Source organism: Peromyscus maniculatus, chromosome 23 (assembly GCF_049852395.1).
Source record: "Peromyscus maniculatus bairdii isolate BWxNUB_F1_BW_parent chromosome 23, HU_Pman_BW_mat_3.1, whole genome shotgun sequence".
Classification (NCBI taxonomy): Eukaryota; Metazoa; Chordata; class Mammalia; order Rodentia; family Cricetidae; genus Peromyscus; species Peromyscus maniculatus.
The window spans coordinates 51,086,674-51,152,630 of record NC_134874.1 but is presented as its reverse complement, the minus strand read 5'-3'; the positions used below and the strand labels follow the sequence as shown (position 1 = coordinate 51,152,630).

Genomic DNA, 65,957 nt, shown 5'->3' with positions numbered 1-65,957 from the left:
CTGAAGTCTCCGGAAAGAAGATGGGGCCCCACAACAACAACAACAACAACAATTCCACGTGGACAATAATAATATCACTAAACTGACAAACATCATCTACAGATCAACTTTGAACTACAAGGTGCTCAGAACAATTTTAAGATGACTAGCTAAGATGATCCAGTCTCACAGACTACTTGAATAAGGACTTGAGATAAACCCTAAACTTTGGCAATACACACGAACTGGATAATAATGAAGGATATAGTTACCTTTCCTAAAATTTGACAATTAACCTAAAATTTTTCTTTCAGGATAAAGATAACTTCGCCCATACCCAACAGGAAACAATTTTAAAAATATGACACCCACATTGCAAAGAAGTGGTGTGGGGCGGGTGGTTTTTTGGTTCTTTTAATGGGTTTTGGGTCTGGGATAATTTTCATTGTTTAGGGGTGTTGGTTACAAGTTTCTTATAAACCTATATACAAAAACAATTTCTTAATAGAACTATACAAAACATAACATTAATTCACTCAGGTAACACTAAAATGTTTTTAAATTTAATACACTGAGGAATATTAACACTCCCCTTTTTCTTTATAATTTTTTAGAAAAAACAAAAAACCTAAACTTCTCCATTTTTAAGCAGTTTCATTTTTACCTAAACAGTTCCATTTTAACACAAAACAATTCATGAATCACCACAGTTAGTAAAGCATATGTGCATACACGAAACTGAATCTTGAGCCTAGGTAAAATTAGAAATAATAATAATAATAATAATAGTAATAATAATAATAATAATAATAAATTTCTCCATTTTAGCAGTTCCTTTTTTAACACAAATAATTCCATAAAACTGTTCCTAAGTCACCACCATGGATACAGTCTATATGCATAAGTAAATTCAAACTGTCCCATTGTAATGAAATCATTACTGTCCAACTCATTTCTTAAGTCCAAAAATTCAAATAATACATTATGGTACCAGCCTTCCAAATATGAAGAAACTCATAACCAAAACCTTCTTATAGTTTTATTTCATTTTTTTTGTAAGTTCAAAAAGTTCAAATAAATTCTGGTACTAGAATTCCACTTCCAAATATGAAGAAACATTTTACAGTCAAAAACATTTTGCAGTTAACAATTTTAGTTCAAACAAGCATCTCTGCTAATTTCATTCTCAGGCCAGAGACACTTTTAGTTACAGCAGCATTTTATGGCAGTTTTTCCTTCAGGGTGAAAGCTATTAGTTCCATGAGAGCTGGTTGTAGAAAGTCCTCTCTAAAGAGACTTTCTTTTAGCTATCAAATAGAAACTTCAATGTTTTTGCTGCTATGTTTTTCCATACTGTGTTGATGATCTGCAGGTTTCAGCTGTGGATGCCTGACCATGGCTGTTGTGTTGGCTCTGGCATCTGCCATTCTTAGCAGCTTCTGAAGTTTCAGAAACCACTCAGACTGACAGCCAACAGTCTGTTATGGATGCTGTTTTCTGTGTCCCAGGCTTCTTCACCATATACATTAAGCATAGACTCACATTCAACATTGACACTTTTTTACAAACTCACATTCAACATACACTTATTTATATTCTTACAAGTTTATATTCTTAAGGAAACAATACAGGACTATCTTAGCAAATGTACTTCTTATATTCATACAAGTTTATGTTCTTAAACAAATTCGATGGGACTACCATACAAGTTTATATTCTCACTACATGTCTTAAAGGAATTTTATAGATCTATTTTATAAACTTATATTCATAAGAACTAGTAAGCAAACTTTCCATTGGGCTACCATTAGCAAATACCTAACTTGGCAAAAACCTAAAGATTTCTTAACATTTACATTATTTTCCAACAAGACAGAAAGTAATTTTTCAAACTCAAAAAAAGAATGAGAAGAAAAACCTTTTAAGGGGCAAATCATACATCTAAGTGACTTAGCTCTTTGAACAACGTAGTGTCATTGTTACAGCTGTAATCATTGGTAATGTCTTTCTGTCCTTTTATCCAGTAGTGATATCTATCCTTGATGGTAAAGCATTTTTAATAAATAAAGAAGGATGGATCTCGTTTTCTAATCCATTCTGTTAATCTGTGTCCTTTTATTGGAGAATTGAAACTATTCTAGTTGAGTTTTCCATGAACAATGGTTATTGATTCCTGCTATTTTGTTATAGTAGTGTGGATTTTTCTCCAAATTTTGATTTGTCTCTCTGGTGATATTTATTCCCCTTTTCACCTTAGGTGTGGTTAACCTCTTCAGACTGAAGTTTTCCTTCTATTGCCCTCTGTAGAGTTGAAGGTATAGATAAATATTGCTTACGTTTGATTTTATCATGGATTTTTGTATTTCTACCTTTTTTCTGATTGAAAGGACTCCTGGGTATAGTGGTCTGTGTCTCTTAATGTTTGTATTGCATCTATTTAGGCCCTTCTGGGTTTTAGAGTCTCCCTGTAGAGGACAGGTGTTATTCTAATGGGCCTGAATTTGTATATTATTAGTCTTTTCCCCTTACAGCTTTCAATAATCCTTCATTTTTCTGTACACTTACTGTTTGATTATTATGTGTTGATGGCAATTTCTTTTATGGTCCAGCCTTGGTTCTTGTATGAGAGTTTTTTTTTTAATTGATTAAAATTGATTCCTATTTAACTACAGTAACTTAGAGCCATTTAATCTTGTTTTAAATAGAAAATACAGGACAACAAAGTACAACAAAGAAACTGTGGTAGTTTGAACAGCCATATCCTCTACGGGCTCATATATTAAATGCGTGGTCATTAGTGAGTAGCCCTGTTTGACAGGAATTAGGAGGTGTGGCCTTTTTGGAACAGGTGTCGCCTTCTTGGAGGAGAAATGTTATTGGGTATAGGCTCTGTCATTTCAGAAGACCAAGCCAGGCCCAGAGGCTCTCTCCTCTCTCTCTCTCTCTCTCTCTCTCTCTCTCTCTCTCTCTCTCTCTCTCTCTCTCTCTCTCTCTCTCTCTCTCGGCCCAGAGGCTCTCTGTCTCTCTCTCTCATCCTGCTATCTATGGGTTTCAATGTGGAACTCCCAGTAACTTCTTCAATGTCATGCTTGCCTCCATGTTGCCATGCTACCTGCCATTCTGTACATGAACTAAACCTCTGAGATTGTAATGTAAGCCAATGCCAATTAATTTTTTTCCTTTATAAGTGTTGCCATGGTGTCTCTTAACTGCAGTAGCATACTCATTAAGACAGTAACCAGTTGATTATATTTTTCCAATATAATTTCTATTTACACTTCTTGGCTGCAAATATAAATAAAGAAATATTATTCATAATATTTTTATTATTTACTTTTTGAGATTATGATATAATTACATCATTTCTTCCCTTTTCATTTTCATTGATTTTATTCAAATTCATTCATGGCCTGTATGGTCATTAATTTTTGTTGCATATATATGTGTTTATAAACACAAAGTGACACACACAAACACACCCACAAGTACAATCTGCTCAGTATGTATATTTTACTTGAAATTACATTTTAGGCCTGATCATTAGTAAATAATCATTTAATAATCAATTGTTGTGTTCATTCATAGGGAAGAGTGTCACAGAGACTTATTATTAATTATAAAGAGCAGCCTACTGCTTAGACTTGGCCCCCCCGCAACAGCTCCTATAACTTAAATTAACCCATGTCTTTTAATCTAATTTATTTTATGTGGCTTGATTATCTTTACTCTGTAATGTCCATCCTGCTTTCTCTCCATCTGGCTGGTGACCCTGCCTTTCTTATTCCCAGCACTCTCTCTGTATAGAAATCCCTGCTCTAACTCTTGCTAGCTATTGGCCATTTAGCTTTTTATCAAACCTTCACACAGTGTAAAAGAATATTCCACAATATCCCCTCCCACTTTTTCTAAATAAAAAAAAGGTTTTAACTCTAACACAGTAAGATTATATACAATAAGAACAATATCAAGTAAGAATTATATTCACAATTTCCTGTTCTTTTGTATTTGTCAAATTTAGAGAAAATACTCAATTTTCTGTCCTATCTTAGTCCAGTTTTATACCTAAACCGTTTTGTCATAACCTGTGTTACCATCCTAAATATATCTTTTTAGACCTTAAAACATCTTTTTGGAAAAACAGTTTAAGCTTTTGTGTTTCTCAACCTTATAAACTTTATGCCTCTTATGTAAGTTTCTTTTCTGAATTTAGTAACAAAGGAAATTGTAAAACTATAACTCTCTGTATAAAAGACTCAAGAAGGATAGAATACTAATTGACTAAACAGGCAGTGTAGAGAAATCAACTTCCAAAACTAAGAGAAATGACAGAAACAACTGGCTGCCTAGTCAGTCACCCAAGTTTCCTCTGTAAAATTGGGTAATTCATCTTTGGCCTACAGGCCTAGCATATGTCACAGACTTTTCTGTAAAGCAGGAATTTTGGAGGATTCTCCTTCCTTGTCTTGATAAAGTTTGGCAGACATTTTCCTTTGCATACAACTTATCCAGTTTGGACAGTGCACTGTCAGCAGTTGAGGCAAAGGCAGTTTCTTATCCAAATGGCTAGCTTTGCCACAAAGAAAGCAAACTCCATATGGAGGTTCTTCAATATCCATTATCCTTTTCTGCAGTAAATTGATGCCGACAGGAGCAGACATGATTTTTATGGAGTATTATTATCCCATATTACTTTATTATGCTAAATATCTTTCAAGGATGAAAACTTTACATTACTATTACAAATGAGCTGCATATGTACAATACAAGAATAGAAACATATATACAGTATAAAAACATAATATTAATTCATATCAATAAACAAAAATATCTTAAACAATATAGTAGAAACATAAAGTATAGATACAGTATAAGAAAAACAACCTTAAATTTATATTAATATACAAAAATTCATAACAATGTGAAATATTTGAGACTAGACATTTTCAAAAGTAGACTCAACAATCTATCCTTTTATCCCATGATTTCTATACTATATTCCCTCTTCACCTTTAGAAAGAGATTCCTGAATCTAATCACCTTTGTGTAGCTTTTTCCCTGGCCATGTCCAGCAGCAATATGTAACTAACCCCCCAAATGGTCCAAAACCGATTAAATGGCCAAAAGCCACCTACCCTGCCTCTTGGGAATATTGGCATCATATTCTCTATACTGCATCCTGTTGTCTGAGGGTGATGGCCTCTTTGGAGTAGCCTGAGAAAATTAGGATAATGCTCAAGTCCTAGTTAGAATAGTCTATGAGTCTGGACAATCACAGCCAGCAGCCTTGAAGCTGTTCTGGATGCAGAACTCTGAGGAAACTGCAAGAGAGGTATTATGAAAGGTTGGATCACCTGGATCACCCATTTTCATTTCAAGATCCCGTTGTTCTGAAAACACACAAATTTTCAAAGGTAACATATATATCTACATCAACAAAAGTATAAAATGTGCAGTGTGTACAAAGCAGGCAAAAAATATTTTTTGTTTTATATTTGAGCAGGTAAATTATACATCAGTGTGTTGGGTTTTTTAAGTTTATTTCCTTATGTCTGTAACTAGGATTTTCAAAGAGTGTCCCCTGATGAAACGTAATCTCTATCAATCTTCAATGAATCTACAGCCTTTTGTTTTCTGTGGAAACAAAAGCATAACCTCTTCCCCAATGCAACATATTTTTTACTTCAATTTTGAAGGTAACACATTTATAAAATATAAAATTTGGTTCAGTTTTGCAGTTTCCATAATCCAATGTCTCTCAGCAGCTATTGTTCACGCCTCAGCAATAAAAAATTTAAAGTCAACAACTACATAGGATCCAGAATCTCTGTATATTTTCTCTCTGTACATGGCTTTTGGTTTTATATTCTTTTCTTTTAAAGACTTATTTTATTATTTATGAACTATTTTTCCTTTGACTGTCTAAACCCATTTTTTTTTCTTTGGAACCCTTCACAGGTTTTTTTTAAACACACTGTGACCTGTTTAGCGGGTTTTTCCTTTCTCGATGTGTCTTTATTGAACATCTTAAACTGCTATGTCATCCAATGGTGTGGCTCATTGCTGGAGACACAACCAAACACAAACTACCTGTTCCTCTGGTCCTTAGAATGTTACCATCCCCTCCTCTACAATGGACCCTGAGTTTTAGGTTAAGGAGTTGTATTGTAGATGTAACCTTGAGACAGGGATACAAAACTCTTCCTTTCTGTTGGTTGTGGTTTTCTGTAGTGGTCTCTGTCTATTTCCTTCATAAGGGTTGATTGCTTTCATTTCTTTGGTGAAAGCAACAAAGATTTAGAGTACAGTTAGGCATTATACTGATTTAGTAAAATGAGGCTTGTAGGTGCCCTTCCAACATTCATAGGTTCGTTAGCCATAGGTAGTATTTAGGTTTACATTACCAGTTATGGTTTACCTCTTGTGGATCAGATGTTAAGTCTAAGTAGACAATTGTTGGCTATCAGCATGATCTACATGCCTCTATTGCAGCTTTCAGGTTATTTTGTCATGCTGATATTTTGTGTGGTTCACACTTGTATAAGATGCATGGTATCTTTGCTCCTTTGGAATCTTATATATCACTAAATATAAAAATATAGATTCTTGCTTTCTTTAAAATGAATAGCAGAAAGAGCAATATATTGTTCTATTTGCTGTATTTTTTATTTTTGCTCTTTATTATCTTTGTTTTTATTGAAAATGAAGTCCTCTCTCATACAATATATCCAGACCACAGTTTCCCCTCTCTCCACTGCTCCCAGCTCATCCCAACCTATCCTCTCCCTCAGATCTACTCCCTTCACTTCTTCTTCAGAAAAGATTGTGCCTATAAGAGTTAAACATTCCAACAGGACAAAACAATATACACTAAGACAAAGCAAAAGCCTTCATATAGAGGCATATATGTGCTCAGATTAGGAGCTAGAAATATCAGAAGAGAGAGAATGTTCAAGGTTTATATAATGGGTCTAGGTTAGTTCATTCAATATTTTCTTCTAGTTTTATCCAATTTTCTGCAAATTTCATTTTTTAAACAACTGAACACTTTTTCTCTTTTTTTGAAGTTATAATATAGTTACATCATTTTCTGCCTTACATTTCTTCATCTAAATTTTCACAAACAGCTTTCCTGGCTTTTTCAAATCTATGGCCTCTTCTTCATTACGTGTTATTACAGGCATATATGTATGTGTACATACTCTCTATATAACTTGTTCAGTCTTTATAATGTTATTTGTATGTATGTTTTCAGTGCTGACCATTTGGTATTGGATAACTGATATGTGTACTTTTTCCAAGGGAAGACTATTTTTCCCACTTTCAGCCTTTACTCATTCAATGTAGATTTTTTGTGTGAGGTTTAGGCCTTAAAATCTCTTCTTGAACTACTTCATAATGTCTATTAGCATTTTCCTTGTTCAGTTTATGTTTATGCATCACATTGGTAAGACTTAAGAGTGTAGCTCCTGATATTGGGATACACAGTCTCAGAGAAAAAACTCTGATCCTCTGCCTTTTACAGTCTTTTAGCCCCCCTCTTCTGCATGTTCTCTGAGCCTTAGACGTGGGAATTGTTTTGTAGATGTGTCAGACATGACTAGGCTACAGAATTCTGCCATTGATTGGTTATGGTTTTCTCCCATAAATTGTTGCAAAGAATTTTTTCTTTGGTGAGGGAGAAACTATATTTATATGTGGGTATAATGATATTTTTGTTAAACATTAGCCTATTTTATTAAAGTGATGGTTGTAGATTTTCCATTTAAACTGCATTTGTATAGTTATACCCAAAGTAACATGTATTATAGATATTTTTAGATAGATAGTTCATAGTATGGCTGCTTAGTATTCTTTCAGATATATTTGAGTTAATCATGTATCCTGCCACATTACTGAAAAAGTTTATCAGCTGTAGGAATTCCCTGGTAGAATTTTTGGGGTCGCTTATGTACACTATCATATCATCTGCAAATAGTGAAAATTTGACTTCTTCCTTTCCAATTTCTATCCGTTTGATCTCCTTTTGTTGTCCTTTTACTATAGCTAGAACTTCAAGTACTATAGTGAATAAATATGGGGAGAGTGAACAACTTTGTCTTGTTCCTGATTTTAGTGCAATCACTTTGAGTTCTCTCCATTTAATTCGATGTTGGAGGTCAGCTTGTAAAATGCCTTTATTATGTTTAGGTGTGTCACTTGTATTCCTGATCTCTTCAAGACCTTTATCATGAAGGGGTGTTAGATTTTGTCAAAGGCTTTTTTGGCATCTGAGGTAATCATATGGTTTTCTTCTTTCAGTTTGTTTATGTGGTGTATTACATGGACAGAGTTTTGTATGTTGAATCCTCCTTGCATCCCTGGGGTGAAGCCTACTTGGTCATGGTGAATAATTGTTTTAATGTGTTCTTGGATTTGGTTTGCCAATATTATATTCAGTATTTTTGCATCAATGTTCATGAGGGAGATTGGTCTGTAATTCTCTTTCTTTGTTGCATCTTTGTATGGTTTGGGTTTCAGGGCAACTGTAGCCTCATAAAAAGTGATTGGTAATGTTCCTTCTGTTTCTATTATATATACCAATTTGAAGAATATTGGAATTAGCCCTTCTTTGAAATTCTGGTAGAATTCTGTGCTGAAACTATCTGGTCCTGGACTGTGTTTGGTTGGAGACTTTTAATGACTGTTTCTATTTCCTTAGGGGTTATTGGCCCATTTAAATTGTCTTGATTTAACTTTGGTATATGGTACCTATTTCCATTTCTTTCAGATTTTCCAATTTTGTGGAGTACAGGTTTTTGAAGTATGACCTGATAATTCTCTGGATTTCCTCATTGTCTGTTGTTATGTCTCCGTTTTCATTTCTGATTTTGTTGATTTGGATGCTCTCTCTCTCTCTCTCACTCTCTCTCTCTGCCTTTTGGTTAATTTGGATAAGGGCTTATCTATCTTTTTGATTTTTTTCAAAGAACCAACTCTTTGTTTTATTTATTGCTTGTATCGTTCTCTTTGTTTCTATGTCATTGGTTTTAGCCCTCAATTTGATTATTTCCTGGCATCGATGCCTTCTGGGTGAGGTTTGCTTCTTTTTTTTCTAGAGCTTCCAGCTGTGCTGTTAAGTCATGAGGGTTCGATTTATCCATCTTCTTTATGTCGGTATTTAGTGCTATGAATTTTCCTCTTAGCCATGCTTTCATAGTGTTCCATAAGTTTGGGTATGAAGTACTTTCATTTTCATTGACTTCTAGGAAATCTTAATTTCTTTCTTTATTTCTTCCTTGACTCATTGGTGATTCATTTGCACACTGTCAAGTTTCCATGAGGCTTTCTGTAAATTTTGTAGTTGTTGAAATCAAACTTTGAGCCATGGTGGTCCAATATGATACAAGAGGCTATTCCAATTTTTTTTTAATTAATTGAGGTTTGCTTTGTGATCAAGCATGTGGTTGATTATAGAGAAGATTCCATGGGGTGCTGAGAAGAAGGTATATTCTTTTGTGATTCAGTGAAATGTTCTGTATTTATCTATTAAGTCCACTTGAGTCATAACTTCTGCTAGGTCCCTTATTTCTCTGTTAATTTTCAGTCTGGCAAATTCACCCAATGGTACGTTGGGATGTTGAAAGCTCCCACTATTAATGTGTGGGGCTTGATGTGCAATTTAACCCTTAGTAATGTTTCTTTTACAGATGTGGTTGTTCTTGTATTTGGGGCATAAATTTCAGAATAAAGACTTCAGCTTGCTTGATTTTCCCTGTGATAAGTATGTAATGTCCTTGCTGATCTCTTTCAATTGATTTTAGTTTGAAGTCTATTTTCCTGGATATTAGAATAGCTACACCAGCTTGCTTCTTAAGTCCATTTAATTGGAAAGTCTTTTCCCAGCCTTTTACTCTGAGGTAGTGTTTGTCTTTAATGTTGAGGTATGTTTCTTGTATGCAGCAGAAGAATGGATCCTGTTTTTGTATCCTTTCTGTCAGCCTGTGTCTTTTTATAGGTAAATTGAGACCACTGATATTAATGTATATTAATAACAGTAATTGTTAATTCCTGGGTTTTTTTGTTGGTAATTGTTGTGTGTTTCTCTTTTTTGGTATTTTTTGGTGTGTGATTATCTATTGGCTGTATTTTCATGGTTGCATCTAACTTCCTTAGGTTGGATTTTTCCTTCTAGTGCTTTCTGTAGGACTGGATATGTGGATAGGTATTGTTTAAATCTGGTTTTATCATGGAATATTTTGTTTGCTCCACCTCTAGTGATTGAGAGTTTTGCTGGATATAATAGTTTGGGTTGGCATTCATGGTCTCTTAGTGTGTGCCTAAGGTCTGTCCAGGACCTTCTGGCTTTCAGAGTCTCCATTGAGAAGACAGGTGTTATTATTATGGGCCTGACTTTATATGTTACTTGGTCTTTTTCCTTTGCAGCTCTTAATATTTTTCTTTATTATGTATGTTTAGTTGTTTGATGCGGCAAGGGATTTTTTTTTAAGATCCAGTCTATTTGGTGTTCTGTAAGCTTCTTGTACCTTCATAGGCATTTCCCTCTTTAAGTTGGGAAAGTTTTCTTCTATGATATTGTTGAATAAATTTTCTATGCCTTTGAGTTAGTGTTCTTCTCCTTCTTCTATCCCTGTTATTCTTAGGTTTGATCTTTTCATGGTGTTCAAGATTTTCTGGAAGTTTTATGTTAAGACTTTTTTACTTTAGTGTTTTCTTTGATTGATGAATCTATTTCCTCTATTGTATCTTCAATGCCAGAGATTCTCTCTTCCATCTCTTGCATTCTGTTAGCTATACTTGCATCTGTAGTTCCTGTTTGTTTACTTAGATATTCCATTTCCAGCCTTCCCTCAGTTTGTGTCTTCTTTATTGCCTCTATTTCAGTTTTCAAATCTTGGACTTTTTCATTCACCAGTTTAATTGCTTTTTCTTGACTTTCTTAAGGGGATTTACTGATTTCTTCCAATTGTTTGTTTGTCTTTTCTTCAAATTCTTTAAGGGTGGTTTTCATTTCATCTTTAAAGGACTCTATTATCTTCTTAAAGCCACTTTAAAGTTCTATTTCTTCTACTTCTTCTGCTTTGGGATGTTCAGGTCTTGCTGATGTACCATCAATAGGTTCTAATGGTGCCATATTGGCCTTTATGTTGTTAACTGTATTTTTGCACTGGTGTCTACCCATCCCTTCCTGCATTCCATGCAAGTGCTGTCTGTTTCTGAGGGAGACTCTTTTGGTTCAACTGATACTTTTGGTCTAATGGGAGGTCTTGGTCTAATCCAGGCTCTTGGACCAATCTGTGCAGATGGATTTTGTGTCTCAGGAAGCAGAACTTAGATCAATGGGCACCAGTGGCCTCTGTCTCAAGGAGCAGCTATTCCCAATGGGTTGCAGGATGGGACCTGTTTTCTGTTCCCAGTTGGTGCAGGGTGGGCTTATCTATTTTTCACTGGTGTCACAAGGGTATGTTTTCTTGGCAAGGAGGTGGGGGAAGGGGGAGCTGGCTAGTCCCTGGGGCTCCAATGGCTTGGGGGAAGGGCACAGGGTGTTCCCCCCAGGGCCTAGGATCTAGGGACCTGGACTGCACAGTCCAGAGATGGGGCTTTACCTGTTCCCAATTGGTGTAGGGTGAGCTTGTGGCTCTGGTTTTCACTGATGCTGCAGGGGGCTGTTCTCTTGGCCATAATTGAATTTTGAATATGTCTATTGCCCACAAATTTAGAAATAACAAGAATACCTAAATAAAGTGAATTTTTAGCAGTAGCTTCTATTTGGAAATAGATTGTCTGTATGTGAGACACAGTGAGGGGCTCTTCTACTTTATTTAAATATATATTTCAGAAAATCTTACTGAAATATTAAGTAAGTTCAATTTTTACTATACTAAACCAAAGGATTTTATGAAAAAGACTCAATTCATTAACCAATCAATTTTTTCTGGATTGTATTTTGTTCTTAAAATATTTCAAAGAGTTTTCATCAGGTTTAACAAGAATAATATAGCACTTTGGGAAAAAGATGCATCCTAGCAGCCCTGCACTGGAAGTCAAGATGGAGAAGACTTTCCACAGCCACCATGGCCTTGTCCTTGGTGCTGTGGTAGACAGGGAGGAAGGTGACCCAGACACTACAGAACACCAGCATGCTGAATGTCAGGAACTTGGCTTCATTGTATGTGTCAGGCAGGTTCCTGGCCAGGAAAGCCAGAATGAAGCTCCCTAGGGCCAGGATCCCCAAGTATCCCAGCACATAGTAGAAAGCAGTAAGTGAGCCCTTGTTGCACAAAATGATAATGTGACTCTGTTCAGAGTGTGCATCTGCCTCAATATAGGGAGGCGAGGTTCCCAGCCAGACTCCAAGAAGAATAAACTGGATCAAAACACAGATGGGGATGACAGAGTTATGGATGCCTGAGACAAGCAGCCTTCTCATTGTCCTTCCTGGCTTCAGGGCTCTAAAGGCCAGAATTACAGTTATAGTTTTGGCCAAAACAGTGGAAAGAGCCAGAGTGAACACAAGTGCAAATGCAATTTGCTGCAATATGCAGGAGGCTGTGCTTGGGTGGCCAATGAAGAGAAAGGAACATAGAAAGCAGAAGAGGAGGGAGATGAGCAGGATGAAGCTGAGTGTCCGGTTATTGGCCTTAACAATGGGTGAGTCTTGGTGTTTGAGAAAGATCCCCAAAACTACAGCTGTGCTGACAGAGAAGCACAGAGCTGTGCAAGCCAGAGCCCTGCCCAGAGAATCCTCAAAGGACAGGAATGTCACTGACTTGGGAAGGCAGTTGTTTCTTTCAGGATTTGAATACTCTTGAAGTGGGCAAGGGATACACTCCTGCTGATCTATGGGAGGAAATGAATCAATATTTAAGCTTCTATAATTATTTACATTTTGTACTTCTACCATGAAGAGCACTGAGGTTGTGTGTAGCCTTGTTCATTCTGCCTTACATTCATGTCAAGAAGGACACTAACTCTTTAGACATCTCCTTCCTAATATCTGCCATGAATACCTCATGATATGCCATGAGGTGACAAGTTTATTCTTGTTGTCTAAGGCAATGAAAATAAAATTGTAATCTACTCGTTCAATTGAAGTAAAACTGTCAATAAATCCTTTAAAGGATTCTAAATTTAAGCCACACCAGCTTTATCAGACTTCAACTGCTTAGGTATGTAGTCAGAAAATTTTTTGTGTGTGTCCCAGCCTGCTGGTGGTAGGGACAAATCTCTCCTACTTCTGTCCCCCAAGTAAACACACAGAGGCTTATATTAATTATAACTGTATGGCCATTAACTCAGGCCTACCATTGACCAGCTCTTACACTTGGACTCAGCCCATTCTTGTTAATCTTCATGTTGCCACATGTTCGGTGGCTTTACCTGTTGCTCCCTGGACTGTGGGCTGGCTTCTGCTGACTCAGCCTTCCTCTTCCTAGAATTCTTCTTGTCAGTTTATCCCACCTATACTACCTGCCTGGCTATGGGCCAATCAGTATTTTATTTATCAACCACTCAGAGCAACACATTGACAGCATACAGAAAGGTATTCCCCATCACAGATGCAGGCCAAACCAGTCAGAACAGTGATTCCATGTTATACCAAATGTCAAGCTAACAGCCAGAAGGACAACTTCCAACTTGTACAGGGATTCCTAACTAGACCTGAGGTCAGACCAGCTGCCAGAAATCCAGGCCACAAAGACTAGAAAACTAAAGAGCAAACAGAAACCAAGAAAGAAAACACACAATGAATGAAGAGTAACTTTGAATTCAGGGACTAGAACTAATCATTCCAAACCCAGATGCCTAAATGCCAGTGAAAAAATAAAATAAAAAAACAGCTAAGGCAATATGACCCCACAAGAGCCGATCCATCCTGTGATATCAAGACCTGAATATTTCAACATTGCCAAAGCAAAAGAAAAATACCTTGAAATAACTTTATTGAATACGATAGAAGTCCTTAAGGAAGAAATGAAAAATTCCTTTAAATAAATTGATGAAAAGTTAATTGAAAAATAAGATGAAATGAACAAATCCCTTAAAGAATGTCAAGAAAGCCAAGAATAAAACAAGCAAGTGAAGAAAAGTATCCATGACATCAAAATTGAAATAGAAGCAATAGCAAAACCACAAACTTAATAATTTTGAGAAAAAAAAAACAATCTGAGCAAACGTGAACTACAGATACAAGCAGCACCAACAGAATGCAAGAGATACAAGATGTGGAATGCAAAAGAAGTAGTTTCATTAGGCAAAGAAAATACTCAATCTAAAAAACTCTTAACACAAAACATCAAGGAAATCTGGGACACTGTGAAATGACCAAATCTAGCAATAATCAGAAAAGAAAAAGGAGAAGAATCTCATCATAAAAACCTAGAAAATACATTTAATAAAATCATAGAAGAAAATTTCCATTACTTCAAGTAGGACATGCCTCTAAAGGTACTAGAATCTTAGAAAAAACACACAACAACAAATAGATTAGATCAGAAAATAAAGTCCTCGTGTCAAATAATAATCAAAATACTACATGTACAAAACAAAGAAAGACTACTAAAAGCTGCAAGGGGAAAAGGCCAAGTAAAATATAAAGTCTGGCCTATAACAATCACACACTACTTCTCAACAGAGATTCCAAATCACAGAAGGGCATAAACAGATGTCTTGTAGATGTTAAGAGACAACAGATGACAGCCAAGACTAATACACCCAGTGAAACTATCAATCACCATTGATTTAAAAATCAAAACTCAAATTTAAACAATACCTACCCACAAATCCAGTCCTATAGATGGTACTCAAAGGAAAATTCTAACCCAAGTAAGTTAAATAACACCCACAAATACACTAGCAATAGTAAATCTTTCATCAACAAAATCAAAAGAAGGAAAACACACACATACACACAAACACACACAACACTACTATCACCAGCAACAACAACATAATAACAACAATTACAATCACAGGTTATTAATATCTCTCAAAATCAATGGACTACATTCCCCAATAAAAACACACTGGCTGCGTTTTGTATCCATCCATCAGAATGGATATAAAATAGGATCCATCCTTCTGTTGTATACAAGAAACATACCTCAACATTTAAGGTAGATATTCCCTCTGAGTAAATGATTGAAAAAAATATTTTCCAATCAAATAGACCTAAGAAGCAAGCTAATGGAACTATCTTAATATGTAACAGCATAGGCTCAAACAAAAGTTAATCAAAAGAGATGGAAAAGGAAGTTCATGATGGGAAAAATCCACCAGGATGACATCTCGATTTTGAATATCTATGCCTCAAATGCACATTTGTGGCATTTGTGAAAGAAACATTTCTAAAGCTTACATCACACATCGAACCCCACATATTAATAGTGGGAAACCTCAACACCACACTCTCACCATTTTATAGGCCACCCAGATAGAAACTAAACAAAGAAATAATGGAATTAACAGACATTATGAATCAAATGGACCTATCAGGTATCTATAAAACATTTCACCCAAACACAAGAGAATATATCTTCTTCTCAGCACCTCATAGAACCTTCTCCAAAATAGACCATATACTTGGGCACAAGGCAAATCTCCATAGCGATAAAAATATTGAAATAACTCTCTGTATCCTATCAGACGACCATGGATTAAGCAAGATAAAGCCTACAAACTTGGAGAAACTGAACAGTTCACTAAAGATGACTACTGGGTCAAGGAAGAAATAAAGAAAGAAATTAAAGCCTTCCTAGAATTCAATGAACACACAACATAGGTAAACTGATGGGACACAATGAAAGCTGTACTAAGAGATTCATAGCACCAAGTGCCTGCATAAAGAAACTAGAGAATTTTCAAACCAGAAACTTAACAACACACTTGAAAGCTATAGAACAAAGAGAAGAAGGCCTACCCAAGAGGAGGAGATGGCAAGATACATCCAAATATATAGAAGAAGCACAGAGTACACCAATAGACAAGACCAGAAAAGAAAATCATAGAGCATACTATTACTAAAACACTAACAAAGAAAAATATTTTAGAATAAATTTTAATTATAACAAAAAACATAAGAAGGTGTGTTGAAAGCTACAAGAGAAAAAATACAAGGCAAATGTGGACTATCTGAATAGATCATAAAACAAAATTCATCTGCCTGTTCTCTACAAGAAACATATCTTGATCTTAAAGATAAACACCACCTTAGACTGAGACAATAGAAAAAATACTCCAGTTTCATACATTCAGGAAGCAAGCATGCATGCCTACCATAACATCTGGCAAAGTAGATTTTAATTTAAAACTAATTAGAAAAAGTAAAACAGGAAACTACACTCTAATCAAGGGAAGAGCAATCAAAAAAAGACATTACAATTCTACACGTGTATGCATCCAATTCTGGGGCAGCTAATTTTATAAAAATTGTACTGCTGTGTTTAGTAACACAGTAACAACAATCTACTAATAGAGTGTGAATCCAAAAGCCCACTTTATCCAAGAGACAGGGCATCTGGGAAAAAATAAAGAGAAATATATCAGAATTAGATCACATCTCAAATTTCATGGACTCAACAAATATCTACATAGTATCCCCCACAAACTGCAAAGAAAATTTATTCTGTTCTTTAAAACATGGGAGCTCTTCAAAAATAATACAAATCATGGAACACAAAACAGGTATTTACAAATTCAAAAAGATTGAAATACCTGTCCTATCTTATGCCAATAAAAGAAAACTTAAACTTGACAGCAAATATATCTCTAGTAAATACACAGACTTCTTGGAGATAAAACAAGGTAGTACTTACTGATGAATGAGTCAAAGAAGAAATCAAGACAGAAATAAAAAAATTGCTTGGAACTAGCTGGGCAGCGGTGGCACACTCTTTAATCTCAGGACTTGGGAGGCAGAGGCAGGTGGGTCTCTGTGAGTTCAAGGCCAGCCTGGGCTACAGAGTGAGTTCCAGGAAAGGTACTAAGGTACATAGAGAAACCCTGTCTCAAAAAAACAAAAAAAAAATTCCTGGAACTAAATGAAAATGAAAACACAAAACAACAAAACTTCTGGGATACATTGATAGGTGTTTTACAAGGGAAATTTACAGCTCTAAGTGCCTACATTAAAAGTATCAGATGGAACACAAGTGGATGGCTTAATGATACAACTCAAAAATTGGAAAAAAATGCAAACACAAACCAAAAAATGGCAAGAGAGAATAAAATCAGAGCAGAAATCAATGAAATAGAAACAAAGAAAACAATACAAAGAAACAACCAACCTTAGAACTGACTCTTTGAGGAGATAAACAATAAGGACAGACACTTGGCTCAAGTAACCCAAAGAAAGAGATGGAGGAGTCAGATGAAGAAATCAGAAATGACAGGGAAATATTACAACAAACACCAAGAAACATAGACTATTGTGATGGACTGTTTTTAAAAGGAAAAGAAAGCGCCATGTTGATTTCCAAAGTGGTTGTGCAAGCTTGCATTCCCACCAGCAGTGGAGGAGAGTTTCCCTAGTTCCACATCCTCTCCAGCATAAAGTGTCTTCAGTGTTTTTGATCTTAGCCATTCTGACAGGCATAAGGTGGTATCTCAGAGTTGTTTTGATTTGCATTTCCCTGATGATTAGGGACGTTGAGCAATTCCTTAAATGTCTTTCAGCCATTTGAGTTTCCTCTGTTGAGAATTCTCTGTTTAGTTCTACAGCCCTTTTCTCACTTGGCGCTTTTTTAGAAAATTGGGAATCAATCTCCCCCAAGATCCAGCTATACCACTCCTGGGCATATACCCAAGAAGTGCTCAATCATACCACAAGATTACTTGCTCAGCTATGTTCATATCAGCATTGTTTGTAATAGCCAAAACCTGGAAACAACCTAGATGCCCTTCAACTGAAGAATGGATAAATAAATTGTGGCACATATACACAATGGAATACTACTCAGCATAGAAAAACAATAACATCATGAGGTTTGCAGGCAAATGGATGGATCTAGAAAAAATAATCCTGAGTGAGGTAACCCAAACTCAGAAAGACAAATATGGCATGTACTCACTCATAGGAGGATACTAGATGTGGAACAAGGATGACTGGACTGCTACTCATATCACCAATGAGGCTACCTGGAAAACAGGACCCCAAAAAAGACACAGAAAAATAGATGAGATCTACATGAACAACCTGGACATGAGTGGGATCAATGAAGGGCGAGGGTCGAGGGAAAGAGAGCGGGAGATCCTAGCTGGATCAAGAAAAGAGAGGGAGAACAAGGAATAGGAGACCATGGTAAATGAAGACCACATGAGAAAAGGAAGAAACAAAGAACTAAAGAGGTCCACAGAAATACACAAAGATACCCTCACAAAAGACTGTTGGCAATGGTCAAGAGACAGCCGGGACTGACCTACTCTGGTGATGGGATGGCCAAACACCCTAATAGTTGGGCCATAAACGCCATCCAAGGACTGAGGAATCTGGATGCAGACATCCATGGCTAGGCCCCGGGCGGAGCAATGGGAGTCTAATTAGTGAGAAAGAGGAGGGTTTATATGAGCGAGAATTGTTGAAACCAAGCTTGGATAAAGCACAGGGACAAATAACCAAATGAATGGAAACACATGAACTATGAACCAAAGGCTGAGGGGCCCCCAACTGGATCAGGCCCTCTGAATAGGTGAGACAGTTGATTGGCTTATCTCTTTGGGAGGCATCTAGGCAGTGGGACCAGGTCCTGGGCTCGTTGCATGAGTTAGCTGTTTGAAAACTGGGACTTATGCAGGGACGCTTGGCTCAATCTGGGAGGAGGGGACTGGACCTGACTGGACTGAGTCTATCAGGTCGATCCCAGTCCTCGGGGGAGACCTTGATCTGGAGGAGGTGGGAATGGGGGGTAGGCTGGGGGGAAGGGGAGGGGGGCAGGAACGGAGAGAACAAGGGAATCTGTGGCTATTATGCAGAACTGAATAGTATTGTAAAATAAAAAAAAAGAAAATATAAAAAAAGAAAAAAAAGGCTAAATAACAATGACAGAAAAAAAAAGGAAAAGAAAACCTGTATTACAGTATTCTTAAAAACTTATATGAAATGAATAAGTTTCTAGATTTGGCCAAACACAAAAATAAAAACACCAAGTCAACAAGCTAAACAAACACATAATACACAGCAGATTGAGACAAAAATAAATTCCTTCCAGCTATAAAAATGTCCAGGTCCAGATGAACTCACAGCAGAATTCCACCAGACATTCAAAGAACATATACAGTCAGACCTTCTTAAAATATTTAAAAAATAGAAGAGAAGGATCAATTCCAAGCTCCCTTAGAAAGCCATTTTCATTCTAATACCAAAACCAGGGAATGGTCCAAAAAAAAAACCAAGAAAACCACATGCCATTATTCCTGATAAACATAGACTCAATAAAATGGTTGCAAATAGAATACAGACTCACATCAAAACTATTTACACCAGGACTAAGATGGCCTTATCACTGAAATGTAGGAATAGTTCAACATATTCAACTCAATAAATGTAAAATCCACATAAATGGTTGTATAGACAAAAGTTACATGAACATCTCAATAGATGAAAAAAGGTGACAAAATTCAACTGCCTTTATCATAAATGTTCTAGACAATATACAGAAAGAGGGATCATGTCTCAACACAATAAAAGTAATATATAAGAAACTCACAGGCAATATCATTCTCAATGGAGAAAAGCTTAAAGCAATTCCATTGAAGTAAGAAATCAGACAACTAAGTCCACCACTCCCACTCCTTTTCAATATTTTACTCAGAGTATTACTTGAAGCAATAAGGCAAGAAAAGTAAATTAAAAGAATACAAATAGAGAAAGAGGTCAGATGATATGGTATTATACACTAGAGATCTCCCCAAAATACACAACAAAAATTCTTGAAATGATTAACAAATACAGCCATCTCACAGGATACAGAATCATCTTGCACAAATCAATGTCTTTTATTATATAATAACAACAAACATAGAAAGGAGATCATGAACAGACTCCCATTCACAATTTTCCTAAAGAAAATAAATTATTTAGGAATAAATCTAAGCAAGGAAGGAAAGAGCTTTGACAGGAGAATTTTAAACCTCTGAAGAAACCAGGAAAAGACAGTAGAAAAAGAAAAAACATACCATCTTGTGTTCACAGATTGATAGAATTAACTTTATGAAAATGAACATTGTACCAAAAAGGCTATTTATAAATTCGATACAAACCCAATCAAAATTTTGATCTAATTTATTGCAGATAGAAAAAAACTGTACCAAATTCAATACACCAAGGAGGCCAAAATAATACTGAATAAAAAATAACAATGAAAGAAGGATTACCATTCTGAATTTTAGGATATATTACAGAGGCACAGTAAAAAAAAAAAGGCACTGGTAGAAAAATATACCTGTAGACTAATGCATAAATTCAAAACCCCAACTTGAGCACCTGTTAGATTAGTCATTTAATATTCAATAAAGACACTAAAAACAAGATAGAGAATTGAAAGCATCATGAAGACATGTTCTTTGAAAAACTGGAGTTCCACAAGTAGAAAAATGAAATTACACCCATATCTAGCACCTTTGCAAATTGTAACTCCAAAGGATCAAAGACCTGAGCCTGAAAACAGGAACACTGAAATTGTTAGAAGAAAACATAATCAAAAGTCTCCATGATCCAGGTTTAGGAAAAGACTTTCTGAATAGGACTCCATTTGACTAAGAATTAATGCTAACAACTGAAAAGTAGGACTTAATGAAATAAAATGACTCTTTACAGCCAAAGAAACAGTCAACTGAGTGGGGATAAAGCCTGCATAATGGAAGAGAATCTTTGCCAGGTATATATCTGACAGTGAATTGATATCCAGAATATTCAAAGAAGTGAAAAAAAAAAACAAAGTTTTAAAAAACAAATGACCTATTCTATAAGAAATGATCCTCGGGTCTGAAAAGAAAGTTTCAGTTGAAAATAAAATGGCTAAGAAATAATTCAAAAAAGTTTGTCATCCTTAGCAATTATGGAAACACAAATGAAAACAGCTTTAGATTTCATGTTACCACAGGAAGAATATAAAGATCGACAGAACAACCAACAAGTGCTTGAGTGACACAGAGGAAAAGGAAATCCTCATTCATTTATGGTGGGATTGTAACTGGGGCAGCCACTGTGGAAATCAGCATGGGGAAAAGTAATTCTGCCATATGGCCCAGCAGTAACACTCCTTGTCTTATGTCCCTAGGACTCCGCATCCTGCTCCACAGGTATCTGCTCTGCATGTGTGATGCGGCTTTGTTTAAAGCAGTTAGGAAATAGAAAAACATCTAAATAATCTAGTGGATAATAAAACTGTGATACAAATAATCCATGGAAAACCATTTGAGTATAAAGAAAAATGAAATCATAAACATTGTGGATATGTGGGTGGGAACTAGAAAAGATTATATTGAGTCAAAAATCCCTGACCCACCAATATGTGTTCTTTCTCATCTGAGACTCCTAGCTCCAAATCTTCAGATGTGAGTACATGTCCTGGAGAAACTGCAGAAGACACGAAACTGAGCAGGACCACTGCAGGAGCTGGGAAATAACAGAATGGAGTAGCAGAGAAGGAATGATCAGAAGGTGGAAATGCAAAAAGAGGGAGACTCTAATCATGAAGGTAAGAGGGAGATAAATACAAGTGATAAATAAGAGGGAAGACAGTGAAATAACAGTAAGGATGTCCAGAATAAGTGATGTGGTGATGTGATCTGAAAAGGAAAATGGGATGGGAGAACTTTAGGGAAAAGGAAGGGAAGTAAATACAAAAGAAGGGTGAAGGTGGTAAAATATCAGTAAGGATGTCTGAAAAGCCACAAAGACTCATAATATTACTATACCTAGAAAAACTCTACAATATCATTAATACTCTTTATACTGATACATATAGTTCTAGTAAACCTTTCTCCTCTGGGCTGATGCTCCTCTCTCCAAGAACAAGACTATGAATACAAGCCCAACACCAGGCATGAGAAGCTTCCTTTGGAGTTGTTGTCCAGGGTTGGTCAAGGGGATCCCAAAGCATATCGCCTATCACTGTTGCCCTTGTTCATCCAGCAGAGTTGAAAAGTGAGTCCCTACTGCTGACAACACCATGTACTTCAGAAACAGAGCCCAGAGACCCTTGAGGTAGAACTTACATGAATGCCCTTTCCCTGAGGACTGGCTTACACAGTACCAGAAAACATCATGCAAGCTTCCAAATGATGGAGACAACCAACAGTCCTAGCCTGCTATGTCCACTAAGAGCTATATCAATGACCAGCATAGCACAAAACCCTAAGTGTGCAGTAGTGGCATGCATACCTTGACAGTAATCAACAGCTCTTTAAATAGGACTCAAGACCCACTCAACAATAAAGAAACCATTCCAATGCCTGAAACCTAAGTACTCGGTGATAGTGAAGTCATGATTATTACTAACTTACTAAACCAGCATAATCTGTAACAACAATTTGTAAATGTTTGTCTTGATACCCACAGATAATTGTAGTCTTCAACGCACCTCCCCCAGCAAGAAAACTTCTCTTCACAACAGATGAAACCATTATGAACCAATCAAATGCAGATTTGTGGAGGGCATCTCCAGTGGATAAATCTCCAATACCTGCTGTGGGATGTTCTGTATGTCCTGTGGGAGCCCGTTCTTGATTTCCTCATGGCTAGCACCAGCAGGTCCGCATAGAGAATGATTAGGGCCACAAGCCTGAGTGCAGGTGTCTGAGATGGTCTGCACTTGGCTGTGCTGGGGGATGGTCTGTATGTCAAGTTGTTCTGATTGGTCAATAAATAAAACCTGATTGGCCGTGGCTAGGCAGGGTGTATAGGCGGGACTAACAGAGAGGAGAAATAAAAGAACAGGAAGGCAGAAGGACTCACTGCCAGCCAACACCCTGACAAGCACATGAAAAAATGCCAGTAAGCCAGGAGCCATGTGGCAGGGTATAGATTTGTGGAAATGAATTAATTTAAGATATAAGAACAATTAGCAAGAAGCCTGCTACGGCCATACAGTTTGAAGCAATATAAGTCTCGGTGTTTACTTGGCTGGGTCTGAGCAGCTGTGGGACTGGTGGGAGACAGAGCTTTGTCCTGACTGTGGGCAAGGCAGGAAAGCTCTGGCTACAAATACCATTCCCAAACCCAAAGCTCACAGAACATTTTCAGATTAGGGTGTGGAAAGATGGTAAAAATTGAAAGTTCAGGGATATTTCTGTGAGATTGTGTCTCCTAGTAACATCATAAGCTGAACCCATAAGTCCTACCAACATGACCACCTAGATATGTGGAACTGACCAGGGACAACAGCAACAGACATGCCAAAGTATTCAGGAGAATGACCACGTGCCCCAACCCAACCCAAAGAACAGGATGCAACTACAAAATGTTGAGAGGGGGAGAAATGATCTTCCCCAGGGAAGAGCAGTTTGTCATTCAATATAAAATGGTCAGCCCTAAGAACATATATGCAAGTAATGTCATACAGAACAATACAGTTAGTTATATTAGTAATTCATGTGTATACATATATGATTGTAACCCAATCAACGAAAAAAAAAGTCTGTTAATGTGAAAGAGAGTAATGAGTTATATATGAAACATTTCACACCAAGGACAAGGAAAGAGAAATAACACAATTTCATCATAGTTTCAAAATCAAAAGTAAAGGAAACAAAAAACAAATGCTTGATGTAGCAAATGCTCTAAGAATCAGAATAGGTGTTAGTATAATAATATAACTCTGTAGAGAAAAGGGCTTACCATGCAAACCTGATAACCTGAGTTTAAACTCTAAACACAAGTCAAAGTCAAGGAAGATGCCCCAGCTCCACAAAGATGTCCTCTCCTCCTTATGTGAGCTGTGGCACATATATGCATGCACACATCAAAATAAACAGAAAGTTATTTTAATAACCTTTTCTTTACCTGAAGACATCCACTAAGGAATTAGATATTTCCAGCTATCCTGCCATTATGATGATAACAATCACATAGCACTCTGCCAATAATTTAATCTATGGTAACATTAGCTTTTACAAAACTAAATTCTATTTAATTAATCTCCCCGACTTTCATTTTGTTGTGATAACACATTCCATTTGTTATACAGTTGCTTAAGTGTTGTTTTTTATTGAAGCCAGTAGTTATATAGTAGATTGTCATCATTGTTAGAATTTCATATTTTACTTTCACCAATTTTTCTTTATGTTATTTTTTATTATTTAAATTGTAATGTAATTACCTCACTAGCTCTCTTCTCATTTTTCCTCTAATCCCTCTCTTGGACTCAACATATTCGTGTTTTCTATTAAATTTATTCCTCTTTTTTATTAATTATTGATTTGTGTGTATATGTACATGCATGTATTCCTAAATACCACCTGTTATGTCTATATAATATTAGCTGTATATATGATCTCAGGGCTGACCAGCATCCTAGACAAAGATCTACAGGCAGCTGTACCTTCTTTTATAAAGACTTGTTTTTCATACTATGTTTGATATTCCAAATGACAATTCTATGTGTTGTAAACTTAATTCTTTGTATGGCACACTTAGGGAACAGCCCCACATGAACTTGTCCAGGACTTGTTTTCAGGAAAGAATCATTGTATTCACTTATTCAAGGAATACACATGCAGCCTGGACACTTACACACCTCATATTGCCTGGCAGTACATAGCATGGATCACCGCAAGAGCTGATATAAAACTACCATGTAATGAAAGGCAGTTTGGGGAAGTGGGGATACAGATGACACAATAACATGAGGGCTGCCACTCAAATGTTCACACATTGTGTGGCATCAGCAGTGATTACTAATGAATATGGGGTGGGTGAAAGAAATATGGAGAACAATGCTGCATCACAACACCATGATCATGTCTTGGTTTTCTCCTTCTACATTCATAAGCAGATTGAGGAAAATATTAATTTTCTACCTGTCTGGTTGGAAATGTAACTCTCTGGACAAAGCATACAAGAAAAACAGCAGACAGATCTTTCGTCTTCTAGAATTTTCCAGAAACCTGGACCACAGCTCTGTGTACATAGGGATTGACGAGTCTGAGGGCAACACAGAAAAAATCATCATAATTTTGTGCATCAGTCACAGCCTTAAAATATTTTTAAGCTAAACTACTTAAACTGCAAGCAGACTCTGAAAACTGTACATATTTATGAGTCATTGTGATGTCTCCATATGGTAGTATAGAATGTAGAATTGAAGTTATCACACTTCCCGATGCTGAAAGTTCAAAATTTTCTTTATGGTGTCCCAACTGTGACTAACTTCTGCTGGCTTTTGTAAAATATGTAGGATGTCTATATATTCTCTCCTGTGAGACAGCATGCCAGAAATCCTGGCTTGTATGAATTATAGGACAACTGAATTGTCAGATATAAACCCAGACACATTTCTCTATCCATTTCTATCTTTACCTTCCCAGCTTGTAGTCACAACTATTCAGTCTGATTCTCACTTCCCATAAAAGAGGGTGTAGCCATCGGTGGATGGCCACAGCTTCTCCTGACACCATCATATGTTGATAGTCCATAGATGCTGAATTATAATCCATTACTGTGACTTTTATCCTTGACTCCCCATATTCAAAACAGTGCTATGTTTTTTCTTCCAAACATTAGTGACATCATCACTTAGAATTTTCATCAATTGCCTTCTTAGTTAATCACTCAACAACTATATTTCTGAGGTGAATCTGCTCTCATAGCTGATCACTCCAGCCTCCAGGCTTTGGGCACAGGGGCACATCCCTATGCCCCCACACCACCCATTACAGTCCCAGTTTGAGGCCAGGAGGCAGGTCTCCTCAGGCAGTTCAGACTACCACCATCCCTCACTGGACCCGGTAAAGTAAAATCCCAACCCCACCTCCCAAACCAACACACTCTCCAAGACCACAGCTGATCCCTGAGATATACAGTCCAGTGCACTGACTGGACAAGAGCTCTGAATAGACCAAGAGTTCCCATTGGACCAAGAGTATCAATGGAACCAAGAAAGGCTCCCCAGGCATAGACACCACATTCACCAAGATGAGGAAGAGATGAGCAGACACCAGTGCAAAAATACAGTGAAAAATATAAGGACCAATATGGCAACACCAGAACCTAGCGGTTCTACGTCAGTAATACCTGAACATCCCAATGTAGAAGAGGCAGAAGAAATTGACCTTAAAAATGATTTTAAGAAGATGATAGAGTTCTTTAAATGGAAATAAAAAATTCCCTTAAAAAAATCAAGGAAAAGACAAACAAAAAATTGGAAGAAATCAGTTAATCCCTTAAAGAAAGCCAAGAAAAGGCAATTAAACAGGTAAAGGAAAAGTTCAAGATTTGAAAATTGAAATAGGGAAAATAAAGAAGGCACAAACTGAGGGAATGCTAGAAGTAGAAAATCTGAGTAAATGGACAGGAAACAAAGATGCAGGCACAGACAACAGAATGTAAGAGATGGAAGAGAGACTCTCTGGCATTGAAGATACAACAGAGGAAATAGTTTCATCAGTCAAACAAAACATTAAATCCAACAAAATCATAACACAAAATGTCCAGGAAATCTAGGACATCATGAAAAGACCAAAGCTAAGAATAATAGGGATAGAAGAATACCAAGTAAAAGGCACAGAAAATATATTCAAAAAAATGAAAGAAAAATTTTCCTTCATGAAAAAGGAAATGATTAACTCAAAAAAGATTAACTCAAGATAACTCAAAAAAAAATCATTAGCCCTCTTATATACAAATGATAAATTGGCTGAGAAAGAAATCAGAGAAACATCACCCTTTACAACAGCCACAGATAATATAAAATACCTTGGGGTAACTAACTGAGCAATTGAAAGCCCTGTATGATAAGAACTTTAAATCTCTGAAAAAAATTGAAGAAGATATCAGGAAATGGAAAGCCTCCGATGCTCATGGATAGGTAGGATTAACATAGCAAAACTGGCAAGCTTACCAAAAGAAATCTACAGATAAAATGCAATACCCATCAAAATCTCAATACAATTCTTCACAGACTTGAAAGAACAATACTCAACTACATATGGAAAAACAAAAAACCCAGGGCAGCTAAAAGAATCCTGTACAATAAAGCAACCCCTGGCATAATCATCATCCCTGACCTCAAGCTTTACTATAGAGCTATAGTAATAAAAACACTTGGTACTGGCATAAAACATGGTATTAGAATACTGGAATCAAATTGAAGACCCTGACATTAATCCACAAACCTATGAACACCTGATTTTTGACAAGCCAAAACTGTACAATAGAAAAAAAAGAAAGCATCTTCAACAAGTGGTGCTGGCATAACTGGATGTCAACATGTAGAAGACTGCAAATAGATCCAAATGTTAGCATGCATGAAACTCAATTCCAAATGGATCAAAGACCTCAACACAAATCCAGTTACACTGAACTTGATAGAAGAAAAGGTAAAATGTAGTTGTAGTTGGAAGTTTTCCTGTGTCCTGCTGGCTGGCGGTAGGGACAAATCTCTCCCACTCATGTCACTGAAGTAAACACACAGAGGGTGATATTAATTATAACTGCTTATAAAAGCTCGGGCTTATTACTGACTAGCTCTTACACTTAAATTAACCCATATTTCTTATCTATGTTTAGTCATGTAGCTTGTAACTTTTCTCAGTTCTGCCTTGTCATCTTGCTTCCTCTGTGTCTGGCTGGCAACTCCTGACTCAGCCTTTCCTCTTCCCAAAATTCCCCTTGTCTACTCACTCTACCTATACTTCCTGCCTGGCTACTGGCCAATCAGAATTTTATTAAACCAGTGTACAAGAACATTATCCCATAGCAAGTAGTCTTAAATGCATTGGCACAGGAGACTACTTCCTAAATATAACACCAACAGCACAGACACTGACAGCAACAATTAATAAATGGGACCTCCTGAAACTGAAAAGCTTTTGAAGGGCAAAGGACAAGGTCATTAAGACAAAACAACAGCCTACAGAATGTGAAAAGATCTTCACCAGACCCACATCTGACAGAAGGCTGATATCCAAAATATATAAAGAATTCAAGAAACTAGACATCAAAATACCAAACAATCCAATTTAAAAGAAAATGGACTACAGAGCAAAACAGAGAATTCTTAACAGAAGTACCTCAGATGGCTAAAAAGACATTTAAGAAATTACTCAACATCCTTAGTCATCAGGGAAATGCAAATCAAAACCATCTTACACCTGTCAGAATGGCTATAATAAAAACCACTGATAATAGCTTATGTTGGAGAGGATATGGAGCAAGGGAAACACTCCTACACTTTTGGTGGGAATGCAAACTTGTAAAACCACTGTGGAAATCAGCATGGCAGTTTCTCAGAAAATTGGGTATCAATCTACCTCAAGACCCAGTTATACCACTCTTGGGCATGTACCCAAGGAATGTTCAGTCATACCACAAAGACACATGCTCAACTATGTTCATAGCAGCATTATTCATAAAAGCCAGAACCTGGAAACAACCTAGATGCCCCTCAGTTGAAGAACAGATTTTTAAAAAGGTGACACATATACATAATGGAGTACTAATCAACAGTAAAAATCAGTAACAACAGGAGATTTGCAGAAAAATCGATATAAATAGAAAGTAACACCTTGAGTGAGGTAAACCAGATTCAGAAGGTAAAACACAGTATATACTTACTCATAAGTGGATACTAGATGTAAAGCAAAGGATAACCAGACTACAACCCATAGCTCCAGAGAAGCTAGATAATAAGGAGGACCCAAAGAGAAATGCATGGATTACCCTGTGAAGGAGAAATAGATGAGCTCTCCATGAACAAACTGGGGAGCCTTTTTCCAGTAACTGATGGACACAGGTACAGAGATTCACAGCCAAGCACCAGGCCAAGCTCTAGGAGTCCAGTTGATGAGAGAAAAGAGGGATTCTATGAGCAAGAGGCATCAAGATCACCACATGAAAACATACAGAGACAACCAAGCAAACTAGTGGGAACTCATGAACTGTGGACTAATAGCTGTGGAGCCCCCATGGACCACACGAGGCCTTCTGCATAGGAGAGATAGTTGAATAGGTTGAGCTGTTTAAGGGGATCCCTGGCAGTGGGATCAGGATCCATCCCTGGTGCATGATCAGGCTTTTTGGAGCCCAGTGCCTATGGTGGGACACCTTACACAACCTTGGTGTAGGGGGAGGGCTTTGGACCTGCCTCTACTGAATGTGCCAGGCTCTTCTGACTGCTCATTTGAGGGCTTGCCTTGGAGGAAGCAGAAATGGAGGGGTGGTTTGGGAGGGAATGCTGTGGGGCAGGAGGAATGAGGAGAGGGGGATCTGTGGTTAGTATATAAATTGAATAGAAAGTTTCTCAATAATAAAAAAGAAAAAAAATATATTTATATTAAAAACAACTATATTTCTAACACAACTTTAATGTTAATATTTTTGGAAATTGTCTATGCAAGAATATATTTCTGTCCTTCCCTTAGACATGCTTCTTGCCATGATTGGAAGTCAGTGCCTGTCTCATAAATATCTACATATTAATAGGTACATAAGGCTAGAGAACCAGCTCAGCGGTTCAGAGTGCAGGCTGCTCTCACAGAGAAACCTGAGTTCAGCTCCCAGGATACGATCCAGGCAGCTCACAAACATCAGTTATAATGAGAAATTGCATAAACATTGGTAATTTATTTCCTCTTTATTAAATATGTGGGCATGTTTGAGTATGAGTTGTCTTAAACTGAGGAAAAATTAAGCATCAGCATGCATATATAAGGAAAATATATATGTATAATCATGATTTTGTGCATGCATATGAATACACACAGAAACGAACACTTATATATACAGTCATGAATTATGATTTATTCATTCACTGCAGCATGAATGAACACACCCAAATTGAATTTCTGTTTAAATTAATTCTATCTACCAGCATTATCCATCAATATGTGTGTGCTTGTGTGTATATGTATATATACTTGCACATGTATATGTATATTTATACAAATATCAAAGTCAAAATCAAAAGATTGGTTTATTTCTATATTGAAGATATCAAACAGAACTAAGGAGATGGCTCAATACTTAACATACTTGCAATATAAGCATGAGGTTCTGAATTTGATTATGCAGAAGGGAAATATAGAAAAGTGAGGTACAGAACTGTGTTCCTGTATTCCCAATATGGTAGTAATAGAGACAGGGTGTAACTATCTAGTTGAGTACATCTAAATCAGAAAGCAAGGGGTTCAGAGAGAGACCAAGTTTAAAATAAAATGAAGAAAAACCGAGGAAGGTAATCAATGCTGACTGTTGCCTCAACGGGCACAGGCAGTGACATACATGAGAATTCACACACAAGCTCACAACAGGAGCTAAGAAATTAGAATATAAACACAATTTAAAATTTCAAAGAGACATCACACAATCAATTCTCATAAATCTTTGCAGATATTTGTCTACATATTAAATGTTGAAATTCAGCCAAACCTGATTGAAGTTGCTTGGCCATTTGATCAAAACTTCATTGATGAATAAGCCTTGATCTTGTGGACTCCTGGAGACAAACTCTCCTACTTTAACTAGAAAAGAATAATGATTTCTATGTCCCATAAAATTTTGTATATCATACTTTTCCACATGATTCTTGTTCTCATCAAAGCATATTTGGTCTCCAGCAGCATTTGTAAACTGAATTTTTCTCAGAAAAGGATGAAGCTGGAGAGAGACATCAATTGGGTATGAGTAGTGCATACAAATCTCTCACTTATGGTCCCTAAGAGCAATCCTCTTTCTCTCTCCCTACTCTGGCTTTGCTTTTGAAGAGGCTTCATTTGTGCAATTTTTGCCTCCACTTGTTCCAGTGAGATGAACTTTTTTCCCTATGAAATTAATGTAGAAGTAGCTGAACACAAAGAAAAATGTTGTCTAAGGGGTGGAACATAGTGCTGGGTGGACCATGTTTTAGTGGGAACAAAGCCCTGTGTCTCTCCCCAGCAAGAGAAAAATGTCTCCAGTTAGAAAATATAGATGTTTTCAGAGTGAATCTGGAACAAAATGGAAGCAACACTAGTCTATGGGTTTATAGGTGTTAATATATTTACCTTCTTTATGGCACATCATGAACCTATGTGTGTATGGTTTGGTAGGTAGATATGTACACATGTAGATAGAGAGAGTATCTGGACTTGATAATATTAGCAGGAGTTTATGCAAAATTCCAAATTCTTGATAATATATATTAATATGCAGAAATTATGTATGCCATTTTTACTTCAGGAAATTAGAAAGAGACCCACTGTCTGCCTCCAATCCTTATTTCAGTTTGGGTCACAATTTTTGTCTTTCATCTTTGATAAGAACTACAGTGGAGTCAAAAATAAAACCCAAATGTTCTGTGATTAAGCTATATTTTTAAAAAGATTTCTTATATTTTTATATTAATTTATTTTGTGTATGAATTTCCTTCCTGGACATATTTATGTGCACTACACATGTTCCTGGTGCCCGTGAAGACCAGAAGAGTGTGCTGGATCCAGTGGGAGTGGAGTTGCAGACATTTGTAAGCTGCTATGTAGATATTAGGAACTGAACCTGCATCTTGTCAAGAGCAGCAGTTATGTCTGACTTCAAAGCCATCTCTGGATCCTAGATTTGTATTATTTTTAATTATGTGCATTGCCTATGTGGATGTATGTATATTCATAAACTGTATGCCTGATGCCTTAGGAGAGCAGAAGTGTGTGTCACATTCCTAAGAACTGGAGTTACAGACAACTATGAGCTGCCTGTTGGTGCTAACAACCAAACTCTGGTCCTCTGAAGGAGCATCAAGTACCCCTAACTGCTGAGCCATCTCTCCAGCTTGATTTTTATTATGTATTTAAATTAATGTAGTGGGTTTATAATTTATGTTCTGAGATTCATTATTGTGTTAACTAGTTAACAACTCGTTTCATAAAGAACCATTTTTTAGATATTCAGTTATCTGTACAAGAGACACACTAACTTACCTAATATCACATCTCTGGAAGCCATGTGCACAAACTGTATCATGTCTATGTCAAATATTATTATTATCCATAATACTATAAGCTACATAGTACACTAAACATTCAGAGTTCATTTTCTATTTATCAACCTTCGACTGAATGAAAATGAAATAAAAATGAAGTTTGTTCAACAAACTTCTTGATGATCACCTATTTGAAGGGGAACATCAAGGCTCATATGTATAATTGAGTCCTAAGTTTATATCAGGATGGTTTAAGCCCAAACATACCCACTTGTCACTATAAGAAGGAGACATGGCCTAGCCTCACGAGTACCATCTGTATTCTAAGATTTAATAATGGAAGCACAGTCTATGGTATCTCCTTAATTTTATCTTATTTAAGAGTAAATAATCTGTAAAAGGCAATTTCTTTCTCTGCTACTTTTGGGGTTATGGTAGCCTATTTTTATTTTCCATAAAAGTTTCTCCCTATGGTCTTGGGTGGTTAAATATATATTATATTTTATGTGAAATAGCTGCTATTAGATATGGTGACTATGTCTCTATCTGATTGCATCAGACATATTCCATGAAATTGTGTAAATTTTTATTATTGAACTTGCTAATTTTGACAATCATTGAATTTGGATATTTTACCGAACTTCATCTCATACAAGGAAAACGTTTGTTGAAATATGTACAAATTTAGTATCTTAAAATCAAAGCTACAGTAGCCCAAATATGCACCATAATTGCAGACATATACACACCCACTATAAAAGAACCCTTTCCATTTTGCCTTTTATTTTTATTTTATTTTATTTACTTTTTATTTATTTATTTATTTATTTATTTATTTATTTATTTATTTATTTATTTATTTATTGTTTTGGGTTTTTTGAGACAGGGTTTCTCTCTGTAGCTTTGGAGCCTGTCCTCAAACTCACTTTGTAGGCCAGGCTGTCCTCAAACTCACAGAGATCTGCCTAGCTCTGCTTTCCAAGTGCTGGGATTAAAGGCAGTTGCCACTACCGCCCAGTTATTTTTACTATAAGATGAAAATGTGTTGTGCGTTTGACCTCAGTGCCTCACCTACTAATAAGTTCCCAGTGATTCCCTTGCTTTTGAGATAGGCTTACCTGCCAGGGTAGAAGCCTGTCGTGGTTTGTGTCTTCATGAGATCCCATTTCTGTTGTCCTCAAAAGCATTTTATGGAGGGCATGGGCCACTGCATACACTGCATTCCATATGGAAAAGCTAGGCTCAGAAGTGATCATCACATTTATTTCTTGCTTTGTCTTTAGGGATGTATTCAGTGGGCAGGGTTTTTTATTTTCACATAGCAGAGGAGGGGGTGAGCAATAAAAATTGTCAATCCAGAATTTATAGAAATAAGGATCTCCTGGGTACCAGGAGGGTGTAAGTGCCTCTAGAAAGGGCTTGAAGCCAGGGATCTCTTTCTTCTTTGAAAATGAGAAGCTTCCTTCAAAAAAGTCCATCAAATCATTTTGATTCTTGAATACAGACACTAAGTAAACTAAGTGGGACTTTGCCATGATCCACACCTTCCTTCTGGCTTTCATGATTTCATTTTGCACGCAGAAAAATACTAAGTCATCTGTATCACCATAGAATACATGCACATTTGCTTTTGTATGTTGAATCAAATTCACCTTCCCAAACTCAGATGTTAACTGAACATTCCCATTAGCCTGGAGTTTTTCTGTAAAAGCCACACAGATATCTTCAGATACCATCTCTGCTTTCAGGTCAGAGAGGAACTCCTTTCCTTTCAGATCATCAGACACGATGAGCCCTACCCACTTCCAGCCAAAGTGCAGCAGTAGAGAGGTCACCCCTTGGGTTAGAGCTGTGTCTTTAGGAGACATCTGGTAAAGGGATGGGAATGTATCTTTGTCATTTAGCATAGAATCAAAAGTTCCATATGTGACCTGCAGAAGCAAACAGAAAAAAAGGGGATTCTGAGTTTCTAGGTGTTTGGAGTCCTCACACTTAGATAGAAAGTGAGTTCATTATTCACATAATGGGATCAGGAAACTGGATGTTGGTAAGGAGACTGTCTTCTGTGATATTAGCTTCTCTCTCTCATTGTGTGATGGAATATGGTCTTTGTCAAGTACTATGGGCTCCAAAGTTACTAAGAGTTCTGAAGCAAGTGAGTGAACAATGTTCTGTTCACATTAGATTTTAAAGGCACCAAGATTTCTCTTGTTCCAATAACAATGTAACAGAGTATGGGGTGTAGAGATAGACTGCAGAAGCATTACCAAGTGCTTTATACTGACCACAGGACATCACCTTCCCTAGAACCTCTACCTTCATGCATGTAAATAACACATTTTTTCACAGATTTCGCTCTTGTGTTAGAAAAGAGAAAATCATGAATATTTGGGGGAATTTCACCAAGCATTGTTGCATCATACTTCCCAAATGAGAGATTTCACAAAGTCATCACCCAGCAACTAATGTAAAATGCAAATCTCTGAGATAGATGGAAATTCCTGTGTATATAATTTTTTCATACTTTAGGATGCAATAAATGTAGAATTGATTTACTGAGTGATAATAATCAGTTTACACTGTCTGGTTTTCTAATCTTGATTATCCATGAGTAAGGCACTAACCAAATATTTTCTCTTCTTGCAATGATGCCTACTAATGGTTGCTTTGCTTCAGTAGTGCCTGGCAAGAGCCAATTGTCAGGATGTATCTAAGTGGATGTTCTCTGTGAGTGGTACTCTTAGATTTACTTTCCAGAATATAAAAATAAACTCCTTGGAAATTTTTCATTTGTGATGGCCCAAGGATTGTCCCAGATTTGTTTACATGTCCTAAACTTACTATTCTTCTATGTATCAGTCATTGAACACAGGATTAACTAAAAGATGTTTATACCCCAGCTTGGGCAGTTAGTTATCTGGGTTGTATGTTTGACTTATGAACAGCACTCAGCTATGAGCTGCCATAGTACATCTTGCCAATGACTGGAGATAGAATCATGAATATTACTAAGTGATCTTCTTAGAAATCCACAGTATTTACTGCTCATGTTTTTCATCACACTCCACTGTTGATCATACCAGGATCCACATAATTCTTTCACTTACATTTGAAATCACCAGCAGGAAACATAAACAACTTCTCCATTTTCTTTTGGTCAGATTTTTATGTGATTATGGATACCAAAACTTTGCCAACTTACTTGTGGAACTTTGTAGAGCTCCAAAAGGGTTCCAATTGCAGCTGAAAATTCAGGCCTGGTTCCCGCAATGATTCCAAGAGCTTTGTGTTGAGTTTTGCATTTGTAGTTAGGAATAAACTCACTCCTTCCAGACAGCCACATCAGAGGGCCCTCCAAGATTCTCCGGTGGGAGTTAAAGGCATTGTAGAGGTGGAAACCCAAGGTCACGTTGGGAAGCAGGCTGGCATCCTTATTAATCTCCTCCATGGCAAAGTAGAAGGTCAGCAAATATTGATAGTTTTTCCATCTCTCTCTAAACAGGAGGGGCAGAATGTTGTGCACAGTCAGGCCACTATTCTCAGTAATTCCTTAGCAAATTCAGGAAATTAGAGGTCATTAAGTCCTGACTTTTTTCCTGACACATAAAGCTTGTGTGAATGAGCCCCTGACAGCTCACAAACATCATGGAATGACTCATGAAGTCTCAGTACTTGGTTTCTTGTAGAGCATAGTGTGGATTTAGTGTCACTTGTCTGTGTCCTGTGGCTGACCAGTACATGATGCTTTTATGATGTTTCTATTCATGGAAGCATTGGGCGAGGGAAGAGTCACTAATGTTTTCTCTAGTCACTAATGTGAATAAGAGCTTCATATCTTTTTATTTTGTAATGATTTGACTCCATACTCATTCTTGAAAAGTGTAATATTTTTTTGCATGCATGCCTCATATTAAAGTGTTTCTTATGGAGATAGACAGAGAGCTAGGCATTAGGCATTCTGCCTCCTCTTGTAGAAAACCTTGCAACAATCCCAGAACCTATATGGTAGCTCAGAACCATCTGTCGATCCAGTCAGGAGCTCCTCTTCTAGCGTATTTGGGCCCCAGGCACACATGTGGCATACACACATATACAATAAGGAAAGCACTCAAACACCTGACATAAAAATAAATAAATCTTTTTGGAAGTGCTTCTGGGGCTTGAGGAGTGACTGAGAGGTTAAGACTACTTGCTGCTCTTGGGGAGCACTCTAACAGGTCAAAGCAGCTGCTCTTTGGGTTACAACAGTGTGCAACACCAGTTTTAGGAAGTTATGTGTTCTCCTCTGGCCTCTTCAGTCAGAAGGCACAAACATGGTACACAGATAGATATGTAGGGAAAACACTCATAGACATAAAACAAAAAAAAGTAAAAATAAAAAAAAAACTAATAATAAAGGAAAAGGTTGTTCAAGAATTTCTTTAGTAGGATAAGTAGGCCTTTATGTATATACCCAGGATTGATAATATCTACAATATCCTCGAATATTGTGGATCTCTTTCTACACTTTTAGAAAGCCTCCAGACTAATTTACATATGGCCTACAGCAGTCTGTGGTCCCCTTAACCCATATAAGGGACAGTATTTGTTGTAAATTATGTTCGTGGGTAAGACAAAATATCAAAGAAGCTTTAATGTTTATTTCCATTGGTTGCTAAAGAGATTGAATACTTTAGAATCTTTTTTGGTCATTTGTATTTTATGTTTTCTGAACTCTTGTTTCAGTTCCATGTCTTTTAAATTGGGTTGTTTGTTCTATATAGAATTAAATCAATGCTTGCTGACAAGACATTGGGCTCTCTATTTCCTGTTAGCCTGATTTTTCTGGTTTTAGATGAAGTTAGAATGTTTGAGACACAGTCTTGAGGCCACTCAATGTTGATGTGTAAATGAGTTGTCTAGAGTGTGTGTAGCCTGTGTGCCAGGCAGCCTCTCTCACACTATTGGGCACCCATCACATAGAAATGGATGCTACTCTCTGGGTCCACTTGGAGATACCCATGACTGAAATTCTTGTCACCGGGACACTTACCAGTCTCTCTCCCATCCTTGATCTCCCTCCCAGTGTGTTCCCCCCTTACGTCTGGAGCTTGTTCTGCATACTCCTCATGTGCCTTCTCCAATCTCTTTTCCTTCTCAGACTTAGAGATTCCATTAATCCTAGTTGTCTTATTTGAAATAGATTGACCTCGGAACAGCTCAATGACCGCAGATGGCACACTGGATTTCCAAATGCCCAGACTGTAACAATTTCTGTCATCACAAGCATAGAATCCCAAATGAAATCCACCCCCTCTCTCAACTCTCAAAAATCTCTTGTCTCTGGGTCTTAGCTCCCTGCTCTTGTGTTATCTCAGAGCCTTCTTTCTTCTCTGCTTGCTCCAGTCCCTTCTCTCATCACTTGATACACTTTTACAAACATTCACATATCTTTGGGGTATGGATAATATTAATATTGTTTCATGCTTTTGTATTCTATAAAGTGTCTGTGGGGTTGAGTTTTAGTTCTCCCCCTCCAAACCTGAGCATTCTGTTTAAAAGTTTCTTTCAAATCTGTCCTGTGTCATGTGAGCCACCTCAACCTGTGACAAGAGAAGTAGAGAAAGCACAATAGCACAGGAAACAATGCTGTGTGTTTAAAAGCAGCTAAAAAGTAAATTATTCCCAATACAGGTCAGGGATGCTAATCTGCTTTCCTCTCTTACATACCTAAAACTTTTAATAAAATATAAAGTTTATCCTTATGTTTATCAGACAAGTCTGTAAACTTTCTCTATGTCAGAGTTTGTAAATTCATTGAATGTGATTGAAAATCTGTAAAATCTATAACAAAAATTCAAGTAAAAATTTATTTTAAAAAGGGGGTGAGAGATATAAAATCTATATCATGCTACTGTGTAACTTTAATTGAACTCATGTTCTGGAAGATCCATCTGACACAGCATACTGTATATGTGACTTTAATTCAATTACTGTTTGTGGAAAACAGAACTTACAGCAAATGTTTGATGAATCTGCCAGCTCTCATTGGACCATGAGGTGAGGGACTCTTCTCCTACCCAGACAGTCCTGCCTCTAGGTCCATGCCCTGGGACACAGCCAGTCCCCAAAAACCCTGACCCAACGCTGTCCCAGTTGCCAGCCAGCAAGAAAAAGTGCTGTGGGTAGGCTCCCCAACCAAAATCCCCCATTGGACCCTGCAATCTACAAGACCAATGCCCTACCCCTATACCCATCTGCCTGTGACCCCAGTAACTTCCAGAGGCAAGGAATCCTCTCATTAGACCAATAGGTGAGTGACTCTTGTCCCACCCAAAGAGTCCTACATCAAGGATCCAGGCCCTGGGACACAGAGAGTCCACGAGAACCTCCACCAAAATATGCCCAAGTTTCCAGCCAGTAGGAAAAACTCCTGAGGGCAGACTCCTCCACCAACCCCCCCCATCGGACTCTGCATTCTACAGGACCCAGGCCTTACCACAATAACCATCCACCTGCAACCCCAGTAACTTCCTGATACACGAAAAACACCAGCTCTCATTGGACCAAGAGTTGCTGGCCAGGTGGTAAGATTCCTGCAGGCAGTTTCCCCCACCAAAACCCCCCACAGGACCCAGCAATCTACAATACCCATACCCTACCCCAATATCCATCACACTGGGACACCAGTGACTTCCTGAGACACAGAATCTGCCAACTCTCATTGGACCAAAAGAGGCTTCCTGAGACACAGAATCTGCCAGGTCTGACAGGACCAAAAGCCCTGATAAGACCAAGAGAGGCTCCCTGAGTCTCAGAATCAACTAGCTTGGACAGGGCCAAGAGCAGCTCCCTGACATACAGAATCTCCTGCTCCAATTAGACCAAGAACTAAGATTGGACCCAGAGGAGCCCTCTGACACACAGACAAAGCAAGCACAGAGTGGACCAAGAGCAACTCGCTCAGACGTAGGCACCTCTTGCACCTATTGGAGGAAGAGATGGGCAGAGATCAATGCAAAAATACATACAACAACATAAAGAGCAATATGGCACCTCCAGAACATAGCAGTTCTACAACAGCAAGACCTGAACATCATGATGTAGAAGAAGCAGAAGAAGGTGATGACATGTGAAGGAAGCAGTTCAAGATTTGAAAATTGAAATAGAAACAATGATAAAGATACAGAGGGAATGCTGGAAATAGAAAATCTGATTAAACAAACAGGAAACTGAAGCATGATTCCTAAAAGTTCTTATTAATAAAAACAAACCTGGGGCCAGTTACTGGGGTCAACTCTGAAAGTTCAGAGAAGCAGAACAAGCAAAAGCCACCTCACCTTGCCAATTCCTCAGTTGATCCTGTTTCCTCAGACTGGAAGGCTCGGAGTTCTTATGCAAATGGATCTCAGCTGAACTGTGCTGCTCAAAACCTAAAAGCTTAACCAACTCTAGTCCCTGGTTTTTACACCTTATATACCTTTATGCTTTCTGCCATCACTTCCTGGGATTAAAGGCATGAGTCACCCTGCCTAGCTGTTTCCAGTGTGGCCTTGAACTCATAGAGATCCAGGTAGATCTCTGCCTCTGGAATGGTAGGATTAAAGGCAAGAGTGCCACCACTTTCTAGCCTCTGTATCTACTGGCTGTTCTGTTCTCTGAACCCAGATAAGTTTATTAGGGTGCACAATATTTTGGGGAACAAAATATCACCAAAAGAAACAAAGATGCAAGCATAACCAACAGAATACAAGAGATGGAAGAGAGAATCTCTGGCACTGAATATACAATAGAGGAAATAGATTTCTCAGTCAAAGAAAACATTAAAGCCAACAAAGTCATAACAGAAAATGTCCAGGAAATATTGGACACCATAAATAATAGGGATAGAAGAAGGAGAAGAATAACAACTCAAAGGCACAGAGAATATATTCAACAAAATCATGAAAGAGAACTTTCCCAACATAAAGAAAATACCTATGAAGATACAAGAAGCTTATAGAACACCAAATAGACTAGACTCCCCACCAAAAACAGGCTTCTTACCACATAATAATTAAACCACTAAACATACAGAATAAAGAAAGAATATTAAGAGCAGCAAAGTTTCTCCTTTCTCAGCCAAGTGACTTATAAAGGCAGACCCATCAGAATAACACCCGACTTCTCAATGGAGACTTTGAAAGCCAGAAAGTCCTGGACATATGTAATGGAGACAATAAGAGACTATGGATGCCAGCCTAGATGAATATACCCAGTAAAACTTTCAATCAAAATAGACAGACTAAACAAGACATTCCAAGACAAAACCAGATTTAAGTAATACCTATCCACAAATCCAGCCCTACAGAAAGCACTAGAAGGAAAACTCCAACCTAAGGAAGTCAGATACACCCATGAAACCACAAGCAACAAATAACCCCATAGTAGTAAATCCAAAAGAAGGGAAATACACACACACTACAACCAAAAGATAACAGCAATAACTGGTTAATAACATTCCTTAGTATCAATGGACTCAATTCGCCTACAAAAAGTCACAAGCTAACAGAATGGATACAAAATCAGGAACCATCCTTCTGCTAATAAAGAAACACACCTCAGTTTCAAAGATAGACACTACCTGAGAGTAAAGGACTGAGAAAAGACTTTCCAATCAAATGGACTTAAGAAGCAAGCTGGTGTAGCTATCCTAATATTTAACAAAATAGACTTCAAACGGAAATCAATCAAAAGAGATCAGGAAGGACACTACAAATTCATCACAGAAAAGATTCACCAAGATGAAGTCTCAAGTATGAACACTATGAACACTTATGCCCAAAATACAAAGGCACCCACATTAAATCACACATCAAAACCCACACATTAATAGTGGGAGACTTCAAAAGGCCACACTCACTGCTGGACAGATCTGCCACATCAAAACTTAACAGAGAAATAAGAGACCTAATAGATGTGATGTCTCAGAAATGAACTTAATTGATATCTACAGTATGTTTTACCCTAACAATAAAGAATATACCTTCTTCTCAGCACTCCATGGAACCTTCTCTAAAATCAACCAGACACTCGGTCACAAAACAAATCTCAACAGATACAAAAAATAATTGGAATAACCTCATATATTCTATTGGACCACCATGGCTTAAAGTTAGATTTCAACAACAAAATATACAGAGGGCCTATAATCTCATGGAAACTGAATAATGCCCAACTGAATCACCACTGGGTCAAGAAAGAATAAAGAAATTAAAGACATCCTAGAATTCAATGAAAATAAATGTACTACACCAAGCTTATGGGATACTATGAAATCAGTGCTAAAAGAAAAAAATTCATAGTACTAAAGGCCCACATAAAGAAGTAGGGAAATTTCACACTAATGACTTAACAGCACACTTAAAATGCTCTAGAACAAAAAGGAGCAAACTCACCCAGAGGGAATAGATGCCAGGAAATAATCAAATTGAGAGCTGAAATCAATAAAATAGAAACAAAGAAAACAATACAAAGAATCAATGAAAAAAAGAGTTGGTTCTTTTAGAAAATCAACAAGATGGACAAGTCCTTATCCAGAATAACCAAAAGTAAGAGAGAGAGCATCCAAATTAACAAATCAGAAATGAAAAGGAAAATATAACAACAGGCAACAAGGAAATCCAGAGAAACATCAGGTTATACTTCAAACATCTGTATTCCACAAAATTGGAAAATCTAAAAGAAATGGACAATTTTATGGTTAGGGACCACATACCTAAGTTAAACCAAGACCAGATAAAAAATTTAAATAGACCAATAACCCCTCAGGAAATAGAAACAGTCATTAAAAGTCTCCCAATCAAAAAAAAGCACAAGACCAGATGGTTTCAGTGGAGAATTCTACCAGATTTTCAAAGAACATTTGATACCAATACTCTTCAAATTGTTCCACACAATAGAAACAGAAGCAACTTTACCAAACTCCTTTTATGAGGCTATAGTTACCCTGATACCCAAGCCACACAAGATGAAACAAAGAAAAAGAGATACAGACCAATCTTCCTCATGAACATTGACACAATGACTCAGTAAAATATTGACAAACCAACTCCAAGAACACATCAAAAAATTATCCACCATGATCAAGTAGATTTCAACCCAGGGATGCAAGGATGATTCAACACATGAAAATCTGTCAATGTAATACACCACATAAAAAACTGAAAGAAAAAACTCACATGGTCATCTCATTAGATGCTAAAAAGACTTTTCACAAAATCTAACACCCCTTCATGGAGAAAGAGTAGGGTTTATATGAGCGAGAATTGTTCAAACCAAGGTTGGATCAAGCACAGGGACAAATAGCCAAACAAATGGAAACACATGAACTATGAACCAATGGCTGAGGGGCCTCCAACTGGATCAGGCCCTCTGAATGAGTGAGACAGTTGATTGTTTGATCTGTTTGGGAGGCATCCAGGCAGTGGGACTGGGTCCTGTGCTCATTGCATGACTTGGCTGTTTGAAACCTGGGGCTTATGCAGGGTCGCTAGGCTCGGCCTGGGAGGAGGGGACTGGACCTGCCTGGACTGAGTCTACCAGGTTGATCTCAGTCCTCGAGGGAGGCTTTGTCCTGGAGGAGGTGGGAATAGGGGAGTGGGCTGGGGGGGGGGAAGGGGAGGGTAGAGGGAGGGGGGAGAACAAGGGAATCATTGGCTGATATATAGAACTGAATTGTGTTAAAAAAATAAAGTTGTCAATAAAAAAAAAGTCTTGGCGAGGTCAGGAATACAGGGAACATACCTAAACATAATAAAGGCAATTTACAACAAGCTGACAGCCAACATCAAATTAAATGGAGAGAAACTCAAAGCGATTCCACTAAAATCAGGAACAAGACAAGGCTGTCCACTCTCCCCATATTTATTCAATATAGTACTTGAAGTTCTAGCCAGAGCAATAGTACAACAAAAGGAGATCAAGGGGATACAAATTGGAAAGGAAGAAGCCAAACTTTCACTATTTACAAATGATATGATAGTATACATAAGTGACCCAAAAAATTCTACCAGTGGCCAGGCGGTAGTGGCGCATGCCTTTAACCCAGCACTCAGGAGGCAGAGCGATGTGGATCTCTGTGAGTTCGAGGTCAGCCTGGGCTACCAAGTGAGCTCCAGGAAAAGTGCAAAGCTGCACAGAGAAACCCTGTCTCGAAAACACAAAACACAAAACAAAAAAAAAAATTCTACCAGTGAACTCCTACAGCTGATAAATACTTTCATTAATGTGGCAGAATACAAGATTAACTCAAAAAAATTTGGCTCTCCTATATATAAATGAAAATGGGCTGAGAAAGAAATCAGAGAATCATCCCCTACAATAGCCACAAATAATATAAAATACCTTGGGGTAACTCTAACTAAGCAAGTGAAAGACCTGTATCACAAGAAATTTAAGCCTTTGAAGAAAGAAACTGAAGGAGATATCAGAAAATGGAAAGATCTGCCACTCCCATGGATAGGTAGAATTAACATAGTTAAAATGACAATCTTACCAAAAGCAATTTACAGATTCAGTGTAGTCTCCATCAAAATCTCAACATAATTATTCACAGACCTAGAAAGAACAATACTTAACTTCTTTAAATATGGAAAAAAAATCAAGATAGCTAAAACAAACCTGGACAATAAAGCAACCATGGAGGCATCACCATCTCTGACCTCAAGTTCTACTATAGAGCTATAGTAATAAAAACAGCTTTGTATTGGCATAAAAATAGATTTGTGGACCAATAGAATCAAATTGAAGACCCGACATTAGTCCACATGCCTATGAACATCTGATTTCTGACAAAAAAGCCAAAACTGTCCAATGTGGACTGTATTTATGGTTTAAGGTTTTACTTTGATGCTAAAGGATCTTCAATTAAATCTTAAAATCAAATTTTAAGATTTACAGGGATAAAAGTGTAAAATTCTAATCTTATACAAACTATGAATTTGGTATAAACTGTAGAAGATAATTAAGACATGCAAGTTAATAGTCAGTTGTAGTAGGACATAGGGTCGAGGAAATAGGCTCAGACAAGTAGCCAAGGCATGCACATAATGTACTTCCAACCTGGAGCCAACCTGGAGTCCGCCTGAGGGCCTAGCAACAGGAGCTATCAGAGTTCCTGGTCACTGTCAGAGGTCCTGGTCCCTGTCAGAGTTCCTGATCATGCAGAGTCTAACAGAGGGCACAGCAACAGTCCCTGTCTAAGTTCCTGATTATGCCCAGCCAATGAGGGATGACCATACAGAGTAGGCACTGGGAGGAGGGTATATAAGGGCTTCCCTGTTATTGAATAAGGGAGTTCGTTATTTGCCTTCAATGGACTCTTGGTTTCTGTGCCATTGATGCTGTGCCTTCTCACCCCCTCCCACAAGGGAGCCATTGGAATCTAAGCAACAGTCATTTATTTTATAAATGATCAAATTTTTTACTGTGCTCTGAGCTATGGTTTTGGTAATGCTGAGTATAAATAAATGTAATTCATTTACAGAGGGGCAAGCCATAGCCTTATGTACATGCCATCAAGGACAAGCATGAAGCAAGTAACTGAAAATAAGTAAAGCTTCTTTAAAATTAGGTATAGTTAATAAATTAGATGATGTCCCTCAGAGAGATCTGCTGAATATGGAATGTAGACTATTTAACGAAAAAAAGCTTCCCCTGATACACAAAAATACCAGCTTCTAGAATCAGCTTCTGAGACTATTCACAAATATGGTGGAAGAACATACTCCACCTTGACCTTTCCATGGTTGTGCTAATGTGGACAACTGGGCTCATACCTGGCACACAATTTACGCACCACCAGGTCCACGACAAAATGTGGACACTATTGAGTTAGATGCCCTACTCTGCCCAGCCAAGGTAGGTCAGTTTTTCCAAGTTCCTCCTTCACAGAAACATCTCTCATACCTCATGAGTCTGGTGTTTGAAGGCAGATGCTTCCCTGTGTGACAGCCAAAGTCATAATAGTGTCTTGTGTGACATCCAAAAAGTGACAGCCCTGCTCCCAACAGATTCATAGAGATCACCATGTAGGATTCCAGATGGATGCTTAGGTATCAGGTAAATCTATATCATTTTAACTGATACGGGGGCAGTTTTGTTTATATATACTTCCTGCTGAAATTTGTCTCTCTGATTTCTGATGGTGTTGCTAAAAAGTTGTCATTTTATAAGTTTGGCAGAATCAAACAGACCTACCCAGCTCCTCCCAACAAGGCTGCAGCTACATGGTCAGTCCACATATTTTTATTTTTAAGATATAGGTCATCTGCTCAAGAAGGCAGACTCACAGACAGGGTCATCTTGCTGACAGTCTTCACAGTAAAAAAGATATACTCACAAACTAGGTTTAAATAAAAACCAAACTGAAGCAATCATGCTGTTACTTGGCAAAAAAAATATTCTCTACTATTCATTTATTAAAGGAACTTGCTTTTCAATCACCTTCCTATTAATGAGCCATATATATCTTCTGGTAAATGATTGGATAGAAAAAAAGGATTTAAGTTGATGTAAGTTTGAGGGTCTTAGGAAGGAATATATTATGTACACACAAATTGCAAAGGTCTGAAGAAGTGACTCATGGTATGTGAAAATAAGACTTAAAGATTTCTAAGTTTCAGAGTTTTATGATAGTAGTATATGGAGTTCTGATAAGCTAGTAATCTAGCCTTGGTAAGGCACTGGCTACTATTACCATAGTCACAGGCCAAAAATTTTAATTTCCTTTCACTGTTTACTAAACATAGACTTAAAAGTGCTGCTGACTGTGCTGAAAATCCTTGTCATATATGTTGGGGGTGTGTGTGTGTTTATAAAACTTGGACAACTCTGAGATACCATCTTACACCTGTGAGAATGGCTAAGATCAAAAACACTGAAGACAGCTTATATTAGAGAGAATGTGGAGCAAGGGGAATACACTGTTGGTGGGAATGCAAACTTGTACAGCCACTCTGAAAATCAGTATGGTGGTTTCTCAGAAAAATGGGAATAAGTCTTCCTCAAGACCAAGCAACACCACTCTTGAGCATATTCCTAAGGAATGCTCAATCTTACCACAAGGACACATGCTAAACTATATTCATATCAGCATTATTCATAATAGCCATAACCTGGAAACAACCTGGATGCCCTTCAACTGAAGAATGGATAAAGAAATGTGGAACATATACACAGTGGAGTACTACTCAGCAGTAAAAATCAATGATATCATGCAATTTGCAGGCAAATGGATGTTACTAGAAAATATCATCTTGAGTGAGGTAACCCAGACTCAGAAGGACAAACATAGAATGTACTCACTCATAAGTAGATACTAAATGTGAGGAAAGGGATGGCCAGAATGCAACCCACAACTCCAGAGAGCTAGCTAACAGGGAAAGACCCTAGGAGGGACACATGAATGACCCTGTGAAGGAGAAGTGGATACGATCTATATGAGTGGACTGTGTATGGGGGGAGTGGCAGAGGGTGAGGAGTGGGGGATGAGAACATAGAGAAATGGGAGGGTCAAGCTAGAACAGGGACAGAGTGAGAGGGCAGGGAGGAAGATACCATGATAGATGAGGACATCATGGGAACAGTAAGAGGCAGGATGCTGGGGAGGCTCTCAGGAATCCACAAGGTTGACCCCACCTTTGTCTGCTGGCAGTTATCCAGAGGGTCCCTGGACCGGTCTATTCTGGTGACCAGCCTAGCAAATAACCTAGCTGTCATCATAGAGCCTTTGTCCAGTGACTGGTGGAGGCAGATACAGAGATCCACAGCAGGGCACCAGGCTGAGCTCTGGGAATGGGAATCCAATAAATGAGAGGAGAGATACTGCAGGTGACGGACATTAAGATCATGATGGGAGGAGGTGCAGACATGACCAGCCACACTAGTGGAAACCCATGAACTGTGGACTGGTGGCTGTGGAGCCCCCATGGGACTGGACCAGGCCCTCTGGATATGGAAGACAGTTGTTTGGCTCCAACTGTCTGGGGGGCACCCAGGCAGGGCGATTGGGATCTGTCCCTGCTCTATGGGCAGGCTTCTGGAATCCAGTGCCTGTGGTGTGACACCTTGCACAGCCTTGCTGCAGTGAGAAGGGGCTTAGACCTGCCTAGGAACAGTGTGCTGGGCTCTGCTGACTCCCCATGGGAGACCTCGATTTGGGGCATGTGGGGTTGCGGGGTGGCTTGGGAAAAAGTGCTGAGGGGTGGGAGGAAGGAGGAGGGGGATCTGTGAATAGTATGTGGAGTGAGTATAAAATTTCATAATAAAGAAAGATGAAAAAGAAAACTTGGACAGAAGAAAGAGAATTTACGATTGTAACCGAGAACCACCCTTTGAGTCCCAAAGGTTTTTAAGGCTATGAAGTACAAGTCTACCCCAGATGTATACAAACACTGGTTTTGTTCTTTTATACAATGAGGATTTAAGCACAGATTGCAGACAGTGTTAATGCTAATATATCTAAAACTTTTATCTCCGAGAGTAAACTTAAAAAAATTAATGGAAGATTCAGGCAGTCATGACGTGGATCCACCTATGACAGATCAAACAGACTCCCAAAAAGAGCTCCTGTCAATAAACAGTTCCAGCTTTCCTCCCTACTGCCTATCCCTGAGGATGGACTCTCTCCTTCTCCTGGTCTTGGGACTCCCTCCACCTCCTGCTGTAGCGGAATACTGAACTACAGTCTTTCCATCCTGTAAAAGCATTCCTAAGAGAACTTTAAGTGCTAAATAATTAGGCATTTTTCTTTTCACATACTCCATAATAACACAACTACCAGGACTACAGGCCTGGAAGACTGTTTCCTGCTCACAGAGCAGTGCATTGATTGCACCTTCAAGAAGATGCTTCTCAGTAGAGGACCATCTTAATCTAGAATTAATGTTCAAATGAACAAAGTTACTGATGACAGCAACAATAGAAAAAAACAATAGGAAATATGAAAAGGCAAGGCCAAACAAATCCTCCACAATATCATAACAAACCAACAGGTGAACTCAAAGATACTGAGAGAGAGCAAGTGCCAGATGAGTAGTTCAAAAGGTAAAAAGATGAATGACCTAAAAGAAGATAGAAACAAGCAAGTGAAACCAACAGGGCATTGAGACAAGATGCAACACTGTACAGAACAAAGACTGAGGAACAAGTAAAACAGCAATACATATATATTAAAAACTCAGTACCAAGAAAAACAAATCCTAAAGGGAAATTGAAATTCTTCCAGGGGGTAGAACAGATAGAAATGTTGGAAATGGAAAACACAAAACTGTCAATAAAAACACAGTGGAATGTGACCCCAGGAGAACGGACTAAGCAGAAGACAGAATATCAGGTATGAAGGATGTGATTTCAGAACACTGCATTAAAATATCAATAAGGAATTAATAAGTAATAAACATGACCACAGTATCTAAAATCAGAGATAATTTAAAGAGACCAATACAAGAACATGTGGGATAGGAAATGATAAGATATGTATTAAAAACATGATAATTTAGCAGAAACTCTCCAGGTCTGTAGAAAGAAAGAGACATTCCAACAGGAGTCAGTTAGATTCTCGAATATATGTGAACAGGGTGGAGCCTCTCCTTGTCATGTTAGAGTCAATGTGTGAAAACAATATAAGCCTGTCTGTGGACTCACAGAATGGACAGACACAAAAGTTGTTTTCCCTCTTTGATCTCTACCTGACTGAAAAATAAACAAGAGGAAAGCAAAGGTCTGTAAGATGCATAATGAAGGAGGAAAGTTTGCAAATGAGTTTAACATTTCTGTGTATATAGTTCATTATACTCAAAGGAATTACATGTGCACAGAGGAGCACGCACTGTCATGTAGCCAGAACCCTTAGCACAGTCACACAAATACTTACAGAAAATTTTCAGATATATCCGGTTTGATCTCAAAAGATATATAGCTTTTGTAGAATCCTTCCATTGTGATGTAAATGGGGACAAATGCACCTAGGATCATGTCAGCCTTCATGTAGGTGCTGGGCTTCCAGTAATCAAAGCATCTCTGATGATTCATTTCCCCTAATGTAAACAAAGACTGCAGGAGTAGGAAGAGACAAAGCAAAGGAAGGGACATGTCAGGGTCTGCACCACACAGAGACAATGTCCTACAACTAGGCTTAGCTGTGGAGGAGATGATTGGCTTAGGTCATGAAACAGGCTCAGACCTCGACAGTATCAGAGGAGACTCTGTATGATGCAGCTGTTCCTGATGTTGCATCAGGCTCTCAGGCTGCATATAGTCTATGGTTCTCATGAAAGACAAGGGCACAGACAGAAGCAAAGTCCAGACAACAGAGAGTCAGTCAGAGCGTTGAGCTTCTCCTCTAACTGTAACTAGAGTGGCCCTGAATGTGCTGGCTTTTCTTGATTCTATTCCCCTCTCATGCGTGTGCTCTGGGGATCTTAGTCCGGGGGCTCTGCACCTGCATCCTCTATGTTGGTGGAAAACATGTTTGTTTCTTTCCTTCTTCCCCCACCTCTATGATTTCATAATGGTCCACAGTGACTTCTCAAGAGCACCATAGCCTAAGACAGAATTGTGGGTCATCAATCCAGATTGTTTGATTTAGACTGCTGTTTTGAAAGACACAGATAAAAATTATAAACACTGAGAAAAAGCCATAGCTGGCTGCCACAAAGCATGCACTTGTAATATTCCATACAATGATTTCACAAGAGGGTGAAGTGGTGATGTCAGTTTCTAGTGTCTGCCATTCAGAAGCACAGTGGACTTGTATCTATCTTGACTCGCTGGTCTGTTCTTTCCTCCTTGTAGAAATAATTATGAAGATGGAGAAAGGAGTAAGGATGTCCAGAAAAAGTACAGAAGGTCATTTCCCACCTCAAATATTCAAAATATTAGGGTTCCAAAACAGTAATCTGTGTTCTGCTATTAGTGCACTCTGGTACCTCTTTTCCTCTATATTTTGCAACATTTGTTCTCAGGCCAGAGACATTTTTAGTTACAGCAGCCATTTTATGGCAGTTTTTCCTTCAGGATGAAAGCTGTTAGTTCCATAAGAGCTGGTTGTGGAAAGTCCTCTCAAAAGAGACTTTCTTTTAGCTATCAAATAGAAACTGCAACGTTTTTGCTGCTAGCTCAGGTTTTTCTGTGCTGTGTTGATGTTACACAGGTCTCAGCTGGGGATGCCTGGCCATGGCCATTGTGGTAGCTCTGGCATCTGCCATTCTTAGGAGCTTCTGAAGTTTCTGAAACAGCTCAGACTGCTAGCTTGCAGTTCACTATGGATGCTTTTTTTTGTGTGTTTCAGGTTCCTTCATCACATACATTAAACATAGACTCACATTTAACATTTACACTTTTTCACAAACTCACGTTCAACATATACTTATTTATATTCTTAAAAGCTTATACTCTTAAGGGAACTCTACAAGACTACCTTAGCAAATATACTTCTTATATTCATACAAGCTTATATTCTTAAAGAAATTCTATGGGACTACCATACAAGTTAATATTCTTACTACAAGTCTTAAAGGAATTCTATGGATCTATTTTACAAACTTATATTCATAAGAACTATTAAGCAAACTCTCTATAGAGCTATGACTATATCTAACTTACCGAACACCTAAAAGATTTTGTAACATTTACATTATCTTCCAACAAGACAGAGAGTAATTTTTCAAACCCCCCCAAAAAGAATGAGAAGAAAGACCTTTTAAGGGGCATAACATATATCTAAGTGACTTTGTAGTGTTATTGTTAAGGCTATAATCCTTGGGGTAAAGTTATATTTTCCTTGTCATCTTTCTTACCAGGCTCTCCCAGCTGTCCCTGAACCAGCAGAAAATGTGCTCAGTAGCAAACAGTTTCAAACTAGAGGCTGTCCCTTTACACAAATTCATATAGCAGCTTCCCTGTGCCATAATTCAGACAAACGTTCCTGTTACAGCAGATATTTTGGTTTGCTTTACCAAAAGATTGGCTTCTGGATGAGGGTGAAATTACCATATTAAACTGCTGTAAAGCTCTTAGCAAAAATTTCTTGTGCAGCTATTAGGCAATATAAGGCACTTTCTCAATGGGGCCTGTATGTCAGATCTGCTACTGGTCAAAGGCAGAGCAGCTCCAAGCTCACAGTCCTTTTAGCTTTTCATAGGAGCTGACATTCAACAAACTCTTAAGACAATTTTCCTCCTTAATTTTTTAAAAGCTGTATTTTAAGTTTACTATGAACATTTTTTAATGCTATCAATGTTTCTCTGGAATCTTTTTTTGTGATATATATTTTTTATTTTATAATATCATTCAGTTCTACATATCAGCCATGGGTTCCCCTATTCTCCCCTCTCCCACGCCCTCCCCTTACCCCCAGCCCACCCTCCATTCCCACCTCCTCCAGGACAAGTCCTCCCCCGAGGACTGTGATCAACTTGGTAGACTCAGTCCAGGGAGGTCCAGTCCCTTCCTCCCAGACTAAGCCAAGTGTTCCTGCATAAGTTCCAGGTTTCAGACAGCCAACTCATGCTATGAACACAGGACTTGGTCTCACTGCCTAGATGCCTCCCAAACTGATCAAGCCAATCAACTGTCTCACCTATTCAGAGGGCCTGATCCAGCTGGGAGCCCCTCAGCCTTTGGTTCATAGTTCATGTGTTTCCATTCATTTGGCTATTTTTTTTTCAATAATTGAGTAAAACTGAAATTTATTATATGCCACAGTCGTCCTAGGGACCTCCATTCTATATATATAGCCTCTATGGTTCTATGGGTTGTGGTCTGATTGTTCTTTATTTTATATCTAGAATCCACCAATGAGTGAGTACATACCATAACTGTCTTTCTGGGTTTGGGTTACCTCACTCAGGATGATTTTTTCTAGTTCCATCCATTTGCCTGCAAATTTCATGCTTTCATTGTTTTTCTCTGCTGAGTAGTACTCCATTGTGTATATGTACCACATTTTTTTCATCCATTCTTCCGTTGATGGGCATCTAGGTTGTTTCCAGGTTCTGGCTATTACAAATAGTGCTGCTATGAACATAGCTGAGCATGTATCTTTATGGTATGAATCAGCATTCCTTGGGTATATGCCCAAGAGTGGGATGGCTGGGTCTTGAGGTAGTTCGATTCCTAATTTTCTGAGAAACCGCCATACTGATTTCCACAGTGGTTGTACAAGTTTACATTCCCACCAACAGTGGAGGAGTGTTCCCTTTGCTCCACATCCTCTCCAACATTGGTTGTCATTGGTGTTTTTGATCGTAGCCATTCTAACAGGTGTAAGGTGGTATCTCAGAGTCGTTTTGATTTGCATTTCTCTGATGATTAAGGATGTTGACCATTTCTTTAAATGTCTTTCAGCCATTTGTAGTTCTTGTTTTGTGAATTCTCTGTTTAGCTCTTTAGCCCATTTTTTTAATTGGACTGTTCAGTGCTTTGATGTCTAGTTTCTTGAGTTCTTTATATATTGTGGAGATCAATCCTCTGTCAGATGTGGGGTTGGTGAAGATCTTTTCCCAATCTGTTGCCTGTCTTTTTGTCTTATTGACTGTGTCTTTTGCCCTGCAAAAGCTTCTCAGTTTCGAGAGGTCCCATTTATTAATGGTTGTGCTCAGGGTCTGTGCTGTTGGTGTTTTACTTAGGAAATGGTCTCCGGTGCCAATGCATTCAAGAGTGCTTCCTATTTTCTTTTCTATTAAGTTTAGTGTAACTGGATTTATGTTTAGGTCTTTGATCCACTTGGACTTGAGTTTTGTGCATGGTGACAGATATGGATCTATTTGTAATTTTTTACATATTGACATCCAGTTATGCCAGCACCATTTGTTGAAGATACTTTCTTTGTTCCATTGTATAGTTTTGGCTCCTTTATCAAAAACCAGGTGTTCATATGTGCATGGATTAATGTCAGGGTCTTCAATTCGATTCCATTGGTCTGTATGTCGGTTTTTATACCAGTACCAAGCTGTTTTTATTACTATAGCTCTATAGTAGAGTTTGAGGTTCGGGATGGTGATGCCTCCAAGGGTTGCTTTATCGTATAGGATTCTTTTAGCTATCCTGGGTCTTTTGTTTTTCCATATAAAGTTGAGTATTTTTCTTTCCAAGTCTGTGAAGAATTGTGTTGGGATTTTGATGGGGATTGCATTGAATCTGTAGATTGCTTTTGGTAAGATTGCCATTTTTACTATGTTAATCCTACCTATCCATGAGCATGGGAGATCCTTCCATTTTCTGATATCTTCTTCAATTTCTTTCTTTAGAGATTTAAAGTTCTTATCAAAAAGGTCTTTCACTTGTTTAGTTAGTGTTATCCCAAGGTATTTTATATTATTTGTGGCTATTGTAAAGGGTGATGTTTCTCTGACTTCTTTCTCAGCCCTTTTATAATTTGTGTATAGGAGGGCTACTGATTTTTTTGAGTTGATCTTGTATCCTGCCACTTTACTGAAGGAGTTTATCAGCTGTAGAAGTTCCCTGGTAGAGTTTTTGGGGTCACTTATGTATACTATCATATCATCTGCAAATAGTGAAAGTTTGACTTCTTCCTTGCCAATTTGTATCCCTTTGATCTCCTTTTGGTGTCTTATTGCTCTAGCTAGAACTTCTAGTACTATATTGAATAAATATGGGGAGAGTGGACAGCCTTGTCTTGTTCCTGAATTTAGTGGTATCGCTTTGAGTTTCTCTCCATTTAATTTGATGTTTGCTGTTGGCTTGCTATAAATTGCTTTTATTATGTTTAGAAATGTTCCTTGTATTCGTAATCTTTCTAAGACCTTTATCATGAAGGGGTGTTGGATTTTGTCAAAGGCTTTTTCAGCATCTAAGGAGATGATCATGTGGTTTTTTTCTTTCAGTTTGTTTATATGGTGTATTACATTGACTGATTTCCGTATGTTGAACCATCCTTGCATCCCTGGGATGAATCCTACTTGGTCGTGATGGATGATTGTTTTGATGTATTCTTGGATTCGGTTTGCCAATATTTTATTGAGTATTTTTGCATCAATGTTCATGAGGGAGATTGGACTGTAGTTCTCTTTCTTTGTTGCATCTTTCTGTGGTTTTGGTATCAGGGTAATTGTAGCCTCATAAAAAGAGTTTGGTAGTGTTCCTTCTGTTTCTATTGTGTAGAACACTTTGAAGAGGATTGGTATTAGTTCTTCTTTGAAAGTCTGGTAGAATTCTGCACTGAAACCATCTGGTCCTGGGCTTTTTTTGGTTGGGAGACTTTTGATGACTGTTTCTATTTCTTTAGGGGTTATTGGTCTATTTAAATGGTTTATCTGGTCTTGATTTAATTTTGGTATGTGATATTTATCCAGAAAATTGTCCATTTCTTCCTGGTTTTCTATTTTTGTGGAGTACAGGTTTTTGAAGTATGATCTGATGATTCTCTGGATTTCCTCATTGTCTGTTGTTATGTCTCCCTTTTCATTTCTGATTTTGTGAATTTGGGTGCTCTCTCTTTGCCTTTTGGTTAATTTGGCTAGTGGTTTGTCTATCTTTTTGATTTTTTCAAAGAACCAACTCTTTGTTTCATTGATTTTTTGTATTGTTCTCTTGTTTTCTATTTCGTTGATTTCAGCCCTCAATTTGATTATTTCCTGGCGTCTATTTCTCCTGGGTGAGTTTGTTTCTTTTTGTTCTAGAGCTTTCAGTTGTGCAGTTAATTCATTGGTATGGGATTGCTCCATCTTCTTTATGTGTGCATTTAGAGCTATGAATTTTCCTCTTAGCACTGCTTTCATAGTGTCCCATAAGTTTGGGTATGTTGTACTTTCATTTTCATTGAATTCTAGGAACTCTTTAATTTCTGTTTTTATTTCTTCCTTGACCCATTGATGTTTCAGGTGGGCATTATTCAGTTTCCATGAGTTTGTGGGTTTTCTATAATTTTTGTTGTTATTGAGTTCTAACTTTAAGGCATGGTGGTCTGATAAGATACAAGAGGTTATTCCAATTTTTTTGTATCTGTTGAGATTTGTTTTGTGTCCAAGCATGTGGTCAATTTTTGAGAAGGTTCCATGGGGTGCTGAGAAGAAGGTATATTCTTTTGTGTTAGGATGGAATATTCTGTAGATATCTATTAGGTCCATTTGAGTCATAACATCTGTTAGGTCCTTTATTTCTTTGTTAAGTTTCAGTCTGGTAGATCTATCTTTTGGTGAGAGTGGTGTGTTAAAATCTCCCACTGCTAATGTGTGGGGTTTGATGTGCATTTTAAACTTTAGTAGTGTTTCTTTTATGAATGTTGGTGCTTTTGTATTTGGAGCATAAATGTTTAGAATCGAGACTTCATCTTGGTGGATTTTTCCCGTGATGAATATGTAATGTCCATCCTGGTCTCTTTTGATTGATTTTAGTTTGAAATCTATTTTATTAGATATTAGGATAGCTACACCAGCTTGTTTCTTAGGTCCATTTGCTTGGAAAACCTTTTCCCAGCCCTTTACTCGGAGGTAGTGTCTGTCTTTGGAGTTAAGGTGTGTTTCTTGTATGCAGCATATGGATGGGTCCTGTTTTCTTATCCATTCTGTTAGCCTGTGTCTTTTTATAGGTGAGTTGAGACCATTGATATTGATGGATATTAATGACCAGTGATTGTTAATTCCTGTTATTTTTTTGGTTGTGTTGTGTTGTCCTTCTGTGGTGTATGTTGGTGTAGGATTATCTATTGCTTGATTTTTCATGGATGTGTTTAACTTCTTTGGGTTGAATTTTCCCTTCTAGTGCTTTCTGTAGGGCTGGGTTTGTGGACAGGTATTGATTAAATCTGGTTTTATCCTGGAATATTTTGTTTACTCCGCCTATGGTGATTGAGAGTTTTGCTGGGTATAATAGTCTGGGTTGGCATCCGTGGTCTCTTAGTGTCTGCATGAGGTTTGTCCATGATCTTCTAGCTTTCATAGTCTCTATTGAGTAGTCTGGTGTTATTCTGATGGGTTTGCCTTTATATGTTACTTGGTCCTTTTCCTTTGCGGCTCTTAATATTTTTTCTTTATTCTGTGTGTTTAATGTTTTGATTATTATGTGGCGAGGGGACTTTTTTTTGGATCCAGCCTATTCGGTGTTCTGTAAGCTTCTTGTATCTTCATAGGTATTTCTTTCTTTAGGTTAGGAAAGTTTTCTTCTATGATTATGTTGAATATATTTTCTGTGCCTTTGAGTTGGTATTCTTCTCCTTCTTCTATCCCTATTATTCTTAGGTTTGGTCTTTTCATGGTGTCCCAAATTTCCTGGACGTTTTGTGTTAGGACTTTTTTGTCTTTATTGTTTTCTTTGACTGACGAATCTATTTTCTCTATCGTGTCTTCAGCGTCAGAGATTCTCTGTTCCATCTCTTGCAATCGGTTGGCCATGCTTGTTTCTGTAGTTCCTGTTCATTTAGTCAGGATTTCTATTTCCAGCATTCCCTCAGCATGTGTTTTTTTATTGTCTCAAATTCATTTTTCAAATCTTGGAATGTTTCTTTCATCTGTTTAATTGCTTTTTCTTGGCTTGATTTGATTTCTTCCCATTTTTTGTTCGTTTTTTCTTCCATTTCTTTAAGGGAGTTTTTATTTCCTCTTTAATGGAGTTTTTCATTTCCTCTTTAAGGGAAGTTTTTATTTCCTCTTTAAGGGAGTTTTTTATTTCCTCTTTAAGGAAAGTTTTTATTTCCTCTTTAAGGTAGTTTTTCATTTCCTCTTTAAGGAAAGTTTTTATTTCCTCATTGAGGGAATATTTTATTTCTTCTTTAAGGGCCTCTATCATCTTCTTAAAGTCATTTTTAGGGTTGATTTCTTCTGTTTCTTCTGTCATGGTATGTTTAGATCTTGCAGGTGTAGAATCACTAGGTTCTGATGTTGCCATATAGGTCTTTATGTTGTTGCCTGTATTTTTGCACTGGCGTCTACTCATCTCTTCCTCTGTGCGGTGTAGGTGGTGTCTGTGTCTGAGAGTGCCTCTCTTGTTCTAATTTTTAGTCTTGGTTTAGTAGTGGTTCTTGGTTAAATTGGTACTATTGGGCTATTTCTTCAGGAGCAGCTGATTTCGATCGGGGAATTATATACTTATGATTCTGGTGATCTGGTTTGGTGTCTGGGTAGCGCCTTCTTCTGTGTTCCCAGGTCAAGTTTTGTTCATTTGTCAACTCCTCAGCTGATCTTGTTTCTTCAGACTTTAAACTGTAGGCATCTGAATCTTCTCCCAGATGGGTTTCAGCTGAGCAGGGTAGTCTCACCAACACCTCCAGATTGTTGGGTTTCACAGGATCAGCTGCTGGGCCCTGGGTTATCCTCAGAAGGAGTGTTCAGATTTGTTCTGGTTCTGACCCACGGAGATAGCTTCTTCCCCAGATGTTGGGGTTAGGGGTGTCCCTGTTCCAAGCTGCGTCTGCTTGTCTCCGTCCCTGGGCCTGTCTACCTCTGTGGTCCGCTGCCGGGCCTGTATGTCCCTGTCAGCTGCCGCTGGGTCTGTCTGCCTCTGGGGGCCACCACCGGGCCTGAATGTCTCTGCCGGCTGCAGCCGGGACTGAATGTCCCTTTCGGCCACTGCCGCCAGGCCCGTTTACCTCAGCGGGCCGCCGCTGGGCCCCCGTCTACCTCTGCGGGGCGCCGCTGCCGCAGGCCTACCTGCGTCTGCTTGTCTCCACCGCCGGGCCTGTCTACCTCTGTGGGCTGCCGCCGGGCCTGAATGTCCCTGTTGGCCGCTGCCGCCGGGCCCGTTTACCTCAGCGTGCCGCCGCTGGGCCCGTCTACCTCTGTGGGCCCGCCGCTGGGCCTGAATGTCTCTGCCGGCTGCCGCTGGGCCTGAATAGCCCTTTCAGCTGCCGCCGCTGGGCCCGTCTACCTCCACGGGCTGCCTCCACAGGCCTACCTGCGTCTGCTTGTCTCCGCCACCGGGCCTGTCTACCTCTGTGGGCCGCCGCTGGGCCTGAATGTCTCTGCCGGCTGCCGCTGGGCCTGAATAGCCCTTTCAGCTGCCGCCGCTGGGCCCGTCTACCTCTGTGGGCCCGTTTCTCTGGAATCTTAAACACAACTCAATCTCATAAGCTTTTTACTTTTAAATTATCTCTTGTGAGGCAAGCTGTTTGTTTGCTCTCAACTTTTTGAAAAGTAAACCTAAGCTTTCTAGCAATGATTAGGAAAGAAACTTCATTTTGAGTTGGAAAAAAAAAAGAAGTATTTCTAGGCAGCATGGCCATTTTTAGTTGAAAAACTACCTTTCCCAGAATGCATTTCTCTTATATCAGCCTGCAGTTGTGAGCTATCTTTCAGACTCCATTTCCCATAAATCTTTTCAGGTCCAGGAATCAACTTCTGGTCCCCTTTTACCAGGCTTGTTTTCATGCTTCTTGTCTGGGAGGTTTGAGTCAAGTTTTTTGTTTTGTTTTGTTTTTTGTTTTCCACTTTTTCACCATGGAAGATGGAGAGATTTCTGTTCTCCCTGAGCTGCCCTAGCTAGGTATTTTTCTTTCATCTGATACTGGCCCCAGATAAGATTCACACATGCCCCATTAGTATGCACAGAGGGGAGCATCCCTAATACCAAAATTCTCTCTGGGCTCCTTAATTTGCCTCAGCCAGTGAAAAGGAACAAAAGCACATAAAGCAGAGCTTTCCTGCAGCTCCTTCAGAGAGACTTTCCCTGAAAGATCTTTATCTAGTCCTGCTGGTTCCTTCCTCCCAGCAGAGCTTCAGATGCCTCAGGCTGCAGCTCTCTTCCTCTGTTAGCTGCCTCTGGAGGTAGGAGCTTTACTCTGTTTCTGTTTTCAGGGTCTGTGTGGTTTGTGTTCATAAATCAAGCATCTGCTTTTTTATCAAGGGAGGTTTTTGTAATCCCTAAGCTCACATTAGGACAGGTGTACTTCCCTAATCAGACCTTTCTCCTGGATTAGTTCCCCAGTGGTTTGTGTTCATCTGTCTGTGCACTCTCAGACAGTGGCTTATTCACAGAGGCAACAACCCCTCAGGGCTTCACTCCCTCACCTTATCAGGAGTTAGGGGGAAAACCAACAGTGCTTGAAACAAAGCTGTTCTCAGAAAGGTCCTTTCTCTGATAGAAAAGAGTTTTACTCCTGCATAGTTCTTCATTCTGTCCTGGCTCAGATCTTCCCCCCAGATGGAGTTTCTGATGCTGATGCTGATGCTGCTGCAGCTGCACATGGGGCTCAGCTTTATTGCTTTCTCCAAGCCAGGAGCTTCCTCAAGCTGCCATGCACTTTCCCAAGAATCTTTTGTTAGGTTCTAATTGGGGAGGGATTTTTGACTGCTTTACTGACTAGTAGAGACAGAACATTAGCAGAGAGGATTTGCCCTGTTCTAAGAGGTTTGTTTTTTCTTAAAGTGAACCACAGGTGAATTCCTGCACTAATATCCCCAGGTGATTCTTATTTTTTGTCCTTACAGAAATAGAAACTGAGAGAGAAAGTTCTGAAAGCTTTTTATTTTTTGGAGAGAGATTAAGTTTTTTAAGAAAGCTTTTAACTTGAGAGAAAGACCACCAAGTTTTTTCCCAGAAATTTTTAGTTTTAGAGAAACCAAATTTTCTCAAGACTTCTAAACTTTGGTTTACTTCAACCATATTTTTTGAGACAGGGTTTCTCTGTGTAGCTTTGAGCCTTTCCTGGAACTCACTCTGTAGACCAGGCTGGCCTCAGACTCACAGAGATCCACCTGCCTCTGCCTCCTGAATGCTGGGACTAAAGGCATGTGCCACCAATCCCCAGCTTCAATCACTTTCTTACCTCAGGGAGATTTGCTTTCTCCTGCCACTTGAGACCAACAGCTACTCACAGGAATTTTTTTTCTGCCTGATAAGCTCAAAGAAGATTTTTTTCTTCCCAGTTTGTGTTCATAGCCCTATAATTAGAAAACTAAAGACTTAGTTTCTCTGTCTTGTAGCTTAATATATGCTAAGTTTTCCTTATGCTATTTTTCTAATTTTTTCTACACTGCCTTACACTAAGGTTCTTCCTGCACTATATTACCACACTCTACCTTCCTTATTTTTCAAAGATAGGAGTTGAGAGACAGAAAGAGAGAAATCTTAATAGAGAAGATTCTATGCTGCAGCCTTATTCTCGAACATCCTTCCAGTCCGTTTTTCTTTTTCTCCTGAGGATAACACCCCCTGCCCTATTTAACCTTTTTCACTACAAAACCAGGTCAGACCTGTAGCTTGAGTTTTCCTGCCTTGCCCAGAGTCAGGACAAATCTTTGTCACCCGCCAGTCCCACAGCCACTCAGACCCAACCAAGTAAACACAGAGACTTATATTGCTTACAAACTGTGTGACCATGGCAGGCTTCTTGCTAACTGTTCTTATATCTTAAATTAGTCCATTTCCACAAATCTATACCTTGCCACATGGCTCGTGGCTTACCGGTACTTTACATCTTCCTGGTCCTGGCGGCTGCTGCAGGTAGTCTCCTTCTGCCTTCCTGTTCTTTTATTTCTCCTCTCTGTTAGTCCCACCTATACTTCCTGCCTAGCCACGGCCAATCAGGTTTTATTAATTGACCAATCAGAGCAACTTGACATACAGACCATCCCCCAGCAGAGCCAAGTGCAGACCATCTCAGACACCTGTACTCAGATCCGTGGTCCTAATCATCCTCTATGCGGCCCTGCTGGGTAAAGCCATGAGGAACCCAAGAACAGGCTCCCACAGGACATACAGAACATCCCACAGCACAGACCCTCTTTACCTGGAAGGGCCTAACTCTTTCTTTCACCAAGCACTCTGAATATTACTTTTTTTCCTGTTTGTCTTAATCTCTGTTCAATGAACCATCTATGGGGGTTCCATCCCACACCCCCACATTTCCCCCAGAGTACTCTTGAGTAGGAGCAGCAGGAAATATTAAATAGAAGGATAGAGGGGAGAAAAACAGAGAGAAATGCAGGGTAGCCTCATAGGGCCTGCATCCCAATCCACTGGACCTGGACTGTCTCTGCCCTGGGGTATTTAAAGGAATGCAAGGGGTGGAACACAAGACCTCCCCCAGCACAGCCAAGTGCAGACCATCTCAGACACCTGCACTCAGAACCGTGGTCCAATCATTCTCTCTATGCAGACCTGCTAGGTAAAGCCACTAGGAAACCTAAAAATGGGCTCCAACACCCTTCCCTTTGGGAGTTGTTTTCTTTTAAACCATCACATCTTCCTCACTGGCCTCAAAAATTGCAATAAATTAATGCAAAAATCTTTCAGTCCAATTTCAAAAGTCCCCACAGTCTATAATACTACCAAACTCATTTAAAAGTCTGAAATTCAAAGTCTCTTCTGAGATTCATTTAAGATCTTAACTCTAGTCGCCTGTAAAAATCAAAATAAAAAGTCAGGTAATATACTTACATTATGAAATGATGGCACAGGATATACATTATATACATTACCACTTCAAAATATAGAGAAGGGAGCACAGTGAGAAAATATTGGACCATAGCAAGACCAAAAACCAGCTGAGCAAACTCCAAACTCTGCTTCTCTATGTCTGATGTCAAAAAGCTCTTTAGATCACCAATTGTGTTCAACTTTGTTGACTACAACACATTTTTTTCTCTTGGGCCATTTGTATTCCCTGTTATCAACTCCACTAGGCAAGTATTGCAAGGCCTTGGCACATCTTGGAGTCTCCAATGCAATCCAGGCTTCAACTTCAAAGCTTCACATAATGACCTCTCTAGGGACAACACTGACATATGTCTGGACTCAGTGGCTTTCCTTAGTCACATGGGCAGTTTTAATTGTTCCTTTCTTCTATCCTTAATTACAGAATCATATGGATGGAGCTGCCAAGTTCTGCTGCTTACTGGGACTGAAAAATGAACCCTATCATTTAAATACATCTACACCAACTTTCTGTTTTCAATGAGTACCTTCACACCTAAATTTGGGTGTACTGAAACTTGCTCTTTAGATCAGGCTGGCCTCAAACTGAAGGTTTTGCTAGCCTCGGCCTTCCCAGTGCTAGGATTAAAGGCATGTACCATCACACTTGGATCTAAACTTTTCTTTATTTCCTTTTCACAAGTTAGAAACTTAGCTGGGTGGGATCTTGCCCTGAGGTCACCATTTATACCATTTATACCACTTCGAAATCTGTTTATCTCTTTGCTCAACTTGCTCCTTTTATTATAAATATTCATTAGAGTTACCAGTAATAACCATGGGACACAGTCTATACTAGCTGTTTTTAGGTTTTCTCAGCCAGTGGAATTAATCCAAATTATTTCATATCTCTTCACTTTAGCCTCAGGCAGACTCTTCTGACAAGGGCAAAAATCAAGCACATTCTTTGCCAAGCTATCAAAAGAATAATCTATGGACCATGTATTAATATTCTTCTATTTTGTAACCTCTTGGGCAAGGCCCCAGAGGTTCATCAAATCATATTGAGCACCACTGTGTTCCATGCTCCTATTAGTATGGCCCATTAAACAGGACTTAAAGTGTTCAACTGCTTTTCTAATCTACTGTTCCAAGGTCCATATTTCATCAAACAAAATCATGATCAGGTCTATCACAGCATTACCTCAGTCCCTCCTATCTACCTCAGTCTTAGTTACAGTTTCTATTTCTGTGAAGAGACACCATGACCACTGCAAGTATTGTAAAGAAAACATTTAATTGTGGTGGCTCACTTACAATTCTGAGGTTTAGTTCATTATCATAATGGTGGGAAGCAAGGGAGTATGGAGACAGACATGGTGCTAGATCAAGAGCTGAGAGTCCCTACATATTGACTCACAGGCAACAGGGAGTGGTCTGAGACACTGGGTAGTATCTTGGGAATGTGAGACCTCAAAGCCTGTCTCTACAGTGACACACTTCCTCCTATAAGGCCACACCTACTCCAACAAAGCCATGGCTCCTAAAAGTGCCAATACCTTTGGGGGCCATTTTTTTCAACCTACCACACCCTCTAAATTTTTTCATGTTCCACTTTCTTGTAATGTCTCCTTACATACTTTTATCCAGTAGTGATGTCTATCCTTGATGGTAAGTGTGTTTAGTAGATAAAGAGGAAGGATGGATCTTGTTTTCTAATCCATTCTGTTAATCTGTGTTCTTTTATAAGGGAAAGGAGACCATTGTAGCTGAGAGTTTTCAATAAACATTGGTTATTGATTCCCATTATTTCATTGTTGTGCTGTGCATTTTCTACCACTTTTGGTTTGCCTCTATGGTGATATTTATTCCCTTTTTTCTCCTCTAGGTGTGGTTAACCTCTTCAATTTGAAGTTTTCCTTCTAAAACCCTCTGTAGAGCTCGACAGATACTGCTTGAATTTGGTTTGATCATGGAATATCTTTCTTTCTCCTTCTTATCTGATTGAAAGTTCTCCTGGATATAGTAGTCTGTGTCTTGTAATGTTTGTATTACATCTGTCTAGGCCCTTCTGGGCTTTAGAGCCTGCCTTGAGAGGCCAGGTGTTATTCTAATGGGCCTAACTTTATATATTTCTGGACTTTTGCCTTTTAGCTATTAATACTCCATCATTGTTCTGTATATTTATTGTCTGATTATTATGTGTTGAGGGTATTTTCTTTTTTGCTCAAGTCTATTTGGTGTGCTGTATTCCTTTTGTACTTTAAAAGGCCCTCCTTCTTTGGGATGATGATAGTTTCTTCTATTATTTTTTTGAAAACATTTTCTGGGATGTTGACCTGTCTCCTGTCTTCTTCCTCTGTATCTATTATTCATAGATTCTTTTTTACACTCAGAATGAATTTTTCCTAGTTTACCTGCAAATATCCATTTATCTGCAAAATTTATGATTTCATTGTTTTAAATGGCTGATATTTCACTGTATAAATTTATCATAATTTCCTTTTTTTACTTTTTTATTTACCACACATTGGCCTCCCTCCTCTCATCCCATTCTTTTCACCCACCTCCTTTCTACATTCCCTAATCCACTCCTCAAAAATGGTAAGGCCTCCCATGGGAGTCAACAAAGCATGACATACCAGGTTGAGGCAGGACCAAGCTCTCCCATGCATCAAGGCTGAGCAAAACATCCCACCATAGTGAATAGGTGGCTGTTTTGAAATTCCCTCGGACTTCTACTGTTCTACCCAGACTTGGTAAGTCAATTAACATATCTATTTAAAAGAGAAATTTTCTACATTAAAAATTGTCTTTATGTGTACATTGGAAGAAAATTTGGCTTTGTTTGAAATTTTAGGCACTCTGAAAATGGAACAACTATATGAGATTAATATTGTTTGAATTATTCAGTTTATTACTTTTCTTATCCTCATTTTACTATTTAAAAAGATAGTCAATTTAAGTGCCAGGATAATAGTCTTAGAAAAACCTGTTAAACCTGTAAAAATAAATTATAGGGAAATTCAAATTCAGACAGAAGAAATTAACAGTGAAGTTGTTTGAAAATTGGATCATAAGGTTAAAGAAAGAAAGCCTGTATTCACACAATCACCCTTAATTTATCCGGTAGCCATACAGCAGCTACGTGGTGAAGAGAATAAACAAAATACTTGGATTCCAATTGATATGTTAGATTTATGAAGATTTGAGGAGGCAATAGCATCTTATAGCATCCATTCCCCATATGTAAAGCAAATGTTAAACACCTGATCAACTTGTGATAATATTCTACCAAAGGACTGATAGGATTTGGCACAGGCTGTTCTTGAACCAAGACAAAATCTCCAGTGGAAAATGTGGTTCAATAATGAGGCTAAAAATATAGAAAAACAATGGAGGAATAAAGGAATACAAGTCTGCCAGGATCAGCTTATTGGAGAAGGCCAATATGCTTCATTCCAACACAATGTTTATATGATGTCCAAACCCTAGTTCTATGTTGCACGACAGCCTTGAATGCATGGGACACAGTTGAGGAGCCAGGGAAAAAAACTGAGTCATTTACAAAGGTTATACAGGGCCCAAAAGAATCTTTCACAGATTTCTTACAAAGATTGACTTCAGCAGTACAGAGAATGGTCCCGAATTCAGAGGTTAGTCAGATAATAATTGAATCTTTGGCCTTTGAGAACTCAAATGCAGCATGCAAAAGAATAATCAGGCCATTAAGGGCAAGCTCTGCACCTTTGGAAGATTGGATTAGAGACACGGTTAATGTTGGTGCTTATGACTATGATGATATGTGGGTAGGAGAAGCAATTTCAAAAGGTTTGAGAAATGTTAGATGTTTTGGATGTGGAAAGCAAGGACATTTGAAAAGGGACTGTAAAAAGGTCATTCCTATAAATAATGTTTCTTCAAGGAACACTGGCAACAGAATGCCCTTCCTTCTGGATTATGCAGAAGGTGTGGTAAGGGAAAACACTGAACCAATGAATGTAGATCAACAAGGGAAAGACAGGGTAATCCTTTGCCTCAGGCTTCGGGAAACTCCCAGAGGGGCCTCAGGCAGGCCCCCACAGTAAATCCAGTTCAAACCTTTCCTGCAGTTTTAGAGGAAACCCCTACTCAAAACAACTAAATAACCAAATGCCTATTGGAATAAATCATGTTGGTCAGGATGATGAAACAGAGGGAATAAGAAATTCTGGGAAAAACATAAAGAAAAATTTTTGGCAAACTTCTATTAATTAACAAAGACCAAAATTAACAATAAAAATAAATGGTGTTTTGTTGTCTGGTCTAGTAGACACAGATGCAGACATTACCATAATTGCACCAGAATTTTGGCATCCAACTTGGCCTCTTCAGGAGGTAAATGCTCAACTGTTAGGAATTGGGACATTATCTCAAGTGAAACAGAGTGCAAGATGGCTCAAATGTATATGTCCAGAAGGACAGAAAGGAAAATTGAAACCATATATGGCTAACATAGCTATGAACCTGTGGCGTTGAGACTTGTTGCAACAATGGAATACTCAG

At 38.3% G+C, this 65,957-nt stretch overlaps 1 pseudogene across 1 annotated transcript; it reads right to left on the bottom strand.

Annotated features, from left to right (window-relative positions):
- Nucleotides 1-11,901: 11,901 nt before the first annotated feature.
- Nucleotides 11,902-49,196, bottom strand: LOC102906510 (vomeronasal type-2 receptor 116-like; annotated as a pseudogene). Its single transcript, XR_013047583.1, has 6 exons — nucleotides 48,979-49,196; nucleotides 35,287-35,578; nucleotides 33,203-34,015; nucleotides 30,560-30,787; nucleotides 24,994-25,117; nucleotides 11,902-12,816 (listed from the first exon to the last, which is right to left on the bottom strand). The product of XR_013047583.1 is annotated as a vomeronasal type-2 receptor 116-like (transcript).
- Between the last annotated feature and the right edge of the window lie 16,761 nt (nucleotides 49,197-65,957).